The sequence below is a fragment of the Rutidosis leptorrhynchoides genome, chromosome 2, assembly GCF_046630445.1.
Source record: "Rutidosis leptorrhynchoides isolate AG116_Rl617_1_P2 chromosome 2, CSIRO_AGI_Rlap_v1, whole genome shotgun sequence".
Taxonomy (NCBI): domain Eukaryota; kingdom Viridiplantae; phylum Streptophyta; class Magnoliopsida; order Asterales; family Asteraceae; genus Rutidosis; species Rutidosis leptorrhynchoides.
The window spans coordinates 66,631,500-66,703,588 of record NC_092334.1 but is presented as its reverse complement, the minus strand read 5'-3'; the positions used below and the strand labels follow the sequence as shown (position 1 = coordinate 66,703,588).

General features: G+C 31.5%; 2 protein-coding genes across 2 annotated transcripts; both read left to right on the top strand.

Moving 5' to 3' along the window:
- Positions 1–45,613: 45,613 nt before the first annotated feature.
- LOC139894340 (V-type proton ATPase subunit a3-like) lies at positions 45,614–53,634 on the top strand. The gene is made up of 18 exons (XM_071877574.1): positions 45,614–45,870; positions 46,358–46,402; positions 47,278–47,400; positions 47,475–47,582; positions 47,877–47,987; positions 48,072–48,245; positions 48,940–49,077; positions 49,201–49,308; positions 49,449–49,556; positions 50,176–50,324; positions 50,523–50,676; positions 50,956–51,116; positions 51,279–51,485; positions 51,898–52,081; positions 52,194–52,277; positions 52,369–52,562; positions 52,973–53,032; positions 53,113–53,634. The coding sequence occupies exons 1-18, from the start codon at positions 45,718–45,720 to the stop codon at positions 53,315–53,317; spliced, it is 2,466 nt and encodes an 821-aa protein (XP_071733675.1). The 5' UTR covers positions 45,614–45,717; the 3' UTR covers positions 53,318–53,634.
- Positions 53,635–56,502: 2,868 nt separating this feature from the next.
- On the top strand, positions 56,503–60,621 carry LOC139890977 (purple acid phosphatase 2-like). The gene is made up of 8 exons (XM_071873912.1): positions 56,503–56,860; positions 57,301–57,501; positions 57,622–57,733; positions 58,193–58,422; positions 59,110–59,248; positions 59,366–59,586; positions 60,060–60,181; positions 60,279–60,621. The coding sequence occupies exons 1-8, from the start codon at positions 56,678–56,680 to the stop codon at positions 60,469–60,471; spliced, it is 1,401 nt and encodes a 466-aa protein (XP_071730013.1). The 5' UTR covers positions 56,503–56,677; the 3' UTR covers positions 60,472–60,621.
- Positions 60,622–72,089: the final 11,468 nt, after the last annotated feature.

Below are 72,089 nucleotides of genomic sequence, written 5' to 3'. Positions count from 1 at the left end.
AACTATAAAAATGATAAATTTAATATTATTCATAATAATAATAGTTTGTATTATTTATAATAATAGTGATAACTATAATAATAATAATAATAATAATAATAATAAAGATTTCTAATGATAATGATAATAATAATAATACTAACAGTAGTAATAACCTAAATTCTAATTTTTACTACTAATTATTATAATAATGATATTAATTATGATGATAATAATATTAGTAATTATAACATCTTACATGTATTAACTTTCACATCTATATAATATATATTGAAAATAATAATATAATTAATACTGATTTCAATATTAATATTAGTATTAATATTAATAATAATAATGATGTAATAAAAATTTTAGTATAACACTTATATTTCTAACTTGTAATTACACCTTATATATATATATTATTATTATTATATATTATAATCACACAATATATATTATATGATAACATATGTTAAATATTTAATATTTATACATCTTATTTATTTTGTATATCACTTTACACATTTAATTGAAATGATTAAATAGTATGATATTCATTAATATATACACTTATATTTTAGTTACATATTTATTTTCACACAATTGTTCGTGAATCATCAAGCGTGGTCAAAGGTTAACTGAATTCATGTAACCAATTCAAGAATTTTTGAGACTCAACATTACAGACTTTGCTTATTGTGTCGGGATCGTAATAATATTAAATTTAAATTTGGTCAAAAATTTTCGAGTCGCTACACCGACACCCTCAATGATCCTAGAAAGCTCAAGTTCCGGGACTTACAAGATTATTGAAAGGACTCGATCATATACATCATAAACGATTCACAATAGTTGATTACATCGCGAGGTATTTGACCTCTATATGATACATTTTACAAACATTGCATTTGTTTTTAAAAGACAAACTTTCTTTACATCGAAAATTGACAGGCATGCATACCATTTCATAATATCCACTGTCCCACTATAAATTGACTTAATAATAATCTTTGATGAACTCAATGACTCGAATGCAACGTTCTCGAAATATGCTATGAAAGACTCCAAGTAATATCTTGAAAATGAACAAACGCACAGCGGAAGATTTCTTTCAATCCTGAGAATAAACATGCTTTAAAGTATCAACCAAAAGGTTGGTGAGTTCATTAGTTTATCATAATCATTCATTTTCATCATTTTAATAGACCACAAGAATTTCATTTCCAGATCTCATAAATATACGTCCCATGCATAGAGACAAAAATCATTCATATGGTGAACACCTGGTAATCGACATTAACAAGATGCATATAAGAATATCCCCTATCATTCCGGAAAATCCTTCGGACATGATAAAACAACATCGAAGTACTAAAGCATCCGCAACCATGGATGGGGTTTGTTAGGCCCAATAGATCTATCTTTAGGATTCGCGTCAATTAGTAGATCGGTTTACTAATTCTTAGGCTACCAAGCAAAAGGGGCATATTCGGCTTCGATCATTCACCCATATAATGTAGTTTCAATTACTTGTGTCTATTTCGTAAAACATTTATAAAAGCGCATGTATTCTCAGTCCCAAGAATATATATATTGCAAAAGCATTTAAAAAGGGAGTAATGAAACTCGCCTATTGTATTTCGTAGTAAAAATACATATAACGTCATTGAACAAGTGCAAAGTTGGCCTCGGATTCACGAACCTAAATTAATTATATATATTTATATGTTGGTCAATATTTTTCTAACAATTAGGTTAGGTCATGGTGTACCACAATCCTAATACTCGAGACTATTATGCAAAAGTCAACAAAAGTCAATTTGATTCAAAATGATTTCCAAAATTTATACATGATTATAAAATATTTTAAATATCGTCGTTTTATATTTTTAAATATTTTTAAAAGATTTATTAGAGTAAATAATATAATTCATTTATTATCAAAATCTATATAATAAAAATATACTTTTATATATCTTAAGTAATAAAATTTATAAAGTTTATTTAATATCGTCAAAATATATGATAGGTATTATTAAAGTAATTTATTACATGCAGTAAAATATGTTTGTATCACATATCTATTTGATAAAATAATATCTATAATGATAGTAAGTAAAAGTTGTATTATTTTGTAATAATTATTATTATTATAAAAATATCAATATTTATAATTACTAAGATGACATTATGATAAAACCATAATTCTAATTATGATAACTTTAATATTTACGATAATTTTTAATATTATCTTTAAAATAATAATTCTATTTAAAATTATAATAATAATGATCTTTTATAGTAACAATGACATTTCTATTAAAATGATATTTTTTATTAAAATGATAGTTTTAATACTAATGATACTTTTAATAATAATAGTAATGATTAAATTAATAAGAACGATAATTTTATCTAAATCAATATCTTATAATATTTTAATTTCATCATGACACTCTTACTCATTATTTCCTAATCGTTTCGTTTAATAGCTTTTAATCGTCTTTTATATCATGTTCATAATAATGATAATAATAGTAATTAAAATAATTAGGTGTTACTAATATTAGTTTTAATTACAATAATACTAATAATGATAATTACTATGACATTATTAACGATAATGATAATATAATAATAATAATAATAATAACAATAACCATTTTTAAATAATGATATATATATATATATATTAAAAATGATAATACTAATGATAATAATAATAAAAATAATAATAATAATAATAATAATAATAATAATAATAATAATAATAATAATAATAATAATAATAATAATAATAATACTAATTATAACTTTAATGATAATAATGATAGTAATAATAATAAAAATAACAATTTTTAATGATAAATCCTTTTATTGATAAAGATGATGATGATAATAATAATAATAATAATAATAATAATAATAATAATAATAATAATAATAATAAAAAGATAAAACTAGAACGACGATAATAACGACGATAATAATAATCATTTTTAATAATAATACAAAAATTCGATGGACTATAACTTCAAATCCGTTCATCGAAACCATTCGATATCTAAAGGAAAAGTTCTTAATTTTTTGCTATCTTTCCGATGACATGCATATCTTATACCTTATGTCAACCGCATATATAACTAAATCAGGATTCAACATAACTTAACTAATGGCAATATCAAAAGCACAAATATGTATAATCCTATATACTCGAGCACTAGTCAGGGATACACTATTAGTATGTAAAAGTTAAGTTATGAGTGCTCACTTATCAATATTGAGATTCAATATTGCAGGAAAGTACGTAGACGCAATGGAGATGATAAATACTAGATTGAACTCACGAGCTATACCCCCAAACATTACCCATAACCTCCATAGCTATAACCCATAATTTTCTTAGCTCTATCCCGCTCGTAAAACTCGTTTTGAAATAATCCGTTCATAACCTCGTCGTAGTATTTTATGTATACTACTAGTTAATAATAATAATACTAATAATAATAATAATAATAATAATCATAATAATAATAAGATTAATAAGATTAATAAGATTAATAATAATAATAAATAAAATAAATATATCCGGAGTAATTTTAGATCGAGAGATAGAATGATGAATTTCATTTGGCTGAAACCTCGAGCTTTATAACTCCGCTCTGGAAACCACTGATCCGCGACTGCGGAGTCTGTAAGAGGAATATAGCCACGACTGCGGCACTCCCAATTCCAGCTCACTCCTAATTTCCTCGTGGGCTGCCGACGGTTTTAATAATATAATATATATAACATATTTTATTTATATAATTAATTATATATTATATTATATTTACGTTTATGGTAAAAATATAATTTTTACTCAAAGGACACGGACGTTGTCACTTGACTCACGTGCCGTTTCCGGTTTCTCGAACGCATTTTCATACATTTAGATAACTAGCCTTTTCCGTTACACGACGAGTACCCTTATTAATAATTTGATTTACTCATCAATAAATTACCTTATAAAAATGTATTTTATAAAATTGAGCATTGTGGTCATTTGCTTCTATAAATCAGAGTCTCGTAGTTTATCAAAATGTATCATTTTAAATCATCTGTTAAAATATTATATTTTGTCACTTGTATTATATATATATATATATATATATATATATATATATATATATATATATATATATATATATATATATATATATATATATATATTTAAAATATATATTTGTTCATATTGAAATATGTAATAATACAATATTTAGTTTTTCAAAACTAATTATATTTTTAAAGTTTATTTTGGAATTGTTTAGATAGTAGAAAAATATTATATCAATCACGTTAACATTTTTTGAAACGCTTTATCTACTTGTAATTTATAATATAAGCTTTATTTAAATTCCTTAAAAGTCATATACAAATTATCTTATAAAATGTCCTAATTAATAAAGTTCTTTTTAAACTGAAACATTTTTATATATTTAAATCAAATATGATAACTTTGTTTTTCTAAAAACTAAATATATAAAATAATCATTTTATTAAAAAAATTAAAATAGAAGAAGTTGTTATATCATAAAAATGTTTTAGAAAAATAAGATTAAATATACTTTTAATAGATTTCAAGTTTAAACGTTTGTTGGTGCAACGTGATATAACGTCTAAAGGTTAGATAAACATATAAAATCATTTTAATGTAAAACGTTAATTTACTTAACTTGTCGATATCCATCTTCTAAGTTATCTATATTCTACAATTTTTCTTCCACGTTAAATAATATATAAGTTTAATAGTTTATCTTATCAAAAGTCATGAGACAATTATTTTAAAGCATAAATTGAAAATCAAACGGGAATCTCCACTAACCCTTGTCTAGTTCCCGTTAATTGACACTTTTGTTCTTTCTAATAAATCACATTACCAATTATTCCGAATACCGTTAAAAAGAAATGTTTTCCAAATCAAAGTGGACCTCCTAACAGAGACTCGTAATCGTAATTCAATGTATCTAATAATTCAATCATTTGATATCATCTTTTAATTCTATTGATAACTATTAGAATATATTTTGAAACAAATACGCTTATATAAAGTATTATGCGTCTAATACTTTGTTAATGTTTTCAAGTTATAATATATACACATATACATATATAATCATGTTCGTTCATATAATGGTTCGTGAATCATTGGAATTTGGTCGAGGTTAAATGAGTGTATGAACACAGTTTAAAATTCTTGAGATTCAACTTACAAACTTTGCTTATCGTGTCGGGAATATATAAAGATTAAAGTTTAAATTTGGTCGGAAATTTCTGGGTTATCACAGTACCTACCCGTTAAAGAAATTTCGTCCCGAAATTTGATTGGGATGGTCATGGCTGATAATAAGTATGTTTTCATGACGCATATAAGCTGAAGATCGGGGTTTTATCATCATTGAGTAATATGGATAAAATCATTTGATTTTGTGAAGAGTACGAGTGAAGCTATTACCGGAAGAGTGAAATGAGTAGATATAGATTCGTCATATCTTTTGACGTAGATAGAATTGATTTTCAAGTTCAATAGATTTGGAGAAAATCTTCGTAATAAGATTTGATTAAGGAAATTAGGATCCGCTTTAAATGCGATCATCCATTTTGATTTGCTCTGTCGGAGATTTTCCTATAAATCCACCTCCTTCGTTTCCTTACAACTCACACATTCTATTCTTTCCCCCTCAACTCATATTTTAAAGTATTCATCAATATGCTCCATCCAGTTCTGATTCTCGACATACTTCTAACTTTCATATCGGTCATTCTTCTTTTTCATCTACCGCCGGAAGAATCTATTTACTTCTACTATACTCTTGGGTTTATAGTGTTTCTAGTTCTCCCGTGTCTTTATATTGCTATATGCATCGACATATACGGTTTATAATTTCTGGGTGGTTGTTGGGTTTTATATATTCCCTTATTTTTCGATGTCCCTGCTTCTGTCTCCCATAATCATTGTCATCCCCAGTTAATGCTTTCTTTTATTTGCTGCGATTTATACCCCAATTTCTGTTTCGAAGCTTTGTCCTTTTGTTTCTTCTTCTTGCGAGTAAGTACTACTTATAATGGTCCATAATTTGCAGATATAAATTTCGGAATGAACATTGTTAATGTTCTAAGAAGGAAATGATAATGGCACAATTTTGTTTTGTCAAATTACCATAATATCCTGGAAAAGACCGAATCATCAAGAAAATATTTTCTTGATATTTTAGAGGTTAAATAGAATACAAAAGTCGTGTAACATGACACATGATGACGTTATGATCTGTGAATCATCACGTTCCATCTAGAAACTCAGCATGAATTACTGTAATATAATCATGTTGATCAAGTGTCATTATATTATACTAACTCATGCTTCAGCTCCCAACACTACTTCAAAAATATTTCTATTTTAAACTCGAATGTTTCAGAATTTAGAAACTAAAATAGTTTCTTTTATGATGTAATATAGATAGCGCGAAGAGGTAAATGATTTCAGATAAGAATAATTATGAGAATATCTTCAGAAATTTGGAGGATATTTATAATGAAAGATATGATGATATCTTAGGATTTCTAATATCAGAGGATGATGAAGGATATTGTCTGCAGGGGTTTAGAGTCAGGAGCAAGGTATTTGTTAATGACTTCAGCAGATACTGAATCATTTGGATTCTTTGAAGGCAGGTTCAATCTTTGTGATTTGTCCACAGCCTCCTTCATACTTTGCTCAATCTTTCCAGTTCCAAAACTTCTCTTTTTCTGCGCTTTGCCAGCACACTATTCATTATCATCAAACTTTTTACTGTTAAAGTCGTTTTATAGTTTTTGCTGCTTCATCAACATTTCGAGAACTATTCCGCAGTTCAGGGTGTTTTTCAGAAACTTCACATTCAAGTATGTAAGTCCAGGAGATAGACGTTATATGTACACATATAACTGTTGGCGTAGACATGCTGCGAGATTTCAAAATACTGATTGCTAATTCCTGATGATTTGTATAGCAATTCTCGTTACAAGATGCGAATGAGTAAATGATAAGGTTTCGATAAATATAATGATTCTTCGGAATGCCCAAGATCAGTGAAGTTGTTGGTAAGTTTATTGCTAATGTGGTGGAATATGAAAGGTTCTTCGGTAACAAAAGGGTAATCACATATATCAAGATTATGATAAGGCTACTCCGAATGAAAAATCGAAGTTGCCTTGCTGGAGCTGTGATATAATTTGCTACTTTGCAAAGGAATTGTAAAGTTATTTTTGCTAATAAATGCCAAAGATCTGACACAGATATGTGTTGAATTATGACTTTGGTTTCGAGAGCTTTTTAAGTACATAACTGTGGGTAATATGTGGTTGAATCATCATCTCGATTGCTCATTATTTGAAGTGTCTTCAGAGATTTTCGAAGGGTTTGAACACAGATTGTAATCGTTAGTATACATTTGATGTTCTAACACAGTTTTGAAGTCATAGTATAGCTTTGAAAGATGTAGGAATCTAAAAGTGATGGTACCAGTTATATTTCGTATTGAATTCTGAGGTTTCAAAATCAGAATATGTAATTGAGTTTGAATGAGTATGGTTGTTTTGATATGAAAGAATGTATATTATTGTGAAAGTAGGAAGTATGGTTGATAATATGTTTAATCAGATTCGAAGAATGTAACATATTAATTGTGAATATATATATCTCTCGGGTATTACCTACCCGTTAAAAAAATTTCACAATTAATATTTTCTAAAAAAAATAATATTTTATTACAGTCTTAATGAAAATATATATGTATATATTCTCTTCAGATGTAACATAGATTTTAATGAGTTAATACTAAATTAAACTCATTCGATTTACAGTTGGAACTAGAATTGAATAATTCCTTGAAGGCTTTAGAGATTACATAAGTATTTCTTCAATAATATTGAAATTATAAATCAATACTTCGTTATTTGTTGAGGCGTGATGTTGGTTTTCGTTAAATTCTTGTGAATCTTTGCAAAGTACAAATGATGTTATCTGAAAAGTTTCGGGTACATTGATGATGAAAGTGTAAAATCAAATATATACTTGATTTAATATGAATTGGAATTTGTTGAATTGCGACAGAGATTGTAGTTAACGCTGGTTAAGTTGCGGCCGAAGGACGTACATTATTGCATATTTGTAATATGAATTAACCGAGTAGTTAAGATCCATACATAATAGCTTAGTACGGAAAGATTTATTTTGATCTCAGCATATATATATATATATATATATATATATATATATATATATATATATATATATATATATATATATATATATATATATATATATATATATATATATATATATGTATATATATATATATATATATATATATATATATATATATATATATATAATATACATATAATTTCTTCAGAGGGAATGAGTTAATACTTCATAACTCATTGATACAATATACGCGTTATTGATTCTTAATGATGTCCACAGTGATTCTTGAATTGGCAGAGCTTTTGATGTTATAGGTGTTGCTAATTCTGACGATGCTGATGGCACTGACTGTGCTAGTGATGTTAACGGTACTGTTGATGTTGTTGGTAAAACAAGTCTAGCTTGTGAATCACGCATCATTCTTGTCAGGGTTTCTACTTTTCCTTCTATCATTTTGGTTCACTCATCTGATTTCTGGTTAGGGTTAGAATAGATAATCTCTAAGACTTTAGAGATTATATAATCGTCGCAAAATGTGTCTCCAATGAAGTTATGAATCAACACTTCATCGTTTGTTGTTGATACTCCTTGGTATTTATGATGAGTATGACGTTGATGCTCGTGGAACTGTTCATGATGTTGAAACATGGGATGAGGATGTTGTTGGTGGTGGTAATGGTTCTATTAGCGTTACCGATGGTGGTACTGGTTATGCTGCTGATGCTACTGCTGGTGTTTGTAACCTTTGCACCATGTTCTCCAAAGCCACTACCCGAGCGTGAAGGTCGTTGACTTCTTCTATTACACCGGGATGATTGTCGGTTCGAACGAGTGGATAAATAAAATCTAGAATTTGATGTAGTATATAATCGTGATGAGATACTCTGGAAATGAGAGAGAAAATGGTGTTTCGGACAGGTTCGCCTGTAAGTGCTTCAGGTTCTTCTCCAAGAGGGCAATGTGGTGGATGGAAAGGATCGCCTTCCTCTTGTCTCCAATGATTGAGGAGGCTACAAACCCATCCCCAATTTATCCAGAATATATGATGACTAATTGGTTGATCCATTTCGGTCACACTGCTTTCGGAGCTTGAGTGGGATTCCATTTCAAAATTCAAGGAACTTGAACTAATGATGAATTCGATTTCGTACGATTGAATAAAGGATTTTTTGATATGAAATGATTTCTGGTTATCGGATGGTATTCTACTTACATAGGATATCTGTATATATAGAGCAAAAGATTTTCGTAGATTACGGAGGAATTTACGGGATATGTCAGACAAAGTTTACAGTAATAGATATGATAAGATATGATTTAGCAGATACGCTAAGATATGAATTTTGTCTATACACTATTCATGCAATCAATTGTAACGACCCGGAAATTTTCGACCAAATTTAAACCTTAATCTTTATATGTTTCCGACACGATAAGCAAAATCTGTAATGTTGAGTCTAGAAAGTTTGAAATCTATATTCGGATAATTAGTTACCCTTTTGACCAAGCCTGACGATTCACGAACATTTATGTGTATATACAATATATACTTATTAATTGATAACGTTAACAAGGTATTAGATATGTAATATTTGGTTTTGATATAAGATTACTATAGTTATCGGTGAGAGTAAAAGATAATAGAATTTTATAAATATCTGAAACCACTTTTGTCGAATTACTAACGAGTCATTTCAATAAGAATAAAGATTTTTAACGTTATCCTAAAAGTTAGAATTTTTTTTAGAAACCTTTTGACAAATTGTAAATGTTAACGGTCCGTGATTTTAATAAAAATAAATATTTAAATAAAACGTGTTCATTAAATATATATTTATGTATTTTACGAAATGTCTAAATATAATATTTAACTAAATATAAAACGTTTTGAAATTAAATATACTTGGTTAATTAATGAGAGTGTGATTTATATAAGTAAATGACCACAACACTCAAAAGATTAAGTTACACTTTGAGTGGGTTAGTTTTTAATTAATTTAAGTCTAGTTATTGATAAAGGTACATGTCACAAAACGTTTAATTTAAAATAAAATATTTTGACAAACAACGAGACTTTGATTTATAGAAGGAAATGACCACAACACTCAATTTTATAGGTTACATTTTTCATAAAGTAAATCTTTGATAAATAAATCAAATTATTATTAAAGGTACACGTCACGTCACGTAAAAGACTAGTTTTCTAAACGTACGAAAGTGCGCTCGAAAAACCGAAAGTGATACATGAGTCGTGAGACCACGACCGTGTCATTTTAGTAAAAATTATATTTTTACCATGAATGTAAATATAATATAATATTTAATTAATTGAATAAATTAAATATATTATAAAATCTAAACATGTAATGTTAAGTTTTTTTTTTTTTACGTGTCCATGTAGTATGCCGCAAATTGCGGTTCATATATTTTTATTTTATTTTTTTTTCTCTTCATCACTTTGAAATTTTGGAGCCAGTGGGTCCAGGAAGGTGACTATAAATCAATTTGGTTTCTGCTCGACTTCACTCTATCAATCTCTCTTATATCACTTATACTCCGTAGTATTTATTATATTTATATTATTATTAAGATTATTATTAATTTTATTACTATCATTAAAAAAATATTATTAATATTATTATTAGTATATACCTAAAATATTACGACGAGGTCATGAGCGTGTCACTTTCAAGAACTTGTTTTATGAGTGGAAATGAGCTAAGGAAATTATGGGCTATAGCTATGGAGGTTATGGGTATGGATCATGGGTATGCTCGTGTGGTTAATTTAGTGTTTATCATCTCCGTTACGTCTACGTACCTTTCCTGCAATATTGAACCTCAATATTGATACGTGAGCACTCAAAACTTAACTTTTATTTATTATTAGTGTGTCCCTGACTAGTGCTCGATAATTTAGGATCATGCATGTTTGTATATTTATTTTTGTCAAAATATATTTCAGGATAGAATCTGAATTAGTTACTTATACGGTTAAGATAAGGTATATGATATATATGTTTTTGGAAAGGTGGCGAAAAACTATAAACTTTACATTTAGATATCGAATGGATTCGACGGACGGATTAGAAGTTATAATCGATTGAATTTTTATTGTTAAAACGATTATTTTTATTATTACGTTGTCGTTAAAATTATTCTTATTTGATTATTATTATTATTATTATTATTATGATTATTATTAATTAAAAATAATTAATATTTTTATCAAAAACTATCAAATTATTTTTTTGATCATTATTATTATTAAAACTATCAATTTATTATCATTAACATTAAAATTATTATTTTTATTAAAAGTATTATTTTTAATGGAAATATTATTAGTATTATAAAATGTTAACTTATCATTTTAGTATATTTTCATATAAAATTTTATTTAGTAATAAATGAATTATATTATTATTTACTCTAATAAATTTTGTAAAAATATTTAAAAATATAAAATGACGATATTTAAGCATGTGTAAATTTTGAAAATCATTTTGAGTCAAATTCATTTTTAACTGTTGCATATTAGTCTCGAGCATTAGGTTTGAGGTACACTACGACTTGACCTTAATTGTTAAACAGATATTAACTAATATATAAATATATATAATTAATTTAGGTTCGTGAATCCGAGGCCAACCTTATACGTGTTCAATGATGTTATATGTATTTTTACTACAAAATACAGTATGGTGAGTATATAGTCCCTTTTAAACTCTAAATATTTTGGGATGAGAATACATGCATTTTATGATTTACGTTATGGACACAAGTGATCAAAAATTACGTTCTATGTTGAGTTGTACCACTGCATATTTCTTTATACTTGGTAGCTAATATTTACATGAGGAATGTAAACGCGAATCCTGTTGATAGATCTATCGGGCCTGACAACCCCAACCGAGCTGGACGACCAGTTTTCAACGGTTGCACAGTACTTCGTTTCTGTATACTACACTTGGTACGGTGTAGCGATTATTTAAGAATATGCTGTGATGATTTAAATGTTAAGTATGGTTACCAAGTGCTCAACTACTTTTACATACACTTGCGAGTGTACTATGTTTAAATATATGAAATCTTGTGGTCCATAGTTATAACGCTGCTAGCATCAAACCTATATATCTCACCAACTTTATGTTGACGTTTTAAAGCATGTTATTCTCAGGTACGAATTAAGTCTTCCGCTGTGCATTAACTCATATTAAAGATATTATTTGGAGTCGATCATCGCAATGGGACCAACTGTTGAAGACTTTGTTCGGGTGGATTAGGACCGGTCCTTTCAGTTGGTATCAGAGCGGTGGTCTTAGCGAACCAGGTCTTGCATTAGTGTGTCTAACTAGTAGTTGTTAGAATGCATTAATGAGTCTGGACTTCGACCGTGTCTACATGTCAAAAGTTTTGCTTATCATTTCTAGTCGGAAATCATCTGCTTAGTATCCTTAGAAAATTACCTGCTTATCATTCTTAAGTCTAGACACGTCTTACTGCATTTAGTGCATCGATAGTGTATAGAAAAAAAATCATATCTTAGCGTAGCTGATAATTCATATCTTAGCACATCTGTAGACTTGCCTGACATATGCCGTAGGTTCCTCTGTAGTCTGCGAAATCTTTAGTATTATATATATAGATATTCTATATAGCTAGAATATCATCCGATATCCGAAAATCATTTCACATCGAAGATCCCTTCCATCCACCAAATTGCTCACTTGGCGATGAACCTGAAGCACTTACCGGCGAACCTGTTCGAGAAACCATTTTCTCTCTCATCTCTGGAGTATCTCGTCACGATTATATACTATCCCATATTTCGAATCTTATTCATCCGCTAGCTCCAACCACCAATCATCTCGGTATAATAGAAGAAGTTAACGAACTTCGCGTTTGGGTAGTGCCTTTGGAGAACATGGTGCGAAGGTTACAAACACCAGCAGCAACACCAGCAGCATAATCCGTACCACCATCATCAACGCCAACAGTACCCTTATCACCCCCAATCATAACCGCGTCATAAACCTCAACATTACAATCTGTACCTCGGATATCAACCTCACACGCCTCAATAACCCCATCTGTACTTCGAGTATGATCTTCGTTCTACATATCGTTCTACATCGATTATCTTCGCTTTACATATCGTTCTACCTCCTTTATCTTCGTTCAACATGACGATTATGTAATCTATAATGTTTTAGAGATCATGTAATCTAGTAATAACGATAAATCAAATGAGTTTAATATCCTATTGACTCATTAAAATTCATAATTACATCTGAAGAGAATATATATGTAAGTATATTTTCATAAAGATTGTAATTAAAAATTCTTTCGTACAAACTATTAATGATGAAAATATTTTAACGGGTAGGTAGTACCCGAGGAATATTTAGATTTTACATTAATAAGTCACACTGTACATTCTTCGAATCTGATTCAACAGTCATTTACTATCCTACTTACAATCATCGATATACGTATCCGTTCACCACAGAATAACCTTATCCATTCAAATTTCATATTTGGATTTTGATCTATCAGAATCCAACAAGTGGCATAATGAAGAAAACATTGGACAAATAAAATTTGTTAGAAACAAACGGATTAACTAATTGAAATGTTGTTAAGATTCCACGCTAACTGTTCCTAGCTAACTGTTCCCGGCTAACTGTTAATTCCGTATTACATTTTATTTATCGCAATTTAATTTATTGTTATTTAATTTCTGTTATTTACTTTTACGCACTTTAAATCGGGACACATGTACACAATACGTCAGATTAATTCTGAGACAATACGATGTACACGGGTCATGATATATATTTATTTATTTTACGCACTTTAAATAACGGGACATGTATACAAGGTTTCGACCTATCATATCGACCCATCTATATATATATTTCGGAACAACCATAGACACTCTATATGTGAATGTTGGAGTTGGCTATACAGGGTTGAGGTTGATTCCAAAATATATATATGGTTTGAGTTGTGATCAATACTGAGACCGGTACACGGGTCACGATACGTATTAATTAATTCGAATATTATATATATTAAACTGTATATGAATCATTGGACTATTGGACCATTGGACAATTGGACTATTGGACTGCTAACTTTGGACAATTAAAATGATTTAAAATATTGATTGTAACATATGAAACTAAACAATTCTTTAAGTTTGCCACTTGATTTCATCCTAAACCTCATCTGTAATTTTGATGGTTACCATCTACGTTCAAACTTTTCATGATTCTTGAAAACACCTCAACCGAGAATTTGAACCAACCGCACTTCATCTACGGAAGAAAAGATTTATGCATATAGTTATGCATCCGAAAAAATCTTGAACCCAAATTCATAGTTTTGACACGTACCTGTGTTGAATCCTTTACCATTTATTAGATCGGTTTACTAATTCTTAGGCTACCAAGCAAAAGGGGCATATTCGGCTTCGATCATTCACCCATATAATGTAGTTTCAATTACTTGTGTCTATTTCGTAAAATATTTATAAAAGCGCATGTATTCTCAGTCCCAAAAATATAGATATTGCAAAAACATTTAAAAAGGGAGTAATGAAATTCACCTATTGTATTTCGTAGTAAAAATACATATAACGTCATTGAACAAGTGCAAAGTTGGCCTCGGATTCACGAACCTAAATTAATTATATATATTTATATGTTGGTCAATATTTGTCTAACAATTAGGTTAGGTCATAGTGTACCACAATCCTAATGCTCGAGACTAATATGCAAAAGTCAACAAAAGTCAATTTGACTCAAAATGATTTCCAAAATTTATACATGATTATAATATATTTTAAATATCGTCGTTTTATATTTTTAAATATTTTTAAAAGATTTATTAGAGTAAATAATATAATTCATTTATTATCAAAATCTATATAATAAAAATATACTTTTTTATATCTTAAGTAATAAAATTTATAAAGTTTATTTAATATCATAAAAATATATGATAGGTATTATTAAAGTAAATTATTACACGCAGTAAAATATATTTGTATCACATATCTATTTGATAAAATAATATCTATAATGATAGTAAGTAAAAGTTGTATTATTTTGTAATAATAATTATTATTATAAAAATATCAATATTTATAATTACTAAGATGACATTATGATAAAACCATAATTCTAATTATGATAACTTTAATATTTACGATAATTTTTAATATTATCTTTAAAATAATAATTCTATTTAAAATTATAATAATAATGATATTTTATAGTAACAATGACATTTATATTAAAATGATAATTTTTGTTAAAATGATAGTTTTAATACTAACGATACTTTTAATAATAATAGTAATGATAAAATTAATAAGAACGATAATTTTATCTAAATCAATATCTTATAATATTTTAATTTCATCATGATACTCTTACTCATTATTTCCTAATCGTTTCGTTTAATAGCTTTTAATCGTCTTTTATATCATGTTCATAATAATGATAATAATAGTAATCAAAATAATTAGGTGTTACTAATATTAGTTTTAATTACAATAATACTAATAATGATAATTACTATGACATTATTAACGATAATGATAATATAATAATAATAATAATAATAATAACAATAATCATTTTTAAATAATTATATATATATTAATAATGATAATAATAATGATAATAATAATAATAATAATAATAATAATAATAATAATAATAATAATAATAATAATAATAATAATAATAATACTAATTATAACTTTAATGATAATAATGATTGTAATAATAATAAAAATAACAATTTTTAATGATAAATCCTTTTATTGATAAAGATAATAATAATAATAATAATAATAATAATAATAATAATAATAATAATAATAATAATAATAATAATAATAATAATAAGATAAAACTAGAACGACGATAATAACGACGATAATAATAATCATTTTTAATAATAATACAAAAAATCGATGGACTATAACTTCAAATCCGTTCATCGAAACCATTAGATATCTAAAGGAAAAGTTCTTAATTTTTCACTATCTTTCCGATGACATGCATATCTTACACCTTATGTCAACCGCATATATAACTAATTCAGGATTCAACATAACTTAACTAAAGGCAATATCAAAAGTACAAACATGCATAATCCTATATACTCGAGCACTAGTCAGGAATACACTATTAGTATGTAAAAGTTAAGTTATGAGTTGATAATGCTAAAAACGAACATATATTTCATAGTATTATCCCTCAAGAAAGACAAGCTTTAGGTTGCAATTGTTCTATTTACAAGTGATATTCGTTTAAATAATAAAAGGTGAAGACAAAAGACAGATTCGACGAATTGAAGACGCAAATGACCAAAAAGCTTAAAAGTACAAAAAAAAATCAAAGTGGTTCAAATTATTGATGAGAAACGTCTCAAAATTACAAGAGTACAAGACGCGAAACGCAAAATACAAGATATTAAATTGTACGCAAGGACGTTCAAAAATTCGGAACCGGGACCAAAGTCAACTTTCAACGCGCGACGTAACGGAGCGAAAATTACAAGTCAACTATGCACATAAATATAATATAGTATATAAATAATTTTTAAAATTATTTATATATTATATATATTTAATAAAACCGTCGGCAAGAAGAAAACAACAACATGTGAGCTATCCCAGCTGGCCATGCGATCGCATGGCTAGGAAGAAGAAAAACCATGCGATCGCATGGCCCCAAATTAAGGGTCAGGTCCTATAAATTTCGCAGTTTTGGTCGAACTTAAACACATCTTTTTCTTTCTCCATCTCTCACGTGTATATATATATATATATATATATATATATATATATATATATATATATTATAATTTTAATTTTAATTTTAATTTTAATAATAATAAGGGTATGTTAGCGAATGTTGTAAGGGTGTAAGTCGAAATTCTGTCCGTGTAACGCTACGCTATTTTTAATCATTGTAAGTTATGTTCAACCTTTTTAAATTAATGTCTCGTAGCTAAGTTATTATTATGCTTATTTAAATCGAAGTAATCGTGATGTTGGGCTAAATATTAAAATTGGGTAATTGGGCTTTGTACCATAATTGGGGTTTGGACAAAAGAACGACACTTGTGGAAATTAGACTATGGGCTATTAATGGGCTTTATATTTGTTTAATTAAATGATAGTTTGTTAATTTAATATAAAGATTTACAATTGGACGTACCTATAAATAACCATATACACTCGATCGGACACGATGGGCGGGATATTTATAAGTACTAATAATCGTTCATTTAACCGGACACGGGAATGGATTAATAGTTAATGGACTTATTAAAACAGGGGTGAATTATATACAAGGACACTTGGTGTAATTATAGTTTAAGTCCCCAATTATTTGGAATATTTGACTTCGGATATAAGGATAATTTGACGAGGACACTCGCACTTTATATTTATGACTGATGGAATGTTATGGACAAAACCAGACGGACATATTGAATAATCCAGGACAAAGGACAATTAACCCATGGTAATAAACTAAAATCAACACGTCAAATATCATGATTATGGAAGTTTAAATAAGCATAATTCCTTTATTTCATATTTAATTGCACTTTTAATTATCGCACTTTAATTTATTGTCATTTTAATTATCGTACTTTTTAATTATCGCAATTTTATTTATTGTCATTTTATTTATCGCACTTTAATTTTTGTCATTTACTTTACGCTTTAAATTAAGTCTTTTATATTTTTAATATTTTACATTAGGTTTTAACTGCGACTAACATTTTAAAATCGACAAACCGGTTATTAAACGGTAAAAACTCCCTTTTTATAATAATAATATTACTTATATATATTTATATTTATACAAATATAGTTTTAAAAATATAGCGTTAAACTTGGCTAGCTCCCTGTGGAACAAACCGGACTTACTAAAAACTACACTACTGTACGATTAGGTACACTGCCTATAAGTGTTGTAGCAAGGTTTAGGTATATCCACTCTATAAATAAATAAATAACTTGTATAAAATTGTATCGTATTTAATAGTATTTCGTAGCAAAAATACTACTATTTTGTACCCCTTCGCTTTAACATCAAGTATTTTTGGCGCCGCTGTCGGGGAGCTGCTTAAACGCCGGAAGCGAAATGCTATATATAAAAAAAAAAGATTTTTAATTTACTTTTGTAAAAATACGTTTTAAAAAAAATATTAAAAATACAAAAATATAAAAAGAAAAATAAAATATATATATTTTTTAGAGTTGTTCAAAATATATAAAAATTAAAAAGTTTATATTTTCTTTTATTTACAAAAAACTAATAGATAGTTTTTTTTGTAAAAATATAAGTTTTTATTTAATTTTATATAAATACTTTAATTAATTATAAAACAGAAAATTAAAAACAAAAAAAAATAAGTAAAAGAATCGGGCTACACTGTAGCAGCCCAATTTGTGACCTGAATATTTGGGCCATGCGATCGCATGGATCCGAAGGCAAAAACGCATGTGACCGCATGAAGTGCTCTGACACGCCACATCTGATCTTAGTACTGTATTAATTACGGAGTAATTATAATTATTATTATTAAAAACCCTAATTAGGGTTAATTATAATATTAATTATTTTAGTTTTTAGTTTTAATTTGTATTTTAAGTTTAATTAGTTTTATTAATATAAAAAAAATTAATACTTTTATAAAATAAATATAAAAATAATATTTTTATAAAAATAAATAATTTTATCACTTTTTATATCTTTTTATATTTATATCTTTTTAATCGTTTAAGCGTAATTTTATAATTTTTCGTTCGTAATTAGTTTTTAACTTAGTTTTTGCCATAGTTATTTTTATTTCTAGATTTTTAGGCTTTGCCATAAAATCCCTTAAGTACTCTTTCTTTAGACTAAGATTTAAGTGCTTTAGAATTTTGCGACGCCGTTTTAAGATTTTAGTACTTTTTAAGTTATTGCCGTTTTAAATATAGTATTCCTTTTAAGCTTTAATACTTTTAGACGCAACTTTTAATTCTTAGTTTTCAGACTTTTAAGTTTTGACGCGCTACGTTCTTTTTATTATTTTTCGATCTTTTATTTTTCGACGTTTTCCGACGCGCTCTTTTTCTTTCTTTTCTCGACGCTCTAGTTTTTAGGACATAGAATTTTCCATTTCTTCTCTAAAATTTCAACGAAAAATTATTTTAAGCGGTTAAATTGATAGACATCCAAAATTTTCTGGTTCGTAGTAATAGTTGGATTTGTTAGTGGCGAGTTGTGGGCTTCCGATTTAAAGGGTCCTGGCTACCTGCTGCATCTATTGGCTATTCGAAACGTGGGCAAAATCAGAAAAGTCTATTAATTTGACAACTTATATAATTTTTATCTTTATAACTAATAGGATATTCAGTGAATGCACCGAGCAAAAAGTTCACCACCTTTTATACGTTCACCACCTGTAACTCGATCAAGACATCTAGCCAATATTGCCGCCGTTGATTTTTCCTTAGAATCATCATCCAGTCGACCAAGTACTCCAATTTAAATTTCCGATAATCCATTTTTTAAACCCGACCTCACAATTGAAAACCCGGAGGATATTCAAGGACAATTCAGAGATCCTGAACCAATAATCATACCTCCGGAACCACAAATTATTCAACCAGAGATTGTCAAGGAAGAAACCATTAAATCAGAATCCTCTAGTGATTCGTATTTAATAATTTCAATTATGGAAGTAACTGAACCTCTAAGTATGGAAGACCGAATGAGAGCCACACGCACAGGCCAAGGTCACGCCATTATTAAGCCAGATATTAATGCACCAGATTATGAAATCAAGGGACAAATCCTACATCTGGTAACTAATCAATGCCAATATAGTGGTACGCCAAAAGAAGATCCAAACGAACATCTTCGAACCTTTAATAGGATCTGTACTCTATTCAAAATCAGAGAAGTTGAGGATGAACAGATCTATCTCATGTTGTTTCCCTGGACTTTAAAGGGAGAAGCCAAATATTGGTTAGATTCGTTACCTGAAGGGGCGATTGATACATGGGATGTTTTAGTTGAAAATTTTCTTAAACAATTCTTTCCGGCATCTAAAGCCGTAAGACTTCAAGGAGAAATTGTTACATTCACGCAGAAGCCAAATGAAACTCAATATGAGGCGTGGACAAGATTCTGAAAATTGTTGAGAGGATGTCCTCAACATGGTTTAAAAACTTATCAAATAGTACAAATATTCTACCAAGGATGCGACGTTACTACACGAAAAGACATCGACATAACAGCTGGTGGTTCCATTATGAAGAAAACTGCAACTGAAGCTTACCAAATTATTGATAACACTGTCTCCCACTCGCATGAGTGGCACCAAGAAAAAGATATCTTTCGTTCATCTAAAGCGACTAGAGCCGATTCTAGCCATGACTTTGATTCCGTTTTCGCAAAAATAGATGCTTTCGAAAAACGAATGGAAAAGATGACTAAAGATATTCACGCAATACGAATCAGTTGTGAGCAATGCGGTGGACCACACTTAACGAAAGATTGTCATATCGAGCAAACGATGGAACAACGAGAGAATGTTTCCTACATGAACCAAAGGCCGGGAAATAATTATCAAAATAATTATCAACCGCCAAGGCCAAACTTCAATCGAAATCAAAACATTCTTTACAATCCAAATGGGCCAAACAATAACTCGTACAACCAACAAGGTCTGAATAACCAACCAACTCAAAACAACACTTTCAATCAACAAAGACCTGGCTTATATAAACCACCACAACAAACCGAAGAGAAAAAGCCAAATCTGGAAGAAATTATGGCAAAGCTAATGAAATCTCAAACACAATTTATTACATCTCAAACCCAAACATATGAGAAGTTTGATCAGTCATTAAGAACTCAACAAGCTTCCATTTTAAATCTAGAAAAACACGTAGGTACTCTTGCTAGCATGATGAGTGAGAGGGAACAAGGGAAGCTACCGAGTAATACTGAAGTAAATCCTCGAAATGAGAATGTTAATATGGTTTCAACGAATTCTGAAAAACCAGCTCCAGAAGATGGGAAGGTTTTAGATGTGAGTAACAATGAAGAAGTTACAACACCGCCACCACCCGAATATGTAAAGCCAGTGGTGGCACCATACAAACCACCCATCCCGTTTCCAAGAAAAAGAGTTGAGTATGAGAAAGTAATAGGTAATAAAGTTTGTGATACCTCTGGAAAGAAGAAGAAGAATACGAAAGTACAAGAAACAAAAACCGTAAAGATAAACCCGGTGAAGACAGTTCCACCAAAACCTCCACCCAGGGTGGGTGATCCGGGTGAATTTATTGTTCCTTGTCTACTTAGTGATTGTGTCATGTATGATGCACTAGCAGATTTAGGTGCGAGTGTGAGTGTTATGCCTCTTTCATTATATAAGAGATTAGGAGTATGTGAGTTAAGTCCAACAGAGATGAGTGTTCGACTTTTTGATCAAACCATTAAGCACCCAGTTGGAATTGCTGACGACCTACCCGTTCAAGTGGGTAATTTAACATTTTTAGTCAAATTTATTTTCAATAACATAGAAGAGGACCCAAACATTCCTCTAATTTTAGGTCGACCATTCTTAGCATCTACCGGGGCGTTATTTGATGTAAGAGAGGGTAGAATGACACTTAGTAATAATGAAAAATCGATCATCTTTGTGAGTCGAAAGTCTAAATCTCCACCAACCAAAACCGTTGAACCGACAAAAACGATATGTAAGAACCATGTTGTTTTACCAACTCCAACGGTAGTGCTTAGCAATAATAAAATGCCTAAGTGTGGGGAAGATGAAGTAACACCTAATAATGACCTGATAACAAAGAACCCCGTTGTTGATACAAAATTAAATGACTCCGTTATTAACAGTTCAATGAAGAAACTTATTTAACGGATTCGCGATGCTAGAACCAAGGAGAACTTTAAGTTATGTAACCGGTTAGTATCCAATCTATCGCCTAAAGAAAAGGCGAAACTAGTTGAATTTGTGGATATTACACAGGAATCCGACCAATGGCTTAAAGCAAAAGTCACAGATATGCAAGTTGATTGTGGTCCAAGAGAAATTAACAATGAAGTTAACCACAATTTCGACACCACAGCTACCTAAGTGTGGGGAGATTCAAATGTTCTAAGAAATAATGCTGTTTAGGGTTAGTTGTTCTATTCTTGTGTAGTTCCGAGAATGGAATTCGATTGGTCTTTTCCGCTAGCAGACACTAAAGAACTAGTTTTCTCCCCCCATTCTGATTTTTTCAAATATTTTATAGGTTTTATATGAAATTAATATGCTTTTTAAATTTAATTTTTGTGTGATTTAAAAAAAACAAAAATTACTTTATTTCGTTAAGTTTAAAAAAAAATAATTTCTAAAATTCATCGTAAGTTGAAGACTAGGTCATGGAACCGAAATTGCTTTACCCGAGGGCGGGGCGACAAATTTTGTTATCATTATTTTTAATTTTATTGATCTAAAGTATACCAAAAAAAATTAAAAAAATTTAAAAACCCAAAAATCTTTGCTTTTAAAACAATCGCTTTAAAAACGACAAATTTTAAATTTTGTCGAGGGACGGACTAGGTAAACATACCGAAACTACCTAAAGTAAAAGGAAACAAAATTTTAAAAATTATTCATTTAAATTGTTTTAATAAATAAAGGTTTTATAATATATATATATATATATATATATATATATATATATATATATATATATATATATATATATATATATATATATATATATATATATATAATGTACAAAACATGGTAAAACAGCGCACTTTCAAAGACTGACATTAAGTTCAGCAAAAGCTACTAATTTTGACGATAAGACGCAAAACATGTTACAACAAAAGAAATGAACAATGAGGCGCGCCATCTATCATTCGACGAGCTTAGAAATTTCAAACTCGGTATTTTTAATCACTTTTCTACACTAATCACCCTCATGAATTTATAATTATAGTCTGATTTCATGCAAATGAGGGCATTGCATGATCTCAAGTGTGGGGAAGGGTTATAAATTCTCTCGGGTTTACACTTAGTTTAATTGCCAAATTTTGTGAAAATTTTTAAAAATTTTCAATTAAATGAACTCAAAATCATGTTTATACATATTTATGAGCGATAAAACTAGGTGTTAACACCGAAATTATTGTTACTTCGGAAAGGACATAAATTGAAAAACAACCCAAAATGTTAGAATTCATTTAAAATGGAATAGAGGACAATAAAAAGGCAAAGAAAGAAAAATAAAAGCCAAGTGTGGGAAAAATTTACCAAGTTATTTAAAACATATATCACATATTTTTGTACAAATAATTGAAGATACTTTTGGTTTGGACAAAATTAACCGTTTTACCCGATAAATTGTAATATATTTGAAAGAAAGATGGATCTACACGATGAATCAATTCCATCATTAAAAGGAAGTAAAGTCTTCCGAAAAAGACACGCGCTTCTTGATTTGGGTAAGGAAGTTGTCGTCCAGACCAGCTGTAGGTTGACGAAAAATCTAGAAAAGTCATCTCTAAAATCAGCAGGAAATCCACGGACCTCAACATCAAACAGGGTCGCCATGTGGTCAGACTTATCCTAACCATGAGAGGATCTGTCTCGTAAAATGGGGAGGGTGCCGTGCAAATTAGCTTGATAAGACTAATGAATCAGACCCCCAGAAAGGATAATCTCCTTAAAGATTAAAAATCAGCTTTTAAGCCTGATATTACTCAATCCTTAAGATTGACTTTAATGATTGAGAATTACAAACTCAAGGAATTCGATGATATCTAAACTCGACTTGAACGAGAAAATATTTTGATCAAACTACAAACCGATTTGTTTTCTGAAAACCCATTTTTAATGCGTTCATTACCATTGAACGTGAAATCCTAGGAATTCACCTGGAATTCATTAGGTCACCTGAACCAAATCGGGTATCAACCGTAAGAACGGTGGTTGCATAGCATGGTCGAAGACAGGACCTTGTGCCAGACCGAAAAACTATAGGGTGATCTTTACTATTGCTCCTACAAAGGATAGTAATTGCATCCGACACGATATAGACCATAATCAAAAGCATGTCACGGGACATTGCCTCAACAGTTTCTTGTTTAACGCTTTCCTTTACAACCGGACGGTAGTTTACCGAAAGGTAATATACGGAGCAAGTAAACTGGACGTGTTGCTTTCCCAATACAAGGTTAGCAAGTGGGTGACACAAAACCATAAGTTTTGAGCTAAAATTTTCAAATCTGAAACCCACAAAACCCACAAAAACAATTTTGCAAACACCGATAAAGGGTTATTCCGGAAAACTTATCTAGGGTAAAAGCTAGATTGAATTTTCAAAAGATCAATTGTTTTCATAAAGATCCAATTTCCTAAAGGATCTAAATTTTCATAGTCATGTGGGACTGTAAACCACAACGTTACTATCATTGTTCATACCGCCAAATCGAAATCACTGATGTACAAAGTGTGAAGAATAAAGAAGTGATTCTAGTATTTTTATTTTCAAGTCTATATTGCTTGAGGACAAGCAACGCTCAAGTGTGGGAATATTTGATAATGCTAAAAACGAACATATATTTCATAGCATTATCCCTCAAGAAAGACAAGCTTTTGGTTGCAATTGTTCTATTTACAAGTGATATTCGTTTAAATAATAAAAGGTGAAGACAAAAGACAGATTCGATGAATTGAAGACGCAAACGACCAAAAAGCTTAAAAGTACAAAGTACAATCAAAGTGGTTCAAATTATTGATGAGAAACATCTCAAAATTACAAGAGTACAAGACGCGAAACGCAAAATACAAGATATTAAATTGTACGCAAGGACGTTCGAAAATCCGGAACAGGGACCAAAGTCAACTTTCAACGCGCGATGCAACGGAGCAAAAATTACAAGTCAACTATGCACATAAATATAATATAATATATAAATAATTCTTAAAATTATTTATATATTATATATATTTAATAAAACCGTCGGCAAGAAGAAAACAATAACATGTGAGCTATCCCAGCTGGCCATGCGATCGCATGGCCAGGAAGAAGAAAAACCATGCGATCGCATGGCCCCAAATTGAGGGTCAGGTCCTATAAATTTCGCAGTTTTGGTCGAACTTAAACACATCTTTTTCTTTCTCCATCTCTCACGTATATATATATATATATATATATATATTATAATTTTAATTTTAATTTTAATTTTAATAATAATAAGGGTATGTTAGCGAATGTTGTAAGGGTGTAAGTCGAAATTCTGTCCGTGTAACGATACGCTATTTTTAATCATTGTAAGTTATGTTCAACCTTTTTAAATTAATGTCTCGTAGCTAAGTTATTATTATGCTTATTTAAATCGAAGTAATCGTGATGTTGGGCTAAATATTAAAATTGGGTAATTGGGCTTTGTACCATAATTGGGGTTTGGACAAAAGAACGACACTTGTGGAAATTTGACTATGGGCTATTAATAGGCTTTATATTTGTTTAATTAAATGATAGTTTGTTAATTTAATATAAAGATTTACAATTGGACGTACCTATAAATAACCATATACACTCGATCGGACACGATGGGCGGGATATTTATAAGTACTAATAATCGTTCATTTAACTGGACACGGGAATGGATTAATAGTTAATGGACTTATTAAAACAGGGGTGAATTATATACAAGGACACTTGGTGTAATTATAGTTTAAGTCCCCAATTAGTTGGAATATTTAACTTCGGATATAAGGATAATTTGACGAGGACACTCACACTTTATATTTATGACTGATGGACTGTTATGGATAAAAACCAGACGGACATATTGAATAATCCAGAACAAAGGACAATTAACCCATGGTAATAAACTAAAATCAACACGTCAAACATCATGATTACGGAAGTTTAAATAAGCATAATTCCTTTATTTCATATTTAATTGCACTTTTAATTATCGCACTTTAATTTATTGTCATTTTAATTATCGTACTTTTTAATTATCGCAATTTTATTTATTGTTATTTTATTTATCGCACTTTAATTTTTGTCATTTACTTTACGCTTTAAATTAAGTCTTTTATATTTTTAATATTTTACATTAGGTTTTAACTGCGACTAAAGTTTTAAAATCGACAAACCGGTCATTAAACAGTAAAAACCCCCTTTTTATAATAATAATATTACTTATATATATATATATATATATATATATATATATATATATATATATATATATATATATATATATATATATATATATATATATACAAATATAGTTTTAAAAATATAGTGTTAAACTTGGCTAGCTCCCTGTGGAACGAACCGGACTTACTAAAAACTACACTACTGTACGATTAGGTACACTGCATATAAGTGTTGTAGCAAGGTTTAGGTATATCCACTCTATAAATAAATAAATAACTTGTGTAAAATTGTATCGTATTTAATAGTATTTCGTAGCAAAAATACTACTATTTTGTACCCCTTCGCTTTAACATCATGAGTGCTCACATATCAATATTGAGATTCAATATTGCAGGAAAGTACGTAGACGCAACGGAGATTATAAATACTAGATTGACCTCACGAGCTATACTCCCGAACATTACCCATAACCTCCATAGCTATAACCCATAATTTCCTTAGCTCTATCCCGCTCGTAAAACTCGTTTTGAAATAATCCGTTCATAACCTCGTCGTAGTATTTTATGTATACTACTAGTTAATAATAATAATACTACTAATAATAATAATAATCATAATAATAAGATTAATAAGATTAATAATAATAATAAATAAAATAAATATATACGGAGTAATTTTAGATCGAGAGATAGAATGATGAATTTCATTTGTCCGAAACCTCGAGCTTTATAACTCCGCTCTGGAACCCACTGCTCCACGACTGCGGAGTCTGTAAGAGGAATATAGTCGCGATCGCGGAACTCCCAATTCCAGCTCACTCCTAATTCCCTCGTGGGCTGCCGACGGTTTTAATAATATAATATATATAATATATTTTATTTATATAATTAATTATATATTATATTATATTTACGTTTATGGTAAAAATATAATTTTTACTCAAATGACACGGACATTGTCACTCGACTCACGTGCCGTTTCCGGTTTCTCGAACGCATTTTCATACACTTGGAGAACTAGCCTTTTACGTTACGCGACGTGTACCCTTATTAATAATTTGATTTACTCATCAATAAATTACCTTATAAAAATGTATTTTATAAAATTGAGCGTTGTGGTCATTTGCTTCTATAAATCAGAGTCTCGTAGTTTATCAAAATGTATCATTTTAAACCATCTGTTAAAATATTATATTTTGTCACTTGTATAATATATATATATATATATATATATATATATATATATATATATATATATATATATATATATATATATTGTGACGATCGCTCCAAATCCATATGGACAATACGTCATTTATTGATTTCATTGCGAGGTATTTGACCTCTATATGATACGTTTTGTAAACATTGCATTCTTTTAAAAAGGCACACCATAATGAATATTTAAATCAAAGGTTTTCGACATCTGATAATTTCTACATATATACAATCACTGTAAATAATAGTTTACAATAGTACTTCCGTTGACAATACAGTCAAAATAAGATACATGGTGATGATTTGGTGAATGCAACGTTTCCTTGAAAAATATGCCATGTATGACTCCATGCACATAGCTTGTCTAACATATAAGCAAACAGCGGAAGACTTCTAGGAAACCTGAGAATAAACATGCTAACAAGTGTCAACACAAAGGCTGGTGAGTTCATAGTTTTAATGTTTCGTATAATCTGTATATAAAGGTGGATCACAAGATTTCAGTTGTTTCATCCAGAAACGTTTATCAAAATATTCTACAAGATTGAGCACCCTGGTAACTAAACTTAACGTATATATATTTTATACCCTTTGTATAATCATCTTAATAATACACGCAAACCAACGTGTACGCTTCTCAAATAGCATACGTCCGTTAAAAGGCTAGTACTCTAGCTCGGACGGGGATATCAAGCCCTATGGATCCATATACTACTACTCGCGCCCACCAGTTCTTATAACTGGCAGTTAACAGTTACCAAAGCTAAGGGATTTTCGGTTCAAACTCAGTGTAGAATTTAGTATGTACTTGTATCCATTGCGTTTAAAATAAATTGCATGTATTCTCAGCCCAAAAATATATATTGCAAAAGCAATTAAAAAAGGGATCAATGAAACTCACACATATAAATATTGTATATCGGTTAATAAAGCATTTGCATGTATTCTCAGCCCAAAAATGTAGAGAGTAAAAGGGATCTTATGAAACTCACACAAAATCAGTTTTAGTATTTGTATCCATTTAGTAAAACAGTTTATAAAACTGCGCATGTATTCTCAGCCCAAAAATATATGTAAAAAGGGATCAAATGAACTCACACAAAATCAGTTTTAGTATTTGTATCCATTTAGTAAAACAGTTTATAAAACTGCGCATGTATTCTCAGCCCAAAAATATATGTAAAAAGGGATCAAATGAACTCACACAAAATCAGTTTTAGTATTTGTATCCATTTAGTAAAACAGTTTATAAAACTGCGCATGTATTCTCAGCCCAAAAATATAGTTTGAAAAAGGGATCATATGAAACTCACTGTTTAATATTGGTATACAATATTGTAGGAAAGCACGTAGACGCATCGGAGATGATAAACACGAGGTTTGATTCATAAATATACCCCCGAACATTACCCATAATCTCTTTGGCAATAACCCATAATTTCCTTAGCTCTATCCCGCTTGAAAACCATTTTGAAAATGACACGCTCATGACCTCGTCGTAGTATTTTATGTATAATACTAATTAATAATAATACTACTAATAATATTAAGATTAATATTAAGATTAATAATAATATTAATCATAATAATAATAATAATAATAATAATAATAATAATAATAATAATAATATTAATAATAATAATAATAATAATAATAATAATATAATTAATAAATATAATACGGAGTAGGAATGAAATCAGAAGCACAAAACATCGGCTTTTATAGATGTGGCCTGATTCTGATGCCCATGCGATCGCATGGGTTTTATGCCTATTTGCCATGCGATCGCATGGCCGTCAGATCCAGCTCACATATTTTTTGTAATTTTGTTTGTCGACATAATTTAATATAATATATATAATATATTTAATTTAAATAATTAATTATATATTATATTAAATTCACATGCATAGTTGACTTGTAATTTTTGTTCCGATAAGTCGTACGTCATCACTCGACTTATGTCCCGGTTCCGGTTTTTCAAATGTCCTTTTGTACGCTGAGAAAACTTGCATTTTACTTCTCGTGTCACATACATTTGTCAAAATATAGCCCTAAATTATCCCTAAATTATATCACTCAAATTATAACTTATACATTTGAGTGTTTTGGTCATTTACTTCTATAAATCATCGTCTCGCTATTTGTTAAAATACATTTTAAAATAGTGTTTTACTGTAGCAAAGTCAATTTTTACTGTAGCAATTCACTGTAGCAAGTCAATTTCACTGTAGCAAATAGTGATTTTCGAAAACACTGTAGCATTTTGAGTAATGTGGCAATTTGAAAACACTGTAGCAAATTAGTGTTTTACTTGTTTATTTTAAACGTTTTAGTTCACTTATCTAAATATCAATCGAATTAACAAACGAATGTTACTATCGTTTACTAAATAACTTGAAATCATATATATATATGCACATTAAGTTATATATATATTGTTCGTGAATCATAGGGAACAGTCAAAGAATAATTGATTATATGAATATAGTTCCAAAACTGTCGTGACTCAATATTACAGACTTTGTTTATCGTGTCGGAAATGTTAATCATACAAAGATTAAGTTTAAATTTGGTCAGAAATTTTCGGGTCATCACATATATATATATATATATATATATATATATATATATATATATATATATATATATATATATATATATATATATATGTATATCTTTATTTAAAATATATATTTGTTCATATTGAAATATGTAATAATACAATATTTAGTTTTTCAAAACTAATTATATTTTTAAAGTTTATTTTGGAATCGTTTAGATAGTAGAAAAATATTATATCAATCACGTTAACATTTTTTGAAACGCTTTATCTACTTGTAATTTATAATATAAGCTTTATTTAAATTCCTCAAAAGTCATATACAAATTATCTTATAAAACGTCCTAATTAATAAAGTTCTTTTTAAACTGAAACGTTTTTATACATTTAAATCAAATATGATAACTTTGTTTTTCTAAAAACTAAATATATAAAATAATCATTTTATTAAAAAAAATTAAAATAGAAGAAGTTGTTATATCATAAAAATGTTTTAGAAAAATAAGATTAAATTTACTTTTAATAGATTTCAAGTTTTTAACGTTTGTTGGTGCAACGTGATATAACGTCTAAAGGTTAGATAAACATATAAAATCATTTTAATGTAAAACGTTAATTTACTTAACTTGTCGATATCCATCTTCTAAGTTATCTATATTCTACAATTTTACTTCCACGCTAAATAATATACAAGTTTAATAGTTTATCTTATCAAAAGTCATGAGATAATTATTGTAAAGCATAAATTGAAAATCAAATGAGAATCTCCACTAACCCTTGTCTAGTTTCCATTAATTGACACTTTTGTTCTTTCTAATAAATCACATTACCAATTATTCTGAATACCGTTAAAAAGAAATGTTTTCCAAATCAAAGTGGACCTCCTAACAGAGACTCGTAATCGTAATTCAATGTATCTAATAATTCAATCATTTGATATCATCTTTTAATTCTATTGATAACTATTAGAATATATTTTGAAACAAATACGCTTATATAAAGTTTTATGCATCTAATATTTTGTTAATGTTTTCAAGTTATAATATATACACATATACATATATAATCATGTTCGTTCATATAATAGTTCGTGAATCATTGGAATTTGGTCGAGGTTAAATTAGTGTATGGACACATTTTAAAATTCTTGATATTCAACTTACAAACTTTGCTTATCGTGTCGGGAATATATAAAGATTAAAGTTTAAATTTGGCCAGAAATTTCCGGGTTGTCACAATTTTCAGCCCCTCTTCCATCACCTAAAGACTACTAACTGATCACCCTCGAAGAAAACCGCTCATTTTGTTGAAACATCAACCAAGAACCGAGCAACCGTCGAACGCGTTCTATCCGACTCCCTTCGACAACCAATTACCCTTAGTGACTAGGAACTCTAATCCGCCCGCATATTCCATAAACCCTGGAATATTGACCAAACTCCATTGGTCATCCCGTTTCCAAACCCCGCAAGCACTACACTTCCCCGATAACTCCCACTATCGACTTTCAACCCGATGCATCTTGTTCGTTACAACAACCGCTCTAAACCGAGAGAAAAAATCAACTTCTTGAGCTTCCATAACAAACTTACATCTCTGAAAATATAGCTTGTATCGCTTGAAGTTTCACGAGACAAAACCGTCTCGCACTCGCGTCTTCAAACCCAAAAAATTCATCCTGAAAACTGCACAGCTTCGAAAAATCATATCTCAAAATCCAACTGTCCGATTGGCCTCAAAATTTCACAGCAACTAGATCTATATGTCTTTTAGTTACATTAAAATTTTCAAGGCGATCCAACGGTTAATGAACACGCTATGAATTTTCTTCTGCAACTGCTCATGAATATCCGAGTTTTGCTCAATCGTTCCTTAGTACGGGATAACGAGGAACAAGAACCCGACCCGTCAACTTCTGAAACAAAACCCTATTGAACCTCCCTTTAGACTCTGTAACCCTTCGCGAGATTATCACCATCATAATGCAACCGCGCGCACCGTTACATCATAACCCGCCAGGATCAGACCAACCCTGGTGTGATCAACTTTCATGGATACACAGACATACCCTAAGTTCACCGCGATCAACTAAGTCTCTAGATCTCGACACAAGTATCGTCAGCATCACCAACACCGGCAAAAAACCTGTAGCACTACCAGTTCCGTCAATTCCATAATCACCAACATCATCACAAATCAACAACGCGTATATTGTATCAACGAGTTATGAAGTATTAACTCATTTCCCCTGAAGAAATTATATGTATAGTTAATATATATGAATTCTGAAATCAAAATAAATCTTTTCGTACTAAGCTATTACGCGTGAATCTTAACTGGTAGGTACTACTCGGTTAGTTCATATTATTAATATGCAATGATGTACATCCTTCATTAACGACATAACCATCGTTAACTACAATCTCTGTTTCAAATTCAATGAATTCCTTTTCATAATAAACTAAGTGTATTATTTAATTACACGTTTGATTTTACACTTTCATTTTCGATGTACTCGAAACTTTCTAGAAAATATCATTCGTACCTTGCGAAGTTAGCAAGAGTTCCATGGACACCAACATGATTCACTGAGGAAATATCAATAAAACTGAATAATGAAGTATTGATTACTAGTGAAATACTCCGCGAAGATTATGAAATCTTTAATGTTTTAGAGATTATTCATTTCTAATCCAGCCGGAAATCAAATGAGCTTAATATAATATTAACTCATTAAATCCGTATTACATCCGAAGAAAATATACATATATATTTTCATAAAGACTGTAGTAAAATTATCCTGTACAAAATATTACTTGTGAAATTTTTAACGGGTAGGTAATACCCAGGAAATATATAAGTTCACAATTAATATGTTACACTGTACATTCTTCAATTTTGATTCAAGAATCATTAACTATACTCACTATATTCACAGCGATATATATTCTTCCATCAGAATCATAACAACCATTTTCATACAAATTCGATTACACATTCTGGTTTTTGACAGATCAGAATCCGAGTCAAGATTTAACAGAAGATATCACTATTAGATTTTCACATCTTACAAAACCATACGTTGAATTCAAAACCGTGTTAGATCCTTTGACATTATTATTACCGAAAATAACTTTGCAATTCCTTTTCAAAGTAACCAGTTTTGCCACACCTCCAGCAAATCAACTTCGATTTTTCATTCGAATAAGCCTCATTATAACCATGATATATAAGTTTGCTCTTCGTCATCGTTACTAAGGAACCGTTTATATTCCACCACATTAGCAGTAAACTTACCAACAACAACATTGATCTTTAACTTTCCAAAAAATCATTATATTCATTGAAACTCTATCATGTACTCATCTGCATCTTGTAACGGTAATTGTCATACCAAAAAGCTTCAATCATTATTCTCGAATTTCCCAGCAATTCTACGCCAACAGTTATATATGTACATATAACATCTATCTCCTAGACTTACACGCTTCGAATGTGAAGTTTCTGAAAAACACCCTAAACTGCGAACTAGTTCTCCAAATTTTGGAAAAATGCTGATGAAGCAGCAAAAACTGAAAACGACCTTAACAGTCAAAAGTTTGATGATAAAGAATAATGTGTTGGCAAAGCTCAGAAAAATAGAAGGTTTGGAACTGGAAAACGGATTGAGCAAACCATGAAGGAGGCTGTGGACAAATCACAAAGACTAAACCTACCTTCAAAGAATCCAAATGATTCAGTATCTGCTGAAGTCATTAACGAATACCTTGCTCCTGACTCTAAACTCTTACGTACAAATCTTCTTCATCATCCTTGAGATTAGAAATTCTAAGATATCATCGTATCTTCATTATAAATATCCTCGATATTTCTGAAGATAATTTCGTAACTATTCTTATCTGAAATCATTTATCTCTTCGCGATATCAATATTACATTAGAAAGGAAACTGTTTTAGTTTCTAAATTCTGAAAAATTCAAATTTAAAATATGAATGTTTTTGAAGTAGTGTAGGGAACTGAAGCATGAGTTAGTATAATATAATGACACTTGATCAATGTGATTATATTACAGTAAGTCATGCTGAGTTTCTAATGGAACGTGATAAAGGTTCACAGATCATACCCTCATCATGAACCATGTTACATAACTCTTTCATTCTATTTAACCTCTAAACTATCAAGAAAATATTTTCTTGATGATTCGATCTTTTCTGGATATTCTGGTAATTTGACAAATCAAATCGTGCTATTACCTTTCCATTCTACTTTGTATATTATGATCATTCGAAACTCCATACCTACGAATTCTGGACTATTATTCGCTTGACTTGAAGTCGAGAAGAAGAAAAAAAAGCATGGAGCTCCTAAATATAAGGGAAAATATAAAGCTTGACAACAACCCAGAAATTACAAACCGTGTATATCAATAAGTATTGCAACGTAAAGACACGGGAGAACTAAAAATACTATAAAACCAAGAGTATAGCAGAAGTGAATAGATTCCTCCGGGGGCAGATGAAAAAGAAAAATGATAGATATGAAAGTTAGGAGTATATCAAGAATCATAACTGGATGGAGCATATTGACAAATGCTATAAAGTACGAGTGAGGGAGAAAGAATAGAATGTGTGAGTTGTAAGGAAACGAGGGGTGGATTTATAGTAAAATATCCGACAGAGCAATCAAAACAGATGATCACATTTAATCAAAACGGATTCTAATTTCCTTAATTATCGAAGAATCAAATCTTATTACGAAGATTTTCTCTAAATCCCTTGAATTCCGGAAATCAGCCGTGGCTACGTCACCAGTTAAGGCGAACATGTATTTATTCATTTCAATCTTTTGTGATAACTTCACTCGTACTCTTCACAAAATCGAATTGTTTTATCTATATTAGTCAATAATGATAAAACTCTATTTATCCACTCATATTCGTCATACAAACATTTTTATTGTTAGCCATGATGACCTCACTCAAATTTCGGGACGAAATTTATTTAACGGGTAGGTACTGTGATGACCCGGAAATTTCCGACCAAATTTAAACTTAATCTTTATATGATTCCGACACGATAAGCAAAGTCTGTAATGTTGAGTTTCAAAAGTTTTGGAACTATATTCATGTAATCAATTACCCTTCGACTACTCCCGACGATTCACGAACAACCATTTGTTAATGGACATGTGTATAAATATATTTATACAATAAATTGGAATATTAATTAAATAACTTGCGACGTGTATTTAAAACGTGTTTATTGAATGTATATATATGATTTCAAATGAATTAAGTAAACGATAGTAACACTTGATTATTGATTCGATTAATATTTAGTTATGTTAATTAGAACGTTTGAGAAGTTAAAATAAACATTAACGCTTAAATAAATTATATCAAATTAAGTTCTAGAGCGTAAACGTTAGGCGATATAATAATTTCTATTATTTAAATGATTTTAAATTATATGTATTGAAATATAATTAGTTTTGAAAAACTAAACATTATATTATTAAGCAAATATTTTAATTATATATATACAAATTTATGTTGCTAAATGAATATATATATATATATATATATATATATATATATATATATATATATATATATATATATATATATTACAAAAATGATAATTATTAACCTAGTTATAAAACGTTTAGATTTTTTTTAAATAAAATTATTAAATGTATATTAATAAACAACGAGAAGTTGATTTAATGAAGCAAATGACCAAAACACCCGAGCATTCAAGATACACTTCGAGTAATATAAGTTATTGATAATTTAAGTCTATATTTTGACTAAGGTACGAGTCACAAAACGTAAAGTGCAAGTTTTCTAAGTATACGAAAGGACGTTCGAGAAACCGGAACCGGGACATAAGTCGAGCGTCAACGTACAAGTTATCGGAACTAATATTACAAGTCACCTATGCACAAGAATATAATATATATATATATATATATATATATATATATATATATATATATATATATATATATATATATATATATATATATATATATATATATAATTAATATAAATTATATATATTATAAATATAATTAAATAATATGTCGACAAGCTAGTGTACAAACGAGTGTGAGCTGGAAGAGCATCCCATGCAATCGCATGGGAAATACCCTATGAAGCCATGCGATCGCATGGCAGTCTGGGTCAGGAAAAGTTCTATAAAAGCTCGAGCACTCTGGCCGAATCCATTCCTCATTCACTTCTCTCAATCTCTTTTCACATATATACATATATATTATTATTATTTATATTATTATTATTATTATTATTATTATTATTATTATTATTATTATTATTATTATTATTATTATTATTATTATTATTATTAAAGATTAATATTAGTATTAATCTTATTATTATTAGTAGTATTTGTATTATTATTAGTATTATACATAAAATACTACGACGAGGTTATGTCCAAACGATTTCAAAAATGGTTTTCGAGTAAGTCAAAGCTAAAGAAGTTATGAGTTATAGCTATGAAGGTTATGGGTATTGCTTGGAGGTTATGACCATGAGTCAAAGGTCAAACCTAGTGTTTATCATCTTCGTTGCGTCTACGTACTTTCCTACAATATTGAATCACAATATTTATACGTGAGCATTCACATCTTATCTTTTATATATTAATAGTGTATCCATGCCTAGTGCTCGAGTATATATGTTTATGCACGCTTGTATGCTTTAATTTTGTCGTTAGATAGTTTATGATGAATCACGAATTTGATACATATGTTATTGATATAAGGTATATGATATGCATGTCGTTGGAAAGCTGTCGAAAAATTAATAACTTTTCATTTAGAAATCGCGTGATTTCGAGGAACGGATTAAAAGTTATGGTCAACCGAATTATGATTAACATTAATTGAAATTGCTTTTGAATCTGCAATTGATATTTAAACAACTTGTTTATAAGATTGATAAATTGGATTTTCAAATATTACTAATCGAGTAAATGAATTTCTATATAAGACACGTCTCGTCTTGTTGAACAATTGTCAAAGTTGACTGTCTTATCATGTTTTAAAGCTTTATAAACACTATAATCTGATTTTACAAGAATTGAAAAACTATGTGAAATAATAAAATATTTTCGATTGCCATGATAATTCAAATATAATATAGCTCCTGAAATAAATAATATTTTGAGTTTGATAAACTATAAATTTGTTCAATTATCAAGACTTATACTATGTTAATAAACATGTATAGATTTAAAGATCATATTGGGTCAGGTTGACTTTTGAGATGACTTTTGTTAACTTTTGCATGTCGGTCTCGAGCATTAGGATTGTGATACACTATGACCCGACCTAGCTTATTAGACATGTATTGACCAACATATGTTCTCTAGGTTGAGATCTACGGTTATTTTGCATTCCGAGTTTCGGTCACATTTCGGTGAATGATCTTATGTGCTGCTAAGGTGAGTTTATAGATCCCTTTTTAATTGCTTTTGCAATCTATATTTTTGGGCTGAGAATACATGCACTTTACTTTAAACGCAATGGATACAAGTACATACTAAATTTTACACTGAGTTTGAACCGAAAATTTCTTAGCTTTGGTAACTAGTAACTGCCAGTTATAAGAACTGGTGGGCGCGAGTAGTTGTATATGGATCCATATGGCTTGACATCCCCGTCTGTTCCAGGTATAGAAACCCTAGCCTGAACTATAAAATAGACGTATACTATTTGAGTTTAGTAACGTTGGATTGCGTGTATTGTACATGTTGGTTGCATGTATGTTAAAACATGGGTACTTATTATAACGTTAAAGCTTAGTTACCAGGGTGCTCAATCTTGTAGAATATTTTGATAAACGTTTCTGGATGAAACAACTGAAATTCTCGTGATCCACCTTTATATACAGATTATGCGCAACAATAAAACTATGAACTCACCAACCTTTGTGTTGACATTGTTAAGCATGTTTATTCTCAGGTTCCTAGAAGTCTTCCGCTGTTTGCTTATATGTGATACAAGCTATGTGCATGGAGTCATACATGCTTTATTCGAGAAAACGTTGCATTCACAAAATCATCACCATGTATCTTATTTTGACTGCATTATCAACGGATGTAATATTGTAAACTATTATTTACGGTGATTGTCTATATGTAGAAATCATCAAACGTCAAAAACCTTGGAATTTGATATTCAATTATGGTGTGCCTTTTCAAAAGAATGCAATGTTTACAAAACGTATCATGTAGATGTCAGTACCTCACTGTGAAATCGATGAATGATGTATTGGTCCAAAGGGATTTGGATGGATCGTCACAGAATGTGAGTAACGGTAGGAATATTTTGACGAAATGAGATAGTTTTGCAACAAATTTAAGAAAAAGTGATGACCCATATAGTACGTAGTAACCTTGCTTAAGGGTTTTTATGTGGCTTCAATGGGTTTAGGTAGGAGTTCAAGTTGCGTTGACGGGTCAAGTTGTCAAATATTAGTTTTAATTTTAATTGGTGGTCGAGTTTTGATGCTCATTAGATGCTATTTGTGAAGGTGTTGTTGAGGTGACTTATGTTTCTCGTTGGTACTTCGCTAGTTTCATTTGTAGTGGTATATATGGCAGAGACCTTCTATTGAAAGAAGCTTGTTAATGTTGATTCATGCCAAGATTTTTTTAGTTCAATGGTCACTGTTTAGGTTCATTACTCTATTGTTGTCTATCCAAGATGGTTTAAATATGAACTAGCTGAAGACCCGCGAATTCGCGGGGCTTTGTGAGAGTTTAATTAAGAGTAATATTTTAGGATTATAAGAATTCCCACACGAACATAAGATCAATTCTACAACATATATTCTAACACCAAGGGGCTTACAAAAGTTCCATCGTAGTTGCGATGTTGGCCTTTCGTTGAATCAATATGATTGTCCAATACAACTTCTACAGTTGAAGAAAAATGCTTAAGTAAACAGGGACTAAAGTCATAGTGAGGAAAAATCAAAGACGCCATAATTAGTACCAACACTTGATAAGATACATTACAGAGATATATAATTGAAAGAAAAGAGCAGTAAGAAGGAATATTACAATCTTACATGATCCAAGATACGTAGCGAACAATCCAACTTAACTCGTTGATAAGTAATATATAAATCAGATGTATGATTGAACAAAAAGTGCAGTTGAAAAAAGACCATGTTTTTAAAACAGCCGATTTTCATCTATTTTTCTGGTCTCGCACAATATGGTATAATCCCTTAGGCTATTACCATTGAAAGTATTCTCACACCTTTTTATAGACGGCTTATTCGTCAAAATTGGAGTTACGGTTAGAATGTTATGGCTTTACAAAAATAGCCAAAAAGTTGACCACTGCTGTTGCCAAGTGCTGCCCAACAGGACCAGCATACAAAGTTTCATTTCGAGATGATTTTAAGGTTTCATTTCTTGTTTTAGCAATAATCTTGATTTGTCGATAATCTGTCTTTGACTCCTTTTCACTATGGCGAATTGTCGTTTTCAATTTACTCAAGCTCTCATTTGTATGATAACCTAAGATCCATATATCCCACACGTATATCATTTTGTGGCCCGTTTGTAGCAACTATTTTTAGTATATTGGCAATGGGCTTGTAATTGATGATGTATTACTTATGTTTGAACAGAGGTTAATGAACTCTTCAGCAGGGAATATCGCTATCAAATTTCAAGCAGCCTCAACTAAGTCAAATTAGATGTAGAAGAAAATGCAACACTACACCAAAATTGGTGTAAAGTATAATGAGATTACCCTTCCTCCTTATGGCTTCAAAATCTGGAATCTAAGACTCTCTGGCAGAATCTACATAATTTGTTACCCTGCAAAAACTTACTTCAATCACAAGAGCGTAAACAATAACAATAACTGCTAAAGGTAACAACTATAACTATAAATAACTATAAATATCAAAACCAATACACTATCTAGCTAAAAAAATATATATTTTCCAATTTGAAAAGGTAAAGCCCATAGAACTACCAGATTAGCCTATCCACTTAGATTCTCAGCAAAGCTGTTTCTTCTGCAACTCCACTTCTCTTTGAAAATCCACTCTCATATGCTCCAATTACATCATCTGTTGTCTCATCCTACCCACAATCTTCTCATATATCTCCCCGTGATTCTGTTATGATTCAGCCAACAATCTGAACCTCTCATCATTTTTCCCATCATCTTCCTCATCGGACTCCGAATCAACAGGACAATCCCCCATCTCATCCATAACATTCGATTGATTAAGATAAACTTTGGTGTTCATAAGCACATACGCAACTAAATCGACCCCACAAGGCAAGTCATTATGTCGAGATCTCTATAACATGAACCAAAATTTGAAGTGTGCGCATACAGATTAGGAATCTAACCTCAATGGGTATATCACCTGCAATTCGACCTTCCAATGTTATTATTCTGTTATGAAGATACTAAAAAGAAGGGCCCATTTGGACCCCTTACACCATCACCTAACTTAGAATAGTGATACATCTTTAGATGGGTTCTCCTCGAAAGACGTTTTGCTTGCAAGGAATCTGGTATCCAGAGTTTCCATATAAGATTGTTGACATAAGCAATAAATGGACTTTAACTGGAATTGCCTACAACCACAATTATAGAAAATGTTAGTTTCAAAGTCTAGTATTGACCAATAACTAATCTTATATTCATAAACGGTCAAACCAATGAATTGGTTATGTTGTTGAAATAATCAACTAACATAAGTTCTCGTTAAGTCAGCATATAGCTAACTACAACTCAAAGTTATGAATTCGAAAAATGATAGCAGACAACTTATGATATATCGAAATAAAATAATATCATCTTATAACTCCAATGTTGAAGCTAAAGTAACTGTAACGTGCTATAAAATACCTATAAATAATTTGAATGTCGCAGGTACACTTCACCATTGAGTGATCCAAAACACATTATATTTCTTCATCTTTATACAATCCCATATCAACTATAGAACATGATTCGCTTTTTGACTACAATATTTTGACCATTATTGGCTTAACAATAAAATGTTGATTGTCTTACCAAAGCAGATAAAGGTAATGCAACTACAATGGTTTGCTACTCTTTTATTGTAAGTTCCTTCCCCACTTATTAGTTTATAACATTTAACTAATAGAATAAAGAATTACCTAACATCCATTTGAGGATTAAGCTTATTTTGAAGAAGGTATTTGGCATCAATTGAATCCAAGAATCTGTTGTTTTATTGTTCTATCCCAATAATCTACTTAACATGACAGTGTGGTACCCTGTGGCTTCCAAGTAGTCCCTACATACAGGATTAGTGAATACGTCTATCAATAAGCAAAGTAAGGAAAGTATACAATATAAGAAATTCAAAATAAGAGCAACATAAGTAATAATAATGCAAATGTGAATTAACATAATATAACTTACATGAGACGAAAAACAAAACTTCTGGTAAGGAGCTTTGCTTAACTCTGTGTGCATTAGTCAAACCATCATCTCTATCGGTAAAGCGTTGTGCTTTATATATAAAAAAAGTATTTGTTACTGACTACAAAAAACACAAAGGTAAAAAACACTATATTGGTTACAAGAATTATTAAATAAAATACAATGACGTCCTCCTTATCTTTGTTCTGTTTTCCTCTAGCTAAAAGTATCCAAAGCTTCGGTAGAATACAAACTTTGAGTAACCCACATAATGCCTATTTTGCATACGGTCTTCAAACAAAACAGGAGGAGTAGGATTTACATCTATATACAGCAATAACATTATCATATGGAAAAAGACACTATATGCTTCATAACAATGACACAACTGAAACATATAAAAAAGTATACCACTCGTTACATAGTGAAACTTGCAAGGCATAGTGTGCTCCTGCTTTCTATACTACCACAAAAAGAAGGGAATGGCTAGTTTGAGGAAGCTTGCTAACAGAGGCCGAGTTATATGATTATCAGAGCGCAATACACCTCTCCTAGAGACTTGCCTCGGTGATGCAAATGAAGAAACACAACCAATAACATTGTCACTAACAAACGCCTCACCCACAATTTCCTTACCATCACAACTCTTCTGTTTTATTTCTAATTTCCATGATGTCAATTAACAATATCGCACACCAGGTAGCAAACTTAAAGATTCTTAAAAGGAATAACTTTTATAACTAAACTACGGAAACACATATACCATACCGAAGCCAAAATCAGTGATTATAAGAAACAAATTGCAAAAGAACCAAAAAAAAAAAAAAAAACACAAATCACAAAACTAAAGCAAAGTTTGGAAAGTTACCAAGTCGAACATATTCCATTGACCGATAGTTGGTAAAACCTCTGATTGACGCTCCGATTGGTGATATTTGAAGTGAACCCATGGACCATAAGCGCCTCAAATGCCGATCTTTTCCAAGGATCCTTTCTAGCATGTCTTTCTGCAATAGCATTAATCTCATCTACAAATACAATAGTAGCAGCCTGCACAACATAAACCTATGATATTACAATAAGTTGTGATCTTTCAAATTCTTAAAACTGAAAATCAACAACACCTTACATTTTGCTGTGCAGTTGAAAACTTTTAATTTGTCCGCGCAACACCACCTTTCACTATCTGGAACTCTGCACCTGGCACAAATTTGGTCAGATTGTAATATTGAACAACTTCAAGTGGCAGTTATAATATAAAGAAGCCAGAAAACTGGTCTGTCGAACCGTTGGAAATAAACATTAGTAAATAATCCAAATCAACCCCAAAGAAGGTAGTGGTTGTATTTAAAATTCATAAAATGAAGATATGATGGATTATAGGACGACATGTAAAAAGTGAGTGTTATAAATACTTCACATATAACATAAGTGTCATGAAGTAAATAATATAATACTTTAATAAATTATAAATGATGCTAACAATGAGAACCTGCATCTTATTTGTTATCCTTGACCCTTTCCAACAATGCACTTCAAGCACACTCAGCAACCATACGGTAACCTGAAAATAAGAGCAAGCATGACAAATTTATATATACATAAGGCTTCGAATCATGTTAGTATGAATTTAATAATATTTACTTAACAACATAGTACCTTAATTTCTAATTAAAGTAACAATTCGATAGTTTCTTTTTGGTGTTTGTTCTCTCCTTCCAAGTTCATTACATACGCCTAAAACCAAATAGAAGAATGTCAGTAAATGTATGTATTTATGATATATAACGATCTGTGAATTTGTCAGTTTAATATAGATATAAGTCTCTCTAAACTCTAAAAAGGATGTTGCCACACACAAGCCAATATTTCAACTCAGTTTTCAAATTGTTGAATAATTAATTAACTACATACCTTCTTCAAATGGCTGAGATCGTCAATAACATATGCATATGGCTTATCAAACTTGTCAATGGATGTCTTGACATCCATGACAGCTATTAGTGGTATCTCCTCTTCCGTGTTAACATCACCATCTTCATTAACGTTAGCAATACTGTGTTTAACAATCACTTATAATGCTTGATAGCTACAATGTAATAATTAAACTACAAATTTGCATAGTTCCATTCTGAATTTATTCCATTAATATCAGTAAAAATGGACATACGCAGCCGTTATTTCAATTAGTGAGCATACTTTTACCTTCGTGTTCTTTTTAATAATGACCTTACATTCATGTCAATAATATAGACTCGTAGATATAGTACTAATTAAACTTTTAACAAAAGATGGGTAATAGTTAGTATGATATAGAACAAAAATCATGTACTGGTTACTATCTTTTCTTGTTCATTTGCAAATTAAAAATTTTAAATAACATCTTTGTTATGAGGGTTTAATCAAGAGTAATGTTTACACCAATTGCATCATGAGTGTTTGAAATAAAAAACTCGATATCAACATAATAATCGATTAACCACCCCTATTGAAATAAGATTAAGTTACCTGACTTCAGAGACGTTAGGGTTCATTCTTTAAACCTTAATCTTCGACGGATTTCACTTCTTGATTTAATTCGCAGTCGCTTGATAATAACCATATTGATTCTGTCGATATTTTGGTCGAATCATCATCTTGATTCTGTCGATATTTTGGATGAATCATAATCTTGATAATAAATCATCTTGAATCTGCTGATATTTGGGGTATAAATCAAGGGTTTGTCTGGTTCCTGAAATCTATTTAATTCAATACATATCCACCCAAATACGGATCATAGTTATTTAAGAGGTTAGCGATATTCATCGATTCTTACGGATAGATCCGAGTGAAATTGTTTGAACCCCTAATTTTCTTATTATGTTCCGTGTGAATTTCGATATACAGGGGTATAGAGGAGAATTTAGCACCCTAATCCTTACATATCACGTGATTAGTGAGATTAAGGGTGATGGAGGGATGAGATTAAATGATCTTAATTGATAAATGGCTAGGATTTAATTTAGGGAATCACCATTGCTTTTACTATATTCACACTAGAGTAATAATATACCTTAACGAAAGGTTTACACAAATATCTTGTTACAACTTATCAAGGGTTATTACTGGAAAACTGCATCAAATGATAGTGGAAGAATAAAATTGAATGGTGGAACTATCAACTCCCTTTAATTTAGATTGGACTTATCACCTATTTAGCACTTTGTTATTAGTGTAAGAGAGAAGAGAGATGTAAATCAACCTTTTATGATTGTTAATACATCAAGTAATGAGATCGATAATAATTTATTCAAACTTAGTTCGTTATGAAGGTATTCATTTGGGCCGCTTATTCACAATTGTACTTCTCGCTTGAACTTTTTATTTGTGGACGTCATTCACATATTTTTAATATAAAAGGTTTAAATAATCGTTTCTTCAATTTTTATTCTTATTTTTAATTTTAGATTGATAATTATCTTGATTTCTCATTAGTTTACTTGTCGTGTGTAATGAATCCTCAATTCTTAAACCCTCATCCAAATTTTAGACGTTTTTATTAGTTGCACGCTATCCAAAATATATATATGTAAGCAAAATGAATAAATTAAAATTGAAAGTTAGAATAAATTAAAATTAAAAATTAAAAATAAAAACTAAAATAATGAACACATTTCCATCCAAGGCCGCACATCGCGCGTTGAGGGAATAGTGTAGAGGGTTTTACCGTTCATGATGTTCTCGGATTGGGCCGAATTTTTTTCTTGATAGCAGTTTGGAGCGGGTTATGCAACTGCGAGAGATAAACGCGTGGTTAGTTTAGTCACTGAGTGATCCTGGATTTTTTATTTTTTATTTTTATTAATAGAATAAAAACGAAAAACAAAAATGAAAAATAAAAAAATAATTAATAAATAAAAAAAAGCTGGAATAATATCAGTCACAAGAACGTGGCTACTGAAAACATATAGGCGATAAGAGACAAATAACAATTTTCATTTATTATCTACAATACTACAGTACTAATCGATCTCAAACACCGCAACCGGAATTTGTTTACAGATGGCGGAGAACGGCGGTTTCGGCGGTTGTTGTCCGCCGATGGATCTATTCCGGTCAGAACCGATGCACTTAGTACAAGTCATTATTCCAATTGAGTCAGCTCGATTGACAGTTTCTTACCTTGGTGACATCGGTCTCATTCAATTCAAAGATGTTAGTCTTATTATTGTTGCTTTATAACTTTATATTTATATAATTCTATTTGTGATTATACAGATCATGTTTATTATCTGATGTAATTCATCCGTTTTAGGATTTTTCTTCGAATTATTTGTATAATTTGTTTTGAATAGTGGTAGATTACTAGATTTTGTAAAACTAGGGTTTACTGATACTTTCATAGTGTTGTTTTTGATTAAATTAAAAGCTGTGATCAGTTCAATTCAGCTAAATTTTAATAGGTTTTGACATGATCTATGTATGCATACATATGTATTCAAGTGATCTTTTGTTAGCCGGAAAACTAGGTCCAGACGTGGTTGACAGTAGCGATTTATATTTGTTTGTCTGTTAATTCGTTATTAGAATATTAAGTTAGTTAGATATTCGTTAAAGGGTTTGATAGAAAGATATTGTTATTTCACTAGCCAAATTTAACATCAAGCTTGTTGGTTTAACATCATTTTGTTTGTATATACAGCTGAATGCCGAAAAAAGTCCTTTCCAGCGAACATATGCCAGCCAGGTAAATATTTTTGTTTTAGCTGTAAGGTTTAGTAAATTTCTTATTGTTGTTTTTACAAGGTTTAAGTATATGATTAGTCTTTTGGAACCAAATATGGAAGTTGTGAGCTTTGAAAGTTGGTTTAAACTGACCTGCACTAAAAACATGATGCACTAGAATTGCGTATCCACTGGACTTTATTCTTTTACAAGATTACATCTTAGCATTAATACATGCATAAGGATTTGAAACACAGGTAAAGATTACTCTGTGGGTGAATGCAACTCTTAGATCCCTTAGTTCCTTACGCATATTCGCCTTTAATTACATTTAAAGCTCTGTTTTTTAAAACCTGAACAATCTATGAAATTACACTAGTCTCTTCTACTGTTCTGTTTTCAATATGACATGACAAGAAATGAAGAAATAGATTATGGGATTCGGGGATTCCTTTTATACAGTGGCGAACTTATGAAATTTGTCACATCAACATCAAATTGTTAGCAGTTACAAGAAGTTTAGTTACACTTATCAACGAATTGAATACTCATGATGCTTGTAAATTTCGTTTAACGCATCGCAAATAGTTAAACTTTTTGTGCTTGTTTTGATTGGGCTTGAAACATATATTAGATATTTTTTGTATTGTGAGCTCTAGAAAGGTAATGTCATATCATATGGAGTATTAAGGTTTCTGCCAACAAACGGAAGATGAGTGAACACACACTTCTTGTTTAGGGATCTATTTAAGCTGGTTTGCTGTCTTTTATGCTTAAACATTGTGTGGAAATGGCTTGTATGACGTAATTATACATTGCATATGAATTTCTTGCTTTAACTACTTCTAGAAACTTCCGTTTTGTGAGACTTCATTCTAAGTTTCTTTTATTGTGAAGATCAAAAGATGTGCAGAGCTGGGACGAAAACTGCGTTTCTTCAGAGATCAAATGTCCAAGGCAGATGTCAAGCCGTCAGCTAAGTCTGAGGCAAAAGCCGAGTTTAATCTTGATGATGTGGAGGTATTCACAAGTTTTATTTGTATGCATAAATATAGACTATGATTAGAAACTTAGTCTTTTTTTGTGATATGTAGGTAAATCTTGGAGATCTTGAAGCTGAGCTTGTCGAAATCAATGCAAATAGTGAAAAGTTGCAGCGTAGCTATAATGAGCTTGTGGAGTATAAACTAGTTCTACAAAAGGTATGTCTTAGCTTCTTGTTTTTTGTGTGGCCTAGGTTGTTGTCTTGCGGTTGTATACCGTCGTTTTGAATGATAAAGTGATTTGCCATAATGGGAACCGCTTGAATGTTGGAGTAGAAGGAGAAATCACACTAGTTGATGAATAATCTACCCAGATGTGATATGCCTAAACGTAGTTTGATGAATAATTTACCTAAACTTCTTGAATTCGAAACTTCACAATTTTCGTATGTTCTGCATATGAAATGTGCGTAGAAGAACTTTAATAAGTGTTATGTGCTTAAACTTTCACAGGCTGGAGAGTTTTTTAAATCTGCAGAAAGCAGAGCTGCAGCACAACAGAGAGAACTTTCAGCAGATCAGGCTGCTGAAGAATCCCTGGAAACTCCTCTATTAAAGGATCAGGTACATGCTATGGCATCAATTTTAAATCATTAATGAGTCTAGGTTTTACAAGTAAATTATTTAATTTGGTGTTGTTTTGAGTAGGAATCAACAGTTGACCAAGGCAAACAAGTCAAATTAGGGTTTCTCACTGGCCTTGTGCCCAAAGGAAGAGCCTTGGCTTTTGAAAGAATTCTATTCCGTGCCACAAGGGGAAATGTATTTCTGAGGCAGTCATCTGTGGAAGAAGCTGTCGTTGATCCAAATTCAGGTGAAAAGGTAAATAGAATGTTACTTCACATCTTTTCGTGATGCTTTGGTGAATGTTTGACCTTTGGTATCCTACTCCTGTATCTATATTCCTGTTTTCATGACATCTTTATTGTTTAATTGTAGTTGAAAGAGTTTGATAACATATTTTATATCATACTTGTGAAGTTGTATCTGATATTGTATTTTCATTTCATGTTATCTGAAGTTGTATCTGATATTGTATTTTCATTTCATGTTATCTGAAGTTGTATCTGATATATGGATGATATAATAAAAAAAAACTTAATGTACTGGAGTACGTCTCGCTGTAAATATATAAATTTTAGTAAAAATACCTAAATATCATTTTGTGTTACATTTCTATGTTCCTTGAGCAGGTCATTACTAATCTCTCAGTTTAACTGAACGTCTGAACCCAAACTCAGCCTTTATTTGCACATAAGAACTGTGATATGTGCTCCTCTCCTAGTAGAAGATGATTTAACTTCTATACAAAGTATGTATATATTCTTAATTTTGTTGCAAGGTTACGTAATTTTGGGTTTTTCTGCACATAATCTATGATTGACATGTCAACCTTTGGCTTAAATCAGCAAGCATAATGCCAACTTAGTCTTTACCTTCTGATTTCAGTGAAAGTAGTAATGTCAATAACATATAAATTTTGTGTAGTTATTTAAACATGACTACTGCTGTGCAGGTTGAGAAAAATGTTTTTGTAGTGTTCTTTTCTGGAGAAAGAGCCAAGAGCAAAATTCTTAAGATATGTGAAGCTTTTGGAGCAAATCGTTATCCTTTTACAGATGATTTGAGCAAACAAGCCCAAATGATAACTGAGGTACAGAACATCCTTTTGCCTCTCAAGTTGTTAGATATTAATGTTTGAACGATTTAACTATCACATGACAACATGAAAGAACTTGATTATTTGCATATTAATATATAATGTGTCACTTTCCAGGTATCTGGAAGGCTATCTGAGCTAAAGACAACAATAGATGCTGGACTTTTGCACCGTACGAATTTGTTGGAAACCATAGGAAAACAATATGAACAGTGGAGCGACCTGGTATTTGTTGTTATGACACCATTTTTGAAAAATTTGTGTGCAGACGACCTATGAATTTTAGTTTGCTTTTATCAGTGTGCATTATTGTCTTTATATTTTCTTATCTTGATCTTTAAACTCTATCATGTTGCTACTGGAAGGTCCGGAAGGAAAAATCTATATATCACACGCTAAACATGCTTAGCTTTGATGTAACGAAGAAATGTCTTGTGGCTGAAGGGTGGAGTCCCATTTTCGCTACCCAACAGGTTCGTTGTTGTACTTAAGTGGCCTTCATGTTAGCATGTAGCAGTGGTATGTGGCCCATATGTCGATAAATGGGTTGATTTGGGTTATATGTTTTATCTCTAATGAAAAAATTTTAACCAGAAGGGATACGGTTCAAATGGGTCTAACCATTCAAAAGGTGTCGTAGTATATGCAAATTAAGGTGTCCAATATTTTTATGTAGAGGGAAGAAGAAATTGGGTTTACCAGTCGTATTTCATGCAATACATTAGTAATTCATAAACTCAAAACAGCAAATAAGAAAGTGACGTGGATGGGCCAACCCAGCATGACCAAATTTGACTTCACTTGTAGGTTACTGGTTTTGACCCCCCAGTATAAATTGTGTCTTATCCTACCTTCCTTTTTTCGACCTCTACATGTAAGCTATTAGAAGTGAGTGTAAAAGAAACTACATTGTTGCAGATGGAATACTGCCAGACAGATCATTCTTTTTTATGTTGCATAATAGTTATTCTATTGCTAGGTTTACTTTTTGGACGGATCATTGTGTCAGCGACTTTTGCAGCTTGAATCAACTTAATTTGTCTTAGACATATCTCATCAAGGTAGTATTCGTATGTCCTTTTTATTTTGCAGATCCAGGATGCACTGCAGCTTGCTACAGTTGACTCCAAGTCTCAAGTTGGTGCCATTTTCCAAGTTTTGCACACGAAGGAGTTGCCTCCAACCTATTTTCGGACTAATAAATTCACTGAATCATTTCAAACAATTGTTGAATCATATGGGTAAGCAATAGTTGGTGTATCTAATCTAATACATCTATATAAAAAAACAAGATAACATGTTTCTGTATGTGGCTGTAAGAAAATTTAACATTTCACTCTAGCTAGTTTTTCTTATTTATGTTATAGATGTAGTTTATGAAAGGCTGTACTTATCAAACATTCCATAATCATTAGTCATATAAACTAACTCTTGTGCAGTGTTGCTACATACCAAGAAGCAAATCCTGGAGTATATACTGTTGTCACGTTCCCTTTCTTGTTTGCGGTTATGTTTGGTGATTGGGGGCATGGCATATGCATCCTTCTCGCAACTTTATATCTAATATTTAAGGAGAAGAAATACTCAAGTCAGGTAAATAGCACTTACTGTCAAGTCTTAATAGCTAGATAAGTCTTTTCTTTCTGCAGTGACTGCAATAGCTAAAGACCTTACCATAAGATAATTGCATTATTATTGTTCATCTTGAAGCAATATTGTAAATTTATACCCAAAATCTGAAGTTTAGGCCAAAAGAACGATACTATTGGTTCATACTTCGACGAGATCGTTGATATTTTTTTAGTAGGTGGTCCTAAATATCTAGTGTTTCATCTTGGGTACTGATTTGGTTTTACATTTTCTCGAATACAGAAGCTTGGAGATATAATGGAAATGACATTTGGGGGTCGCTATGTTATATTATTGATGGCGCTTTTCTCAATCTACACCGGTTTAATCTATAACGAGTTCTTTTCGGTTCCGTTTGAGTTATTCAGTCCTTCAGCATATGCCTGCCGTGATGCTGGATGCAGGTACTTATCAAACCTCTCTCAAAACAAATTTTCCTCTTCTGTTTAGGTTTCAATTACATAATTGTTCCTATTTAATCCATACAGAGTTACTACAGTGACTATTTTCACTTCATTCGCCTTATCTATTCATTTATATGTTCACAATTTTCTGTTCTGCTGCAGTGAGGCTACCACTATAGGCTTGATAAAGGTCCGTGATACATACCCATTTGGTGTGGACCCCGTGTGGCATGGCAGTCGTAGTGAATTGCCATTTCTCAACTCTTTGAAGATGAAAATGTCGATACTTATTGGGGTAGCTCAAATGAACCTCGGAATAATTCTCAGCTTCTTCAATGCTCTGTACTTTCGAAATCCTGTGAATGTCTGGTTAGTTCGCCTTTTGTATAATGAGTATTTTGCTTCCCGCTAACCCGATATCAACTCAGCCAAAAGATATAAAAAAGTGGGTTCAAAGAGTTTTTTTAATGCGAACTGTTTCCATATTATACTTTATCCAACATTTACCCAGTGTTGCAGACCTCGGAATTACTATACGAGTACTCGGGTTTTTTTTTGCAATCCGGGGAGTACTCGGTCAAAACTCGGTCCAACTCGGTCAAGCTCGGCCAAAACTCGGGATTACTCGGTAAATCGGTCGAGACTTGGCCAAAATATGGCCAAGGAAAATCAGTCAAAATGGGTCAAAGTCGGTCAAAATCAAACTTGGTCAACATCCGAGTAATCCTCGAGTAGCGATATTTGAAACTTTTTGAGAATTAAGTAACTCTGGCCTTTACAGGTTCCAGTTTATTCCACAGATGATCTTTTTGAATGGTTTGTTTGGTTACCTTTCTATCCTCATCATTGTAAAGTGGTGCACTGGCTCAAAAGCTGATCTATACCATGTAATGATATACATGTTCCTAAGTCCCACTGACGACCTCGGTGAAAACCAGCTTTTTCCAAACCAGAAGACCGTTCAGGTTCGATACTTCTAACAATATTGGTCTGTAGATGTTTGCTGCATAATAATAACGATAGTATAAATATAATACCTTTATATATCTAACCTGGTACAAATCGTTTTATTACCAGCTCGTGCTACTACTGCTGTCTCTAGTTGCTGTTCCGTGGATGCTGCTACCCAAACCTTTCATTTTGAAGGCACAGCATAACAGGGTATATTTGTCTTTTTCAGGCTAAATAGGTGACAATTTTTATTATCTCACTGTTTTCTTTTTTTTTCACCTTGTTATTATTGGCGTTTCAGACACATCAAGGTCAGGTTTACACGCCGCTCGAAGGCACGGATGACTCGTTGCAGGTAGAGGCAGATCATGGTTCACATGATCATGAAGAATTTGAGTTCAGTGAAGTATTTGTTCATCAACTCATTCACACTATAGAGTTTGTACTCGGGGCAGTATCAAATACAGCTTCCTACCTCCGTTTATGGGCACTCAGGTATTATAATACAACTCTGATCTTTCTGTTGAAGTTATACATTATGGTCCATTTCCATTTTTAAGGAAGTAATATGGCGAAACTCTGAATGCATTTATTAATAAAAACATTTGTCTACCCATGTTCATGAAATTTATGTTACATAAACTCACGGACAATGTTTTAGGAACCTAAAGATTAGGTTTTGTGAGATGTGCATCTGTTAAGACATTATCGTGCTAGCCAAAAAAAAAATTCTAGTACTTTTAGTGTGCATTTTTTGACTTTGAAACTTCGATATTGATTACGCATACAGTGATTTTACAATGACAAATCTAACACGGCCAATTGCCCTAAATTCCCATATCTTTTATTATGTTATAATATATAATATTGATATTGATATTGACTGTGAAGCTCTTCTTTTTCAGCTTGGCACATTCAGAGTTGTCAACCGTATTCTATGAGAAGGTCCTGCTTCTTGCATGGGGGTAAGTTCTTTCATCCCAAGCACAATCAATACACTTTTCTTAATCATTTCTTTACTAAATGCCTGTTTTTTTATGCACAGGTATAATAACGTGATTATTCTCATCGTGGGCATCATTGTATTCATCTTTGCAACCGTCGGAGTATTGCTAGTAATGGAAACCCTGAGTGCGTTTCTACACGCATTAAGGCTCCACTGGGTGGAGTTTCAGAACAAGTTCTATGAAGGAGATGGGTACAAATTCGCACCCTTCTCATTTGCGTTACTGGGTGATGAAGATGAGTGATCCTATACCATCTCCAAAATAAATAAAATAAAACCCTCCTGTTTGTGCATATTTGCATGTGTAATTTATTTTTTTGGCCCTTCAGATTTGGAAAAATATTTATGTAGATGAGAACTGAGATAATACCCTGCACCATATTTGGGGAAGAGACTTCACAAGTGAGTTTACACTTGCCTTCTTAGTAGTATTGAACTCTGCTTCCATCATTCTTTTACTAATAAGAAGCTAGGGTAAACAATTTGCTTTGTAGCGAATATGAAGTACTATAACATTGTGTGAAGTTAAACTTTTGGTAATAAAGTTTTCTTGCTTATTAACGGAAAATATTTACGTTCCAACCAACTGGTCTATAGTTGGTGAATGTAGCCCAAATTTGTTACAGTTTTGTTGTTGTGAATGTTGATTTTATATTCTTCAAAAAGTTTACTTCTGGAGATTCTATGGCAAAGTAAAAAAATTTATATATCAAAACTTGTAATTAATACGTATTTTAAAAGTAAAGTACTAGACTAATTGATGGGTATTAAATAAAAATACTAATATTTCTAAAAAATAATTGACGATTAATGTGTGAAATACAGGATACAAACGTTTATAAGTCAAAGCATTGCCCTATGAAAATTGCTAATGCTCGGGACAGGAAGGGATGAATCTTGTCTGGTTGTATATTCTAGAGTTCTAAGCTTAGATTACGTAAATAATGTGGATATTTAATGAATTAAATTCGATATTGACATTTTATGTTAAACAATATATTAATATATTAATATTAATAGAAAAAGAGAGGTGATTCTCACGTACCATTTTTTTATTCATATACAATTTTGTCTAGTAAACTCCCCATTATACCCTTAGATTTGATGTGAATTGACTCATTGAGCTTTTAATCGAATTGATTAAATTCCAATCTTAAAACCCAAAAAGCCAAAAACAAATTTTCTGAGTTCACTTAATTTAATTTATTTAAGCTGATAACAAATAGATCAATATATAACATCTTAATATAGTCTAGTGGTTAAAGTATTATTATTTTTATAAGAAGTTTCATGTTTAAAACTTACTAGTACCAATTCATGATAAAAGGTTGAAGATGATAACGGAAAAATCCGATTAAATTATCTATATCTTAGCAAAAATCCGTGACCAATCTTATACGTATATATGTTTAGATCCATTTATGATCATGTGAACCCTCCATATCTATCATGTACCTTCAATTTCTGACTTTTGCTCGTTGACTTGATATTGGTCCAAAAGTAAACAAACATTTGGGTCCAATGATTTTTTATTCCGTGACATGCATTTTATAGACTTTTTTTGTGCGTCATGAAAATGATTGAAATTTTACCCGGTATCAGGTCTCGCACTCGAGAGGCTTGATTACCCGAGGTTTTACCTTCTATGGGGAGCCAATGTGCTCGTTAGAGGTTTCCTTGCTTACCAAAAAAAAAAAAAAAAATTGATTGAAATAGACACATTGTATTCCCATCTAGAGTTGTAGTATATGGTCGAGTTAAAATCGTTTTCCTTCAAATTTACCACAGACAAAAACTTTTACATAAATTAATAAAGATATTCAATTTTTGGATCAAAATGTTGATTCTGTTAATTGTGTTTGTAAATATATTCTTTTTTAACTACAAATTTTATAAACTCAAAAAACAACATCTAGCAAATAGTTTGAAAGCTCACAACGGCTTAGAAAGTCATAACTTACGGGCATAGCCTAACGGTTCACCCCATGTCCTTTGTGTCATAGGATAGGGAGATGTCATGGGTTCGATCCTTAGGGATGACATTATTTTCTTTAAATCAATTGAACACCAATAATGGTGGTATACATTGACCCTATAGGGAGGTTTTACCGGATTCGTTCACGGACCTCTACACGGACCACTGCCCGAATGGATGTGTTCTCGGGTACCGTCGATCGGGTTCGGGTTTCCGCCCGAACGTGTGTGTTACGTGCAAAGGATGAAGGTCGTTGAAAGAAATGATCTACTGATGTCAAAAAAATCTCCGTTAAAAAAAACGTCTTAGAAAGTCAGATATTCAAAATATTTGGCTTTTTCCAATTTTTATATCAAAATGTTGTAGATTTCAGAGGACACGAAAGACTGATTTGACGCTAATGTAATAGTTTTAAGAGAATTTTTTGTAATTCTATAATCCTTACCTTTTACTATTTCATTTCACTGTCAAAACCAACCGTTTTTACTCTTTTCTTTTTCAATAATATATTAATATATATTCAAATCAAAATTCCAACTAGACGAACTAAAATCATATAGTAACCTTAAATCAAGGAGTAGTGAGGAGTTCAATAACTTGTTAATATTAAACATGCCATCACAATTTTATTTGTTTTTTATTTTTATTCTCTATTTCTTTTTTTTATTTTATTATTATTATTATTTTTTTTTTTTGCAAAAGTATATTCTGCATATATATAGATAGGTCATAAGGCGAATTACACTTTGAGCAGATCTGAATGATCGGTTGTACATGAACCTACGTTCATACGTAAATCTACAATCATTAACAAATCACAGTTACGTGAACCACATTGAAACTGTCATAACAAACCGACACAAACTCACGAGCAGCTAACAAACACACTACACCCCTCCCTCGCCTAGCTCAAAACCTATCACTATAAAACCCCTAGAACTTAAACCAAGCCCGTCAAGGACGTCCAAATCCACCACTTCAACATCCCATCACAAAGCAAGACCGCATCATCAGCCAACCATCAAGAACCGACCAACTGGAAACTCAAGAACACTCCTCATGACCAGCAAACCGACGAAATATCTCGTACTAATAAAACCCAGAAGACCCACGCACCCGAGACTCCGGGAGCCACCGAGAACCATCAATCAGACTAAATTACCGATCGTGCAGTCGTAAAGCCCTAGAGAGACCACCAACTACAATTTTATTTGTTGACTGTTCATTATTTAGTATCTTTGAATAATGGATAATAAATAATAAATAAATTCAAGTAAATGAATAAGGGTAATATGGTCGTTTTATGTTGACAATGGGCCGGCAAAGATGATACTGGATCACCCGACCCGAGAGCTGGAACCGTAATATAGGACAATCACAAGGACCGACTATGTAATTTACTCAATAATAAACATGGTTTCGTCCTTAATATTAGGAAGTATTTATCTAGATCACGGAAACTACTAAGAAACATAATCGGGTGTTTCAGTTGTAATCAAACTCGTTGACATTTTTTCAAGGAATATCTTGTTTGCATATTCCTTTTTTATTTTTCAAATCTCACCTTATAATATAAATACTTGAGGGTAATGTTAGTAGGTTAAGCTCCGAAAAGGTGCGTAGGATAAGATGGGTGGTGGTGGTGTTCAGTGGTGCAATATTGTTGTTGTGTTTTTGGTGTTGATATCATCATGTGTGTTTGTTAATGGAGGTACAACAAGCAGTTTCGTTAGGAAAGTTGAGAAAACCATAGATATGCCTCTTGGTAGTGATGTTTTCACTACACCTCCTGGCTACAATGCGCCTCAACAAGTAACTTTTTCTATTTTTGATTATTATTAATTGGGAAAAATCAAGTTATTGTGTCACGTTAGATTGTTTTGTCAAATTTAGTAAAATTAGAAGTGATCTTTATTAAAATTGATAGTAATATGTTCTGTACTTGGTTGTTATTTGAGGCAACCCAGTTTCTAAATATTATTGGTTGTTGTACATTACAAAGTCAATGAACTTTTTGTGGATCTTATCGACCCCCATGTGGCAATTGTTAATGTAATATTTTGGTTATCACTGAATTACTCGTATTTATTTATTGTTATTTTTTTTATTACTCCCTCCATTAATGTACCTCATCAATTTTTGTCTTTATTATGGTAATTTTAAGAATTAGTGATATATAGTACTCCGTACTAGTTAATACTCTTATTTATTTTATTGATATTATTATATGTTGGTGATTGGTGATTTTTCAGGTTCATATAACACAAGGAGATCGTGTGGGTAAGGCAATGATTGTGTCATGGGTAACAATGGATGAACCCGGTTCAAATACTGTTATTTACTGGGCTCAAAACAGTAAAAGGATGAGGAAGGCTGAAGGCTTGGTTACTACATACTCATATTTCAATTACACTTCTGGTTTTATTCACCATTGCAATATTACTCATTTAAAGGCAAGTTATTTATCTTTCTACAAGTATCCAAGTAGTTTTGACAAAGTCAAAATCAAACGTTGACTAATTCTGTTGTTAGTTTTATAGAATTGCATTGACTTGTTTCGTTCGAATTGGCAGCATGATACGAAATATTACTACAAGGTTGGAATCGATCACACTGCTCGGACTTTCTGGTTCACGACTCCACCTGAAATTGGACCTGATGTTCCTTACACTTTCGGCCTCATTGGTATTGAATTTTTACCAATTTTGTACATTTTGTATAAGGCGGCCGTCTCGGACGACCGGTCGGTTTGGTGAGTAGCCCATCTTGTTTCGTCCAAAAACGTCTAATTCTCGGTCAACGTTGAAAACTTATATCAAAGTCGGTCAGAGTCTCTATGAGTTGGTCAAAGTTAGGACTAAATGTTAATACTTTTTATACTCAGATTTTGTGCCCTTTAATATTTATGTTTGAAATATTCATGTTTGCTACATTTTATGTGTAATAATATATGTTAAATATATACACTATTAAAAGTCAACTTTAGTCAATGTCCAATGTCCGACTAGTCCCGAGTCAACTGACTAGTCGTTTCAAAGTCCGGACCGACTCGTCTCTGTCTTGCGACTTTTTTTTTGTAAATTATAAGATCAGATTTTGATTCGTATTTTCATGATTTTTCTTATTTTTTTTGTTTATTTTCAGGCGATTTGGGCCAGAGTTATGATTCGAACCTTACACTTACACATTACGAAATGAACCCCGTGAAAGGGCAAACAATGCTGTTTATGGGGGACCTTTCGTATGCCGATAACTATCCTAATCATGATAACAGGAGATGGGATTCGTGGGGAAGGTTTGTAGAGCGAAGTACAGCTTATCAACCTTGGATTTGGACTGCGGGTAATCATGAACTTGATTATGCACCTGAAATCGTAAGTTTTTTATGTACTCATTTTGTTTCGATGTTGACTAATGTAGTAAAACTTAAGATTCTTCAAATACGAGATCAACGCGAATTATGTTAGTCATTCGTAACAAAAGGTGTTCTAAATTGTTGTCTTTGTTACATCATTGTTCACAGCTTGTATAATTATTAGGCCTTTGATATATCCACTCATGTTTTTTATATCAAGTACTTGTACGGTACAAGTACTTCATGCATGATAATGGTACAAGTACTTAATGTATGATAATGGTGGATTTATCAAAAACATAAGTTTGATGTATTATCACCCTAATTAGTAATTACTATAGAGATTTTAGATGGTGCACATTATGTTTCAAATTAAAGTTAATTCATTTGACTTCTAAAGTCAAAACTAACCATATTCTAGCTTATATAGTCTAGCTACATACTGTTTGAAATTTGACCATGAGATTAGTACCATAATTGATTCAAAACTACAACTAATTAATTCACCCTAATTATCAAAGAGTCAATGACTTGGCAGTATCGAGATCAACCTTACAACTTTGAGGTTGAGAGTTCGAGTCCTGCTTAGGACATTTCGTAATGTTTATATATATTCTTTTTATTATCAGGTGGGTGTGTGAGTTTCCCTTTCAAAAAAAGAAAAGAAAATCACCCTAATTATTATGTTTTCAATATTCAATTTCAGGGAGAGGATGAACCTTTTAAGCCTTATACTCATCGGTACCATGTTCCTTACAAATCAGCACAGAGTACCGCCCCGTTCTGGTACTCCATTAAGAGAGCTTCAGCCCACATCATTGTTTTAGCTTCATATTCAGCTTATGGTAATCACAACCCAAATTCCACATATATATTTTATTCATAAGTCCGATTAAACTAGAATTTCCAACGTCATAAAGATTAACAGACGAAGCAACTACAATTGTGATGTATTTTGTCAGGTAAATACACTCCACAATACAAATGGCTTGAACAGGAGCTACCCAGAGTCAACAGAACCGAAACACCATGGCTGATTGTTATGTTGCACTCTCCATGGTATAATAGCTACAATTATCATTATATGGAAGGTGAATCTATGAGAGTTATGTACGAGCCGTGGTTCGTTAAGTACAAAGTTGACGTTGTGTTTGCTGGTCATGTACATGCGTATGAACGCTCGGTAAGTTCACTCTTATACATACACATCCTCGTTTGGTGTTTGTATCTGCCTTTTGGAACTAATTGCTTGATAAATACTCCCTCCATCCAAATTTTTCCACGAACAAATAACACACAGTTTAAGAGACGTCATTATTACGTTGTACTTTGTGTTAGATTTACCATTTTACCCTTACTTTTTACCTATCTTTTTGTCTTATATGCATACATTAAGGAGATAAAAGAACTTTATTTGATTATTTTTTCTTATTTATATAAGGAGAAAAGGTAGAAGGTTTTCCCTTTTCGGGCTACCCGGGAGGGCGAGTAATCCGACCCATACTCTGACGTGCACATTCCATCACTATGTTTTTGTTATAGTTGATTATCTGATTTAAGTTAGTTATTATCACATAAACTGGATATATCAAATCGCGATCTAAACGGCATATTGAAAACCTATACTTATCCTATGGTTTTTCGTCAATGGTGTAGGAACGTATATCAAACATTGCTTACAACATCGTTAACGGGATCTGCAAACCTGTAATCGATCAATCTGCCCCCGTATACATAACCATTGGTGATGGAGGAAACCTCGAGGGATTAGCAACCAAGTAATAATTTCTTACCTATTAGTCTTTAACCATTTACACACACATTTGCATGTTTTAACCTTTGATTTAACTTAATTATATTTTGATGATGATGTAGCATGTCAGAGCCACAACCAGAGTACTCGGCATACAGAGAAGCTAGTTTTGGACATGCTACATTTGACATCAAGAACCGAACCCATGCGTATTACGGGTGGCACCGAAACCAAGATGGATACGCGGTTACAGCTGATACAATGTGGTTTTACAATAGGTTTTGGAATCCTGTTGTTGAACCTGCAAGTGTTTAGTTTACTGAAAGAATTGTGTATTTATGCAAAGAATTAACATGGATTTGAATTCTTTTGCAATTTAAATGGATGTTTTTTGCATGTTAAATAAATACATTGTAAACTTATATATTACTTACATCATAACAGAACGAGTATCTCGTAGTTAAAGCGTGTTCTTTTTACATAATAATGTTAATGTTAATGTTATAAAGTTTTGAAAATAAAGATCAGGAAAAAAATAGGAAGAAAAAACAGGATGTTACCATATAAGATCTAGAATATTTAACCTGGTTGCTTCTGTCTAGTTTCACGGACGCATATAAATCGTATTACTTGAGGTGTCAAAATGGGCGAGTCAAGAAACATGTCAATTTGGATCATTTATGCTGCGGTCAGGTTGGGTCAACCAGATTCACCTTTTGTCCTAAGTTAAATTTTTATACATATATTTAACTAGAAAAAAATTGTTCCGCGCGTTGCAGCGGAATATTTTAACGTCCTTTATAAAACTAATGTCGAGCGAGAACTGAGAAAATAATTACGAACAAAAAAAAAGGCCAGAAGGACTCGAACTCGAGTAGTTTCTCTTACCAACTCATGAACTCAGAACTTGGTTTAGCCATTCACTTGTTTAATAAGTTGAGTTTATTTATTATATATATGTTTTTTGTTTTTTTTTCTAAAAAGAAAACTCTGTTTTGAATATAATTAGTTGCATTTTGTTCGTAAAATTATTTCGAGTTGAACAGTGATAACGGAGAAACCTAACTCGTGATAGGAAAAAAGATAAATCCCGTCAAAATATTGGGTGATTTTTTGTTGTTGTATTTTATATGAAATTGCAAGTTACATTTAATACCCTAATTGAGGGGGTAAATCTATGCATTAAGATGAAAAGTTACATTTGTCCCATAAAATTGAAGGGCTTAAAGTATAAAGTTGGGGTTGAAAATTGGAGTGACGTTTGAGTAGTTGTAGGGGTTGAATACGACCAAATTCTTAATGTTTATTAGTATGTAAGAGTGTAAAATTATTTCGAGTTGAACAGTGATAACGGAGAAACCTAACTCGTGATAGGAAAAAAGATAAATCCCGTCAAAATATTGGGTGATTTTTTGTTGTTGTATTTTATATGAAATTGCAAGTTACATTTAATACCCTAATTGAGGGGGTAAATCTATGCATTAAGATGAAAAGTTACATTTGTCCCATAAAATTGAAGGGCTTAAAGTATAAAGTTGGGGTTGAAAATTGGAGTGACGTTTGAGTAGTTGTAGGGGTTGAATACGACCAAATTGTTAATGTTTATTAGTATGTAAGAGTGATAATAACAATAAATAATTATATTATGTCAGTTTAGATTAAATAATCCAGGATAATCATTGCAATAATAATGCACTTTGTGCGACTTTTGACCCGTTCATTGTCAAATGAGTCAAAAATCAAAATCTATCTCCTCTTATATTTACTAACACAGAGTTGAATGTTGGTTATGATTTGTGAAGTTTCTTACCGGCCTCACTCTAAGAAACTTCACAAATCATAACCAACATTCAACTCTGTGTCAGTAAATAATTGAACAAAATATGGAGGTTTTTGGACAAAATCGGACAAAATATGGATGTTTTTGGACAAAATCGGACAAAATAAGGAGGTTTTTGAACAAATCGGGCAAAATTAGGAGGTTTTTGGGCAAAATATAGACTTTTGAGCAAGGAAAAAAAAATCCACTAGGGCAAAATAAATAAAAAACCAAAATTTTTGCGCTAAAATTTTTTAAATCCACCAGGGGCAGGTGCCACCCTGCCCCTTGATAGTTTCGTCACTGGAGTGAGGATGCGTCTGTCTACTTCAACGACTTAACAAAATGTATGAACTTATTTAAAAAATATTAATGCATAAAATGATAAATACAGAACAATTAACAACCTAATTTTAGATGGTTAGACAGCCAAAAATATTAATCATGTTGAAGTGATGTATCAAAAATAAAAAAAAATGAGTTATGATTTAGATGATGATATGATAGTGATGGATGAAATTTAATTACAAGAAAGTTGTTGATGGAGATGTTAGTTAAAGGAGAAATGAGAGTGTCAAAATGAACCCAAACTTGCTTTTTCCTTAAACATTATGTCTGAAGTGTGATTAAATGATCAATCATTCCACTGATATAGGACTTATACTTTTATTTTGTTTAAAAAAAAACACACTAACAATCAACTAAATCTGGTTGTGTGGGGCTGGTAAGTTAATGATGATCCATTTCCTTTGAAACAGGATTTCATTTAATAATATGTAAATTGTTAGGAAAAATGGTTCTAGTAGTTCTGATCAAAAACAATAATGTGGCATGAAAGCTACATATTATTAAAATAAGTGCTTTGTTACCCGAAAGTTGAAGTTGATGTGAATGAACTCAAATTCATTAATAGGTGATCTCATTTGATGACGATTGTAGATAGAATTAAGTGATTTTAATCATGAAATAGAGCACATAGTTAAATTTTGTGTAATTAGCATAATTGTAACTTCATTTTTTGGAGGTGACATCACCTTTCTTTTTCCATATAATACCAAATAAATTTTTTAAACACTTTGATTCTTACGATGGAAATTGAGGTAAAAAATATTAGCTTTTAGTGAAATTTGACCTAATTAATAATTAATAATAATAATAATAATAAGGCAAATAAAAGGAAAAGATAAAAATGTTTAAATATTGTAGTATATCTGTTTAAATGTGTATGCATTTATTATTATGTACATATAGGGTTTAATCGATATTCTGACAACCTTGATGATCCGTTTCATAGTCAACCTAGGGTAAATCGTGTAACTCGTAACTATAGAAATATAGTAATGAAAATTTTGCTCACGTGTGTTATGTATTATGTACATGTGTGTCGATATATATAACACGTTTCGGTGTATATTGAAGAAGTGGCAAGTATCATCCAAAGATAATGGACTTTGATATTTTTGTTTCCCACAAATTGAAAAGTGACATCATTTTATATCTTCTCCACTCTTTGCTACTTTCTCAATGATCTTACACTTGTTGCCAAATTGCCTTTCTAGTTAAGTAACAGTTAAATGTACCGATAAATATATACGGAGTACAATATTCTTCTTCTATAACTTACCAAGAAATTCACGTTTCGATATATATATAATAGATATATTATATACTATAATGTATGTATATTAATAGTATGATAATTGTTAATTCCATCAAATTGAAATAATGTGATGAAAGAAATTTTGTATGCTAGAAACATTAATAAAATTATTAGGTTATTGTATTTTAATAAAATTAGGCAAGTCAATATGGTTGGGATGTGCCATTTCCTTAGAGGATATGCTTAACCCAATTAAAGAAAACAATAGTTGGTGTCCATTATCAAATTCTTGAGCAAGACAACAAATTGGCATAGTTAGACCAAGCTACAACCGAAATTGTACCAATGTTATAGCATGAAGTACACGCTTGTAGTTTTGAAATCTTGATGTTGTACAACTTTTGTTATGTATAAGTTAATACGTCAATATTTGAGTTATTTACTAGATTACTAGTTTTATATAAGCCCATGCGTTAAACACAAGTTGTATAAATAAATTTTCAATATTAATACTAATACTGATCAAATGTATAATACAATAGTAATGAAAAAACCCTTTTATTATTGATTATATTGGTACTGAAAACAATAATATTAAAAGCATTATTATCATAAAAGTTAGTATTGCATACAATTATAATGCAATAATTAGTTGTTATCATTCAATTCCTCGACATTGGTATCTTACAAATCCTCAGCAGACTCTTAAAATTTTTGACATCACTAACACTCTTCGATATCATAGTATATTTGGAACAACTTAGCCCACTAGTAGCAGATTTAAATAACCAACAACATCAACATTAAATAATCCTAATAGCAACATAATAAACAATACGATGATAGCAACAATAATAACGTTTATAAGTTGTCTGTTAAAATTTGTGTCTACAAATGTCAAAAAGTTTGATATACTTAAGTTTATTTAAAAGTAGTATTTTGTATTTAATGTAGATGTTTGATTGTTTATTTAAGTTAAGTTATATACTTAAGTTTTATTTAAATAAAATAAATTTATTCATTCGTTAGTTGAACGGATTTTTAAATGAAAGTTGTTGTAGTTAACGAAAGAAGTTTGTTAAATTTGTATTTTATCAGTCAATTACAAATTAAAAAGGAGGAAATATAGAATTAATTATTTAAAAAGAATTTAGGATTAATTATTTGAGAAAAGAAAAATCGACAAAAATTGTTGAAGTGACATGTGACGATCGCTCTAAATCCATATGGACAATACGTCATTTATTGATTTCATTGCGAGGTATTTGACCTCTATATGATACGTTTTGTAAACATTGCATTCTTTTGAAAAGGCACACCATAAATGAATATTTAAATCAAAGATTTTCGACATCTGATGATTTCTACATATAGACAATCACCGTAAATAATAGTTTACAATAGTACTTCCATTGACAATGCAGTCAAAATAAGATACATGGTGATGAATTGGTGAATGCAACGTTTCCTTGAAAAATATGTCATGTACGACTCCATGCACAAAGCTTGTCTAACATATAAGCAAACAGCGGAAGACTTCTAGGAAACCTGAGAATAAACATGCTAACAAGTGTCAACACAAAGGTTGACGAGTTCATAGTTTTAGTGTTTCGCATAATCTATATATAAAAGTGGATCACAAGATTTCAGTTGTTTCATCCAGAAACGTTTATCAAAATATTCTACGAAATTGAGCACCCTGGTAACTAAACTTAACGTATATATAATTAATACCCTTTGTATAATCATCTTAATAGTACACGCAAACTAACGTGTACGCTTCTCAAATAGCATACGCCCGTTAAAAGGCTAGTGCTCTAGCTCGGACGGGGATATCAAGCCCTATGGATCCATATACTACTACTCGCGCCCACCAGTTCTTATAACTGGCAGTTAACAGTTACCAAAGCGAAGGGATTTTTGGTTCAAACTCAGTGTAGAATTTAGTATGTACTTGTATCCATTGCGTTTAAAATAAAGTGCATGTATTCTCAGCCCAAAAATATATATTGCAAAAGTAATTAAAAAGGGATCAATGAAACTCACCTTATCAGCATATAAAGTCGTTCATCGTAATGTGATCGAAACTCAGAGTATCGAATAATCGTAGATCTCAACGTATCAATATTGAGATTCAATATTGTAGAAAAGTACGTAGACGTAATGGAGATGATAAACACTAGGTTTGATTCACAAATATACCCCCGAACATTACCCATAACCTCCTTGACAATAACTCATAATTTCCTTAACTCTAGCTTGCTCGTAAACTCGTTTTGAAATCGTTTGGACATAACCTCGTCGTAGTATTTTATGTATAATACTAATAATATTACTAATAAAAATAATAAGATTAATTATAATAATATTAATCTTAATAATATATATATATATATATATATATATATATATATATATATATATATATTTGAGAGACAGAGAGATTTGAGAAGAAAAAGTAAATAAATCCAAACAAAACTGCGAGCTTTATAGACCTGGCCTGGTTCCCACTGCCATGCGATCGCATGGCTGGGTAGAAGGATTCCCATGCGATCGCATGGGGTCCTTTTCCAGGTCACAAAACTTTAGTCTCAACGTTTGTCGATATATTTTTATATTAATATATAATATATAATTTATATAATTAGTTATATATTATATTAAATTCACGTGCATAGTTGACTTGAAATTTTTGTTCCGATAAGTCGTACGTCATTACTCGACTTATGTCCCGGTTCCGGTTTTTCGAACGTCCTTTCGTACACTGAGAAAACTGGCACTTTACCTTTCGTGACTCGTACATTTGTCAAAATATAGCCTTAAATTATCCCTAAATTATATCACTCAAAGTGTATCTTAAACTTTCGAGTGTTTTGGTCATTTACTTCTATAAATCATCGTCTCGTAGTATATACATATACATATATACATATATGCACATTAAGTTATATATATATATTGTTCGTGAATCATATAGAACAGTCAAAGAATAATTGATTATATGAATATAGTTCCAAAACTGTCGTGACTCAATATTACATACTTTGCTTATCGTGTCGGAAACTTTTAATCATACAAAGATTAAGTTTAAATTTGGTCAGAAATTTCCGGGTCATCATAGTACCTACCCGTTAAAGAAATTTCGTCCCGAAATTTGAGTGAGGTCGTCATGACTAACAATAAAAATGTTTTCATGATGTATATGAGTTGATAAATTGTAACGACCCGTCAAAATCGCTATTGACGCGGCACGTTAATCATTGATTCCACAGTGAGGTTTTGACCTCTATATGATACGTTTTGATAAAATATTGCATTCATTAAAATAAGTGACTTTCTAAACATAGAAAGTTATAAACATGTGGGCGAGTGCTTAGGTATAAGCAAAACCCCGAAATACATAAGTCTTTAATTTACAGGTTGACATCACAGTCCAATTATTTATTACACAACGCAGTTTTATTTTGAATGCAATAAACTTTGTACAAAGCATGAGAGACTCCATGCAGGCAACAAGCACATCACAGCGGAAGCATTCTAAGGACCTGAGAATAAAACATGCTAAAAAAAGTCAACACGAATGTTGGTGAGTTATAGGTTTAATTGCTCGAGTCATAAACATGTATAAAGATAGACCACAAGATTTCATCAAAAGTTTATCAATAGATTCTACGTAACAGAGCACCCTGGTAACTAAACTTAACGCTATAGTGATAATTACCCCATTCGTTTTAATACACGCAAACCAACGTGTCTTAAACTCAAATAACATACGTCCGTTAAAAGGCTAGCGCTCTAGCTCGGACGGGGATGTCAAGCCCTATGGATCCATATACAATTATTCGCGCCCACCAGTCCATATCCTATGTACTGGCAGCTACTAGTTACCAAAGCTAAGGGATTTTCGATTTAACTCAGTGTAGAATTTAGTATGTACTTGTGTCTTATCGCGTTTAAAATAAATTGCATGCATTCTCAGCCCAAAAATATTTAAAGTATTTAAAAAGGGAGACTATAAACTCACAGTTCAATATTGAGACTCAATATTGTAGGCAAATTGCGTAGACGTAATGACGGTAGATGACTGTATGGTTGGCCTTGGATTCAAGAACAATACCCCAAACAATACCCAATATTTCCTTAGCTTAAAGCGGTTTGAAACCCGAATTAAAACACCCTCGAATATACTTTATTATTATTAACTTAAATTAAAATTATAATTATAATTATAAATTAAAATTTATATTACATAAGAAAATATATTGTGAAGTATTTCGTCGAACAAACTGGCCTTTTTATAGTACTTTTCGATTTACTGTAGCTCATGCGATCGCATGAGTTTTCAGTGTTTTTGCCATGCGATCGCATGGCCGCCTTTCCCGTTTTGTTTGCTAGTTCGTCGACATCAAAATAGTATTTACTGTAGCAAATCACTGTAGCAAAGTCGTTTTCACTGTAGCACTGTAGCAAAATACGGTTTCACTGTAGCAAATAGTGTTTTACTGTAGCAAATAGTGTTTTACTGTAGGAATGTCGTTTTTACTTGTACATATATATATACATACATATAATTGTTCATGAATCGTCGAGAGTAGTCAAAGGTAATTGTATATATGAAACAGTTCTAAAATTTTTGAGACTCAATCTAACAGACTTTGTTTAACGTGTCAAAATAATAAATCGTATAGAGAATTGGTTTAAATTAGTCGAAATTTTTCGGGTCATCACAGTACCTCCCCGTTAAAGAAAATTTCGTCCCAAAATTTTGAGTAGTACCTGTTTCATGAGCGATATCAGTGAACAAATGTGGATACTTTTGCTTCATTTGATCTTCACGTTCCCAAGTAAACTCGGGTCCTCGTCTTGCGTTCCAACGAACCCTAACTATCGGTATTTTGCTTTGTTTTAATTGTTTGACCTCACGGTCCATGATTTCAACAGGTTCTTCGACAAAATGGAGTTTATCATTGATTCGTATTTCGTCAAGAGGAATTACGACATCCTCTTCAGCTAAACATTTTTTTCAAATTTGACACGTGAAATGTGTCGTGAACACTACTAAGTTCTTGCGGTAGCTTTAATCGATAAGCAACTGCTCCAATTCTTTCGGTGATTTCAAAGGGTCCTACGTACCTAGGACTTAGCTTTCCTCGTTTACCGAATCGTACAACGCCTTTCCAGGGTGACACTTTCAACATGACTTTGTCGCCCACTTGAAATTCTAGCGGTTTTCTTCTTACATCAGCATAACTCTTTTGGCGACTCATGGCCGTTTTCAATCGCTGTTGTATTTGAATGATCTTTTCGGTGGTTTCGTGAATAATTTCTGGTCCAGTAAGTTGTCTTTCTCCTACTTCACTCCAACATATAGGAGATCTGCACTTTCTACCGTAAAGTGCTTCAAATGGCGCTGCGTTGATGCTCGTATGATAGCTGTTATTGTATGAAAATTCTGCCAACGGTAAGTGTCGATCCCAACTGGTTCCAAAGTCAATCACGCATGCCCGTAACATGTCTTCTAATGTTTGTATTGTTCTTTCACTTTGACCATCTGTCTGTGGGTGATAAGCGGTGCTCATATCTAATCGAGTTCCCAATGCTTTTTGTAATGACTGCCAGAAACGTGATGTGAATCGGGTGTCGCGATCAGATATGATAGAGATGGGTACACCATGCCTGGAAACTACTTCCTTCAAATATAGGCGTGCTAATTTCTCCATACTGTCTGTCTCCTTTATTGGTAGAAAGTGAGCTGATTTAGTTAGACGATCAACTATCACCCAAATAGTATCATGACTACTTGCAGTCCTTGGCAATTTCGTAATGAAATCCATAGTTATTCTTTCCCATTTCCACTGCGGAATTTCTGGTTGTTGCAGTAATCCTGACGGCTTTTGGTGCTCAGCTTTGACCTTTGCACACGTCAAACATTTGCTTACATAAGTAGCAATTTCTGTCTTCATATTAGGCCACCAATAAAACTTCTTGAGATCGTGGTACATTTTCCTGTTTCCTGGGTGAATTGAGTACCTCGTTTTGTGTGCTTCATCTAGTACTAGTTGCCTTAGATTACCATGTTTTGGTACCCATATCCTATCAGCAAAATACAGGGTTCCATCGGCTTTTACTTCAAGCTGTTTTTCTAACCCTCTGCTCATTTCGCCTTTTTCATTTTCTTCTTTTAAAGCCTCTAACTGTGTTGCTTGAATTTGCTTTGTGAGATCAGTACGAATTGTAATATTCAAAGCTCGGACCCTAAGAGGTTTTACTCTTTCTTTTCGACTTAGGGCATCAGCTACAACATTAGCCTTTCCGGGGTGGTAACGGATTTCACAATCGTAATCGTTTAACAACTCTACCCAGCGACGTTGCCTCATATTGAGTTGTTTTTGATCAAAAATATGCTGAAGACTCTTATGGTCGGTGTACACTGTACACTTGGTGCCATATAGATAGTGTCTCCATATTTTGAGTGCAAAAACTACTGCTCCAAGTTCCAAATCGTGCGTCGTATAGTTCTTTTCATGAATTTTTAGTTGTCGTGAGGTGTATGCGATGACTTTTGTGCGTTGCATTAATACACATCCTAAACCTTGGCGTGAAGCATCACAATAGATCACGAAATCATCATTTCCTTCCGGTAATGACAAAATGGGTGCAGACGTTAACTTCTTCTTTAATAACTGGAATGAGGATTCCTGTTCTGTGGACCAATCATACTTCTTTCCCTTTTGAGTCAATGCAGTTAAGGGTTTGGCGATTCTAGAGAAATCTTGAATGAATCTTCGGTAGTAACCAGCAAGACCTAAGAATTGGCGGATTTGTGTTGGAGTCTTCGGTGTTTCCCATTTACTAATGGCTTCGATCTTGGCGGGGTCAACTTTAATTCCATGTTTACTGACAACATGGCCCAAAAATTGTACTTCTTGTAACCAGAAATCACACTTCGAAAATTTTGCGTACAATTCTTCTTTCTTGAGTATCTCTAGTACCAGTCTTAAGTGTTGCTCATGTTCTTCCTTGTTCTTCGAGTAAATCAATATGTCGTCGATAAAAACAATGACAAATTTGTCTAAATACGGTCTACAGATGCGATTCATTAGATCCATGAATACTGCTGGAGCATTAGTCAATCCAAAAGGCATGACTAAAAATTCATAGTGACCGTAACGGGTTCTGAACGCTGTTTTAGGAACATCTTCTTCCTTCACTCTCAACTGATGATATCCGGAGCGTAGATCAATCTTAGAATAAACACTTGATCCTTGCAATTGATCAAACAAATCATCAATCCTCGGTAATGGGTACCGATTCTTGATCGTTAATTTGTTTAATTCTCGGTAATCTATGCACATTCTCATAGATCCATCCTTCTTCTTGACGAACAGAATAGGAGCACCCCAAGGTGAAAAACTAGGACGAATAAATCCACGGTCCGATAATTCTTGCAACTGGTCTTGTAATTCTTGCATTTCTGAAGGTGCAAGTCTATATGGAGATCGGGCTACAGGTGCAGCTCCTGGTATGAGATCAATCTGGAATTCTACACATCTGAGTGGAGGTAGCCCCGGTAATTCTTTTGGAAATACTCCGGGATATTCTCTTACAACCGGCATGTCATCAATGCTTCTTTCTTCAGTATCGATCTTCTTTACGTGTGCCAGAATAGCATAACAACCTTTTCTTATAAGTTTCTGGGCCTTCATACAGCTGATAAAGTTCAGTTTTGAGTTGTTCTTCTCCCCATAAATCATTAATGACGTTTCATCCTTACGAGGGATGCGGATTGCTTTCTCAGCGCAAACAACTTCCGCTCTTGTTTTGGACATCCAGTCCATGCCAACGATTACATCAAAACTTCCTAATTCTACGGGTATCAAATCAATTTTGAAGGTTTCACCAGCGAGATTCATTTCGCAACCATGGCAAATTTTATCGGCTTTTATCAGTTTACCATTAGCTAATTCAATAGTATATTTATCGTCTAGAGGTAATGATGCACATTTTAGTTTAAAACTAAAGTCTTTACACATATAACTTCTATCAGCACCCGTATCAAACATAATAGAAGCTAGTTGATTATTAACGGTAAACGTACCCGTGACAAGATTAGGATCCTCACGTGCTTTACTGGCACTAACATTAAATGCCCTCCCACGTGCGGGTTCTTTGTTCTTCTCCTTATCAGGGCATTGATTTATAAAGTGACCAGACTTCCCGCATCCATAACATTTCTTGACATCGGTCGATTTTGTCTTTACTTCAGAAACGGTGGCATAACAATCTTTCGCCACATGTCCTTTCTTGTTGCACTTATCACAGACTACTTGGCAATAGCCTGCATGATGTGTGTAACATCTTTTGCAGAACGGATGAGGTCCCTTATAGTTTGGACTTGCAGTTGCCCCATCTTGTTTACCTTTAAAAGTTTCTTGTTTCTTCAGATGAGTACTTTTGCCCTTATAGTCTTCCCATTTCCTCTTTCCTTCAGTTGTCTTGAATTCGGTAATTGGT

Coding starts and splice junctions, on each gene's coding strand:
- LOC139894340 (XM_071877574.1), top strand. CDS start 45,718: ATGGCGGAGAACGGCGGTTTCGGCGGTTGTTGTCCGCCGATGGATCTA. Junction 48,246..48,939: donor ATCCAAATTCAGGTGAAAAG/GTAAATAGAATG, acceptor ACTGCTGTGCAG/GTTGAGAAAAATGTTTTTGT. Junction 51,117..51,278: donor TGCCGTGATGCTGGATGCAG/GTACTTATCAAA, acceptor GTTCTGCTGCAG/TGAGGCTACCACTATAGGCT.
- LOC139890977 (XM_071873912.1), top strand. CDS start 56,678: ATGGGTGGTGGTGGTGTTCAGTGGTGCAATATTGTTGTTGTGTTTTTG. Junction 56,861..57,300: donor GCTACAATGCGCCTCAACAA/GTAACTTTTTCT, acceptor GTGATTTTTCAG/GTTCATATAACACAAGGAGA. Junction 59,249..59,365: donor AGCTTCATATTCAGCTTATG/GTAATCACAACC, acceptor GTATTTTGTCAG/GTAAATACACTCCACAATAC.